Source organism: Heteronotia binoei, chromosome 9, assembly GCF_032191835.1.
Source record: "Heteronotia binoei isolate CCM8104 ecotype False Entrance Well chromosome 9, APGP_CSIRO_Hbin_v1, whole genome shotgun sequence".
Classification (NCBI taxonomy): Eukaryota; Metazoa; Chordata; class Lepidosauria; order Squamata; family Gekkonidae; genus Heteronotia; species Heteronotia binoei.
The window spans coordinates 945,055-999,782 of NC_083231.1; the positions used below are offsets into that span (position 1 = coordinate 945,055).

The following is a 54,728-nucleotide window of genomic DNA, read 5'->3' on the forward strand; positions in this document are numbered from 1 at the left end:
GCCAACCCAACTGCTCAGCAATTTCATTGAGTGTCTACAAGTTCTTGCATTGTGAGAAGGGGCAAAAAATACTTCTTTCTCTACCTTCTCTATCCCTTGCATAATTTTGTACACAAGTCTATCATGTCACCCCTCAGTCGTAGTTTCTCCAAGCTGAAGAGCCCCAATTGCTTTAACCTTTCTTCATAGGGGAAGTGTTCCAACCCTTTAATCACTCTAGTTGCCCTTTTCTGCACTTTTTCCAATGCTATCTTTTTTGAAGTGTGTGAATTTTGAATTGTACACAGTATTCCAAATGAGGCTGCACCATTGATTTGTACAGAGGCATTATGATACCGGCTGATTTATTTCCTATTCCCTTCCTAATAACCCTCAGCATAGAGTTGGCCTTTTTAATTTGTTGCACAGTCTCACAATTTTCGGTGAGTAATCTACCATGACTCCATGACCAATGTTCCCTCTAAGCTGCAGGATCTTGTGAGCCAAAATTCTGCTTTGTGAGCTACTTGCATTAAGGTTGTGAGCTACTGCATTAGTGTGCCCTGGGGTCATCCTTTCTGAGCTAAGACAAAAATGTGTGAGCTGGAGGCTAAAAAATTGTGAGCTAGCTCACGCTGACTCAGCTTAGAGGGAACACTGTCCATGACTCTTGGTCAGTCTCCGCTAGTTCAGACTCTATAGTTAGGATTTTTGGCCCCAATGTGCATTACTTTGCACTTGGCCACGTTGAACCTCATTTACCATGTTGACACCCACTCGCCCAGTCTTGACAGATCCCTCTGGAGTGCCTCACAATCGTCCCTGGTTCTCAGCACCCTGAACAATTTAGTGTCATCCACAAACTTGGCCACTTCGCTGCTCACTCCGTTTCCTCGTCAGTCCTGGCCTTTTAGGGGCATTTGGTGCCTGTTCATGGCATACATGATAAAATGTGATGAAAAGCTGGGATCTTTGAAAATTAAAAATAGGATGCAGACTTTCTGCTTGAAACAAGTACCTGCTCAATGGCATAATTTTTGAAGTAGTCTCTTTTTAAAACCAACCTGTGAAGACATTCCTAATTCATTCAATATCTATTTTACAAGAATATAGAGAAAAGACATCCCCCCCACCCCCCCGGCTGGCTTCATTGAGTCCTTAGTAAGTCCAAATATAACTTTCCATATCAAAGTAACTCAATATGTTCTCCTTGACTGACAGAGCAGAAACAAAACTTAGAATACGGTATTTGTTCTGTGTGATTCTTTTCCCCCTTGAAAGTTGAATTGGGCTAAATGTTGAATATATTGATTGTGAGATCTAGTAATTTGTGACTACAACTCAGTATATAGAACAATAAGCCTTTAAGCCTTACCTGGACTGTTTACTGTTTCCTGATTTTCTCCTTAAAGGAGGATGCTGCAGCTTAAGAAGCTGAAGAAATTTCTTGGCTTTCTGTATCAAGTCACCACTCGGGAAAGTCCACTGGAAATGTTGGCGTATGCAATGCCCCCACCCTCAGAAAAAAGTACCAGATGGTTCAGCCCCATAAAAAGAAACATGAAGAGGCTGGAATGTTTCTTGTTACGCCATAGTCAAATTTTATCTGCCCCACCCTAAGGTTCCAGGGCACATAAACCATTCAAAGCAAGACAATAAAAATTGTATTAAAATAATACTGTATACATGAGAAAATCTCAGTGATGCAGAACACAACACTCAAAAGCTGCAGAAACAATTCTGTCATTTGAATCAAGAGGCTGAGAGTGGAGTGTCCACGGTTATCATGATTGGGTTGGACTTCATACAAGAGGAAGAAAGGCATCTTTCCAACCAGTGAAGCATAGCAGAAAGAACTATTATGAAAGAATGGCCTGATCTGTGCAGACACACCCCAGGGGACTTTTATCCACCACTCAAATGAACAAGCCACGTGATCCTGTGTGCCCATCCTCTGAGGCACAGGCCGCCACTGCAGCTCTGTGGACTCCTCCCTTCTCAGGCCTCATTCCACCAACTCCCACAAGGGCACCACTGACTCCCTGAAGAAACTAAAATCTGTTGACGAGAACATCTTCCAGCAACCAGGGTACGAGTGTGTGCTTGCCCAGAAAGGAGCGGGATAAACAATTTGGAAATCCTTCCACTCAAAATCTCATCTCTAAGGATTTTTGGGCTCTCCCAGGGAAACCCCCCAACTTTCTTTTCAACTTACTCAAACTCCTCTCAACATTCTGTCCTTTTGGGAGCATGCTTAGTTCTTATCAATCTGTGTTTTGATTTCTCCTTTTGCTTGGAATAATTTTTTAAAAACATTTTTTCTGCTTTTATAATAATAATAAAATTTTATTTATACCCCGCCCTCCCCGCCGGGGCAGGCTCAGGGCGGCTTACAGAATGTGGCAAAAGCCATGTTAAAACAATAAAACAGTTATACATTTCAATAGCATTTAAAATTTACCGTTCAATTTACATAATATAAAAGTCTAAAATCAATCTAAAATAATCTCATCATTTTTCTTTTCTGAGGCTGTGGGATGGAATGTGGAGGGAAAGAGAGATGAAAATGTGCTCCTACCTCACTCTAGTCTCCCCTGCTGAACCTAAACAGTTGTTCCTCCACACAGTTCCTCAACTCTAGAAACAGGGCTGTAGGCAGGAATTTTTTGAGAGGGGGTGCCAGGGGAGTCACTAATTACGTTTTGAATTACACTTTTTTTTTAAAGCCTTAATGTAATGCTTTAACTTTAATGACTTTTAAATTTTGGCCAGGGCTGGCTGCAGAACTTCTCATATCCTCTCCAGGTTGGTTTTGCTTCCAGTGGGTGGGTGGGTAGGGGTTGGTTAGAATTACTCCCCACCCCAGAACTTCCCAGTCTACTGCTCTGCCTGACATCATTCTGGGCTTGCAAAATCTGAACCCTCCCCATTTTAAAGTCCCCCCCTCTGGTTAAAAATATCCAAATCCAGACTCCCTGAGAACCTGGCATAGCTGGCCTGAGCCCAAGGGCACAGAGCTGCCCTCAGTTAGATGGGGGTGCCATCCCCAATGCTCCAGTGCTGGTTACAGCCCGGCCTAGAAATGATATTTTTAAAATGTATCACAATGGTTATACACCAGCAGCTTTTTAGGGGCTGGAAGGGGCTTCAAAATGGCAAGGAATGCAGGAAAACATTTGTGTATGGAGTGGCAGGGTACTATCATCATCAGGACTTCAAAATTAATTATAAACTTTTTGTCTGTCATCCTCTGACACTAAAGCCAATGGGACTATGCCAGTTTATGTGCCTTAGAACCACCTCTATTTTGTAGTAACATGGGGTGTTAAATGCCATCAGTAAGCACAAGGGCCCGAAAAGTGGTACTTTTAACTGTGGCTACCATGCTGAAATTTTTCTGGATTGGAGCTGAGTGGTTCACTGACCCAGAGTAGTAGTTTATTTGAATATATATATGACATATATTATATATATATGAAACCATTCTGAATTATTTGTTCTGCAAAAACAGTAACATGATCCAGATCATAAAAGAAAACCCATGACTACCTCAAGCAAAATTTTAATAGTTTTTGTTCTTTTACAAAAATATACATTTTTTAAAGTAACAAATATCATTAGAAGTGACAGGTAAAAGAATTCACAGTGAGCTTTTGCTGACATAGGTATGAAAATGATTGAAAGCCACTTTTTATGTCTGATGGTAAAACAGGACCTACTGTGCAAAAGTTGATCATTTGAACATAAAAGCTATTTTAGAAGTTTAACTTTTTCCTTTAAAACTTTAAATGTAGGATTACTGTTGACTTTCTTATTAAATAAGGCGAGAATTTCCACTTCAGATTTATGTTGGTCACCTGTGACTGCATAATACTGGGCTAAGACCTGTACAATAAATAACACATGTTTAATTCCATGTAGGCTAAGAATGCAGTACGAAAAAAAAACACTTATTCTTAAATCAGTTTAATAATTGCTTCTGGAATATAGCACAATAAAATTTTGCCTCTCAACAGTGAACATTTTCATCCCCACTTTCTTAATAATCCCCAGTTAAATGAAGACTTCACATTTTGATTCATGTTCCCCATTTTATAAGCTGTCACATCAGTGTACGATGGCAGCTCTTCCACTCATAAGAATGTAAGAGTACATAAGAGATGCCATGCTGGATCAGGCCAATGGCCCATCTAGTCCAACACTCTGTGTCACACAGTGGCCAAAAAACCCAAGTGCCATCAAGAGGCCCACCAGTGGGGCTAGAAGCCCTTCCACTGTGCCCCCCACCCAAGCACAAGAATACAGAGCATCACTGCCCCAGAAAGAGAGTTCCAACAATAAGCTGTCCACTGATGGACCTCTGCTCCATATGCTTATCCATTCCCCTCCTGAAGCTGTCTATGCTTGTAGCCACCACCACCTCCTGTGGCAGTGAATTCCACGTTAATCACCCTTTGGGTGAAGAAGGCTGATTAAAATGCACAGGAGCTCTGCTGTGCACCTGGGCAGCTCCTAGTCATTTCAGGGCTACCTGTGCAGGAGAACCAGTGGATCAGATATGCCCTCAGATTTCTAAAAGCATTCAACATACCTTTTTCCTTAATTTCTTAATTGAGATTTCATGGTCAGGCGCTTGTCTCAGAACAGCCTTTATAGTTCCTTTCCAATTGAATTTCCCTGTACAATTAGTAAACATAGAGAACCACAAAGATATTAGAATAGATCCAAGCAGCCAGCCATGTTGGTCTGAAGCAGTTGAACAAAGCAGGAGTCAAGTTGCACCTTTAAGACCAGCCCATTTTTATTGAGAACGTCAGCTTTCTTGTGCTCTTAAGCACGCTTCATCAGAAGAGGAATCCGGCACAGTGAGCAAAGCCATACATAGCTGAGCAGAGCCATACAGAGCTGGTAGGCAGTGGCCCAGAATGCAACATGGTACAGATTTAAGAACCAATGACAGTGAAGTAAAATTATCTGGTAGGCAGGGGTTAAGAATGTAAAATGGCACAATGACAGAATAGTAAAATTAACAAATTGAGCAAACCTTTTATCTGAGTAGCATAAGCATACGAAAGCAACAAAACAGTAATATGTCAAAATGTGAGATTGTCAATGACAATGGGAGATGGGTTCAATATATATAATAGGATAAGCAACCAAAGTCCCTGTTTGAGTGTGTCAATACAGCTAAAAGAGAAATACATTATATAGTGATCTTCTTGTCCACCAGGCTGTTAGTGGGACTACCTTGGTGGGAACATGTACAGCCTAGGCTGCGGGAGCTGCACTGGCTGCCAATTGTGTTCCGAGTTCGTTACAAGGTGCTGGTTATTACCTTTAAAGCCCTATATGGCCGAGGACCTGTCTACCTTAGGGACCGCCTCTCCCCATATATCCCCCAGAGAGCACTGAGATCTAGTTCTCAAAATCTTCTAAAAATCCCTGGACCAAGGGAGGCCAAACTGAAAACAATGAGAGAACAGGCCTTCTCAATAATGGCCCCCCACTGGTGGAATCAATTGCCAGAGGACATGCGAGCCCTGCGGGACTTTAATCAGTTCCGCAGGGCTTGTAAAACTGCCCTTTTTCAACTGGCCTATAAGATGGAATCCTGAATGTGACATCTAACCATCTGGATATATACATACACATACTGTACTGTAGCACCTTTTAATTTGTAGTGATTTTAATTAATTTATTTATCTAATGTGTTTTAATTGTATCTTATTGTATAATTGTATTTTATAATCATGGTACACTCCATGTCTTCTAAGCCGCCCTGAGCCTGCCTTGGCGGGGAGGGCGGGATATAAATAAAAGCTTATTATTATATTATTATTAATCTACTTTTTAACATGTAAACATCATTCTAGTTTGCCATAGGAAAAAGGAATACAATAAAATATAGTGAAAATGGGTAAAGCATATGTAATGAGATAAATAAAAATTGGTTGGTCTTAAAGGTGAAACTTGACTCCTGCTTTGTTCAGATATTAGAATAAATTTTTTTTTGTCAAAAGTAGAACAAAACCAGCTATCACAGAGTCAGGCTGGTTGCCTGCTTGCCAAACGAATGACTTCCTGGGCTTCATTTTGTGCTGGCTGAAGCACTGCTATCTAGGAATTGGCACAAACCTTGGTTCGTGGTGCCACATGAACCTTCATGGACCCTCCAATTTACCAAATTGGTTTGTATCGTGAAGTTAATGATGGGGTAGAATGGCCCCACTGTGGGCTAGAGACACCAACCTTGCAGCTGACTCTCCTCTACCTGCCCTCCAAGCTTGGTGAGGATTGCATTTCGGGGGGCTGAGTTACAGCCTCCCAAAGCACATACCCACAGGAATGTGCTTTCCGGGGAAATCACAGCCATATGTCAGGAGTGTGTTGAGCACTGCCCCCCACCCAAGCTAGAGGCATCAAACTCCCCTCCCTGGGATGTCCCTATACCTGCCCTCCAAGTTTGGTGAAGACTGGCGGAGGGTGGGGTGCGGAATATTGCCTGCCTCCTCATCATAGACATTGTTGCTCTAGATGGGCAATCCTTCTCTGGTCTGTGAGGTGTTCATCTGCCTACCTCGCCATGAGTGTCAGGGGGTTTTCTGGGGTGGTGGTGGTGGCTTGCTCCAAAAAGAGAGCCTTTTGCCATCAAAAGGAATGGCTTGCTCTTATTATTAACATTGGTCCCACTATAAATATAAATACTTAAGTAGTGCTGAGAGGTAAGTTCATGATAACAATTAAAATTTTAAAAAATCATTCATTAAACATTTAAGAATTATCCACTTCCATTCAGCTTTGTGTTGTGTCTCATTATAATTACCATAGTTTATTCCAGGACAAGAATTTCTGAAGAAAGTAAAGACGCTGCAGAAAGCATTAATAATGAATTGTAACAAGAGGCTGATAACCTTAAAGGAAACAGGAACACTCCTGAGGAAGTCTTTGGACATGATGAAATGAGCTTATATCTGGGTGCTCACTGGGGATGAACCTTTCTTGTAATGTTGTAAAGCTGTACTTCTTTATAATGTATACAATAGATTTACATGACTCTTAAAAAGTTTTACTAAACGTTGTTAGCCTGTATAACACAGTGCTTGTTTTTTGTATTGCCTGTAATATGAGCTGTGATTCCATGTTGTTGGATTATGTGAATCAGGCAGATCATGAGAGGGAAGGCAAGAAGGGTTGCATCAGTGCTTAGTTCCCACGGCCCTTTCTTACACGCCCAGGGAAATGCTGATTGACACTTTGGGATCAGGCAGCAATTTTTCACCAGGCCCAGTTTTGCCAGGGATCCTGGAAGGTCCCCCCACCAACATCTTCAGGTCACGGAGCAGGTGTGTGTGTGGGGGGAGGTATTTGTGAGTTTCCTGCATTTTGCAGGGGATTGGACTAGATGACCCTGAAAGTCCCTTCCAACTCTGTGATTCTATGATTTAATATTTAAAATACATTATTTTAATACAGCCTTTCAGATTAAGATTACCTTGATATTCATTCTCATTTTCTTCACTTACTGGACAGTTCTTTCTTTTTATTTTGATGCAAGACTCTTCTAAATTTATAGGAAGAGAAAATATGAAAAAGTGTCAAAAAGATGCAGTCCTAGTGTATCCAGACTGTGAAGATGAAAAATTCAACTACCATTTAAAAAGAAGCATGCTGTGTAGTTGACCAGTCTGGTCTCTACATCAACTGCCACCTGACTGACAGGCCCTACGTTGTTTTTAATAGTACTAATTCCCAGCTGAGGTTTGCAGTTAAATGGAGGTAAGGTGGAGAGTAACTTTTTTTCACCTTCTTAAGTAGTTCAGTAAAGAAGCTTGAAACCATTTACAAGCATCACACACAGCATCTGCTGGGCTCACAAATTTATGATGCTCAGGATAATAAGGCAGTTATCAGCCAGGCTGTGATTTCTGAGGTGAATCTTTGGCCCTTCCCCAGCCTCAGGCGTCTCACAGTACAAGTGTTGGTTTCTTCAGGAAGTTTCAACAACTTAGCCTGCTACCCATGAAAACCAGTAAGTCAACAGTCTTCTCTTTCAAGAGTATGCTGAAATCAGCATGCTTTATCCCAAAAACTAGACTCTGATACACTAAGTATTGAAATCCTGAGAAAGGATTTGTTCCTTCTTACTCCACTGGAGACACAAACCCAATCTAAAAACATTCAGTTTTAGCTTATTAACTCTCAAACCAGACACTGAGACAGGATCCCTCAAGAATCTCTCCAAGACTCTCTCTGATGAGGATGGTGACAGATTTCTCACTCCCCAGCTCCATCTGGCTTCTTCAGCCATCCACTGCCTCTGCACACTCACCCCACCCAGGGGTATATGGGGGGACCGGTGACTGACAGACACCAACAGACAGGCTTTAGGAGCACCAGAATAAAACATAGTAATGCTGAGCCCCACCCTTGCCAGGAAGGGAAACCCTGTCCTGTCTGACTTTGTTCCATCAGTGGCTCTTATGAGAAGAAGGGCATTCCGAGAAGGCAGGGCGTGAACTGTCCCTGCTGTTCCCCTCTCCTCTCCTCACCTTCCCTTCCTTACAGTCAATCTGATCACAGTGAGATTTTCCCCTCCAAACAGCAAAACACATCACCATTTAGATTAAGGGTTTTTTTAAAAACCCAATTCTTTAAGATGCTGCCATGTCTTACAAACAGGAGTAGCACCAACTGTCGCTTCTGTACCTTCCGAGGGGCTGCGCTTGCATCTCTTGGCCCTGGGCTTGGTCCCTGCTGGCTCTTCTGAATGAAGGCCACTGCCGTTCATTTCAGGCTCCACTGCATCAATTGCTCGCCGCTTCTGCTTTGTCACCTTCACACACCTGCTCTGAAATACCTGCTCATCCTCTTCCTCATATTTTGCTTTCTTAGACTTTTTGACTTTTAAAGGTTGTAAGCTGTCCTGTTGACTTTGTAGCCTTAATTCTTTTTTCTCCTTTTTGACATTTCGTCTCTCTTTTCGTTCCCTTTTGCTCTTCTTCTTTGCCAGTCCCTCTGTTTTTGCTACATCCTCTTCAGATAGTGTTGGCGTAACTTCATTTTTTTCACACTGATTTCCAGCTGTGTCTTGTGGCTTCTCCTCTTTTTCACTTGGTCCCTTTAACCAGGGAAGACAAGGAGGGCACGCACTTAACACTTCACCATAACTGGGCTGCTCAGTTACAGGGGAAGGGAAGCTTCTGCAGTTACCCCTAGTGGCCAATGAGAGGACTCCATGGTAAGGGGTAAATGATGGGATTTTTGTCGTTTAAGCAGTAAATTAGGTTCGGTTTGATTAAGTACTGGATATACTTCAGTTTTTCCAAACATACCTGGTGTTTTTTTTTCCTGGGGAAAACCCCCCAGATTTTTTCCCCCTATGGCTTGAAAAATTCTGGAAATTTTATCTCTCTAGCAACACCACCCCCAACTACTCTGAAATATTCGCCACCATCCAGATCTGAACGCATAATCACTTGGCTTTAGTGGATCTGCTCCATTAGAAGATATTAAAGAAGATATTGGATTTATATCTCGCCCTCCACTCCGAAGAGTCTCAGAGCGGCTCACAATCTCCTTTGCCTTCCTCCCCCACAACAGACGCCCTGTGAAGTGGGTGGGGCTGAGAGGACTCTCACAGCAGCTGCCCTTTCAAGGACAACCTCTGCCAGAGCTATGGCTGACCCAAGGCCATGCTAGCAGGTGCAAGTGGAGGAGTGGGGAATCAAACCCGGTTCTCCCAGATAAGAGTCCGCACACTTAACCACTACACCAAACCGGCTGTGTGTTGTCCTTCAGCACAAGAAGCTGCCTGCCCAATCCCAACTGATTCTTTTCCTTAAAGGCAGTATTCAGGCCCTGTCACATGCACCATTACATAGTCTGCCTGGTTACCCTTGCCTGACAGCTCCCCTCAGGAGACAGTGGCCCTGCAGGCCTTCTTGGGCCTCTCAGCAGCTGGCAATATCATTGGCCAGGGGATTCTCCTGGGTCAGCTGATGGAGCTCCATATCTCACATTTTTATCCCAATGTTTTTCCAGCTGAGAGCAGCACACAAGTTCCTCACCTCCCCAATTTTATATGCACAATAACTCTGTGCATTAGGTTAGGCAAAGATAGGCCACATCCATGTGCCATGCATTTTATGTGGGATACCACTTTTATGCTTTGGAACAGTCTGAAAATGGGAAGTTCACCATGACAGAACAATAAATATAGCTAGTTGTTCTTCATCTCAAATTAAACAGTTTTATTATTAATAAGGTAACCAATGTTTGCCTGCTGCTATCAGAGCTTTAAATGCTAAAACACTATCACAAATTTTGTATGGTATCCCTCTGTGGATTAAAGCTCTGAACCAGAAAATAGAAAAAAAATCCAGGCTGCATTTCTGTAACAACTTTTAGGAATCCCCAATTGTATTCCTTATTTTGTAATCTGTTCAGAAACAGGACAATCTCTGATTGAAACAAAAGCTTGGACCCTAACTTTTAAATATTGGTTTTAAAAAGGTAAAGGTAGTCCCCTGTGCAAGCACCAGTCATTTCCAACTCTGGGGTGACGTTGCTTTCACAACGGACTTTTTACGGGGTGGTTTGCCATTGCCTTCCCCGGTCATCTACACTTTCCCCCCAGCAAGCTGGACTCATTTTACCGACCTCAGAAGGATGGAAGGCTGAGTCAATCTTGAACCAGCTACCTGAACCCAGCTTCCGCTGGGATCAAACTCAAGTTGTGGGCAGAGCTTAGGACTGCAGTACTGCAGCTTTACCACTCTGCGCCACGGGGTCCTTTAAATATTGATTACAAATATATTATAGGGCTGAACCAGCTAGCCTGCTCAGCTACTTAAAAAGAGACCCTTATAATGCTGCTTGGCTAGATGGAATCATATCGAAGCTCAAACACATGGGAAATGCAATTGATGATCTATTTGCATCTGATGAATCTTATAATTTTAGATTTATCAAACTGAGACTCTCAGATCTAGAATCTCATAAACTGTGTCCTGTCCAATTTTATACTTACTCTCCTCCTCACTTGGACTTGATCAGATGGCCAGGAAAATGGCCAAATATTTATCTGAACTAGATAACCCACAACATTGGAAAGCTTTTATGCTGTCTAGGATGAATGCATTTCCCTCCAATGTTCTCTATGGAAGATTTCTTCAAGTCCCCTTTAGTGAAAGACATTGTCTATGTGGGTCAAGCTTGCCTGATTCCATCCAGCATATTTTATTGAACTGCCAACTGTATACTAATCTCCAGGAGGTTCTGTTTGATAGTCTTTCCTTACCATCCTATAATCAAGAAAATAGGACTGATTGCCGTTTCCTACTAAATGACAACATAACTGATATAACAGCTGTTGCCAAATTCTTGGCTGAAATTGTCAAAAATTATTCTAAGCAGGTTTTTTTGTGATTCTTAATCTTATTTTAGCCATTTATGATTTAACAGATATACTGGATTGTTGTTTGGTTGACAAGTGTCTGTATATCTCTTTTGGTTATGCCAATAAAAGTGAGCTATTTACTTTGAAAATGGAGAACACATTCTACCTGCACTAAAGATCTTTACCAGCTGCATGTTTGCTTCCAAGCACAATTTGGAATGCATACAATTTAGAGCCCTAAAAGAGCTGGGAGCAAGATACTTATAGTACTCTCTCCACTCTTCCTACTTTTACCCACTAGTTAAAATCTTTTGTAGAGGCCCTTCTCTGTCTGCCCTCTGGAGAGAACAAGCCTCCTCTGAGGGTCAAAGGCAGACATGTCATCCCAATAAAGCTGAAACTGCTCTGCCATTTCCAGCTCAATGTCCTAGTATTTCAGCCCCAAGTAAGAAAGTGCGTTGCTTGGGAACTGGTGGTGGTGTAACCAGAATACAAGGCCATCTTTCCATTTAAACATGTTAAATGCATGTTAATATCAAGCTGAGTCATAAAACAGCATACCTAAGAGCATGTCTTTGATTTGCTTACCTTCTTGGTAGCCTCAGAAAAGATATCCCACACCTGATCTTGTAGAACTGTGTTGTGTATTTTCAAACTGTTGTTCATCCAGTTCTGTTGAGAAAAAAAGCAGAAAATAATCTTCCATCTAATATATGACAGCATCAGCAACTGGATCAGTGCATATTTCCATTTCTTAGGCACCAAATGGTTATCCAAACCTGGGAGCCTGGCACACCCTATACAGGGGTCCCCAACCTCTTGGAGCCTACAGGCATCTTAGGAATTCTGACATGGGATGGCGGGTGCAACCACCAAATGGCTGCCAGGAGGCACGGCCAACCACAAAGTCAGGGAGCAAGATTATGCAAACATTTAAGAGCAACTCTACAACATTTCAGGCAGTAGTTCTGCTTGACAAGACTCCTTTTAAGCTGCACAACCAATTAACTCTCCAGCAGTCAATGAGAAGCCCTGCTGGGCAAAAGTCATAGAACCAGAGTTAGAAGGGCTAAAAGAGCCCTAAAAGAACTGGGACCAAGGTCATCTAGTCCAACCCCCTGAACAATGCAGGAAATTCACAGGATCAGCATTGCTGTCAGACCCCTCTTGGTAGACACCAGGAAAGGTGTCGGGGGCACCATCATGCCTAAGGGGACCTTGCTGGGGACTCCCATGTTAGACTGGCACATATAATCCTGTTTTACCAACCCAATGGTGGCAAATATAGTTGACAAGGGAAGGCAGATCACAAACCGCCAGGAAGGACTCCGAGAGCAGGCAAGAAGCTGTATTTGGAATTTACAGACTGGACGTTTATGGACGTTTATCAATATTCCAGAATGGACGTTTATCAATATTCCTGCTCTGCTAAGTCAGGCTTTGTCCTCCCCCTCCCTGAATCCTTCTGCTAATGCTGTATTCACTTCCTTAATTGCCAAGGCAGAGAAATTAAGCACAAGGCTACAGCCCTTGAATGATCAGTGCTTCTGTTTTAACCACTGATGTGATTTCCAATCAGAAGGGAAAATGTGCACAAGCTGCAGTAAGGGGGGCTGGCAACAGCAGGAGGCCATGAAGCAGAGGCAGCAGGCAAACCCACCTGCCTGATTTTGAAAGAAGAGCTTTGAGACTGGTTCTAGATTGGAGGTGGGGGGAGGAGATAAGACATTCAAGTGTGTAGTAGAGAATTTTTGTGGCATGCTCGACAGAGCATTTTGACAGTGAATGTTGGCCCAGCTTACTGGACCTCAGTGTTGTCATCCCCAAACTGAGAATTCCTGCTGTAATGTATGCTACACTTTCCTGTGGGTGATGCACTAGTAATCTTTGAGAGCCAAGGACCATTTATCACAGTTTTTACACCCATATCTGCACTTGATGTGTAGCAACCTTCTCCTTGCCAGTAGACAGGATGATGCAGGCCACCAAGCACACAACCCAGAACATCTTGGGCTCTTTACAGGAAATTTTACTGCTCAATCCTGATTTTTTTCCCTGATAGATTTCCAAGGAACCTCAGGAGTTTCTAAAGACAGTGTAAAAACTTGGAGAGAGATAAGACTTGAATAACAAACCTGAAACTTCCCTTTCTTTCTTGGAATATTGTCAAAGCTATACATTTGCTGTAAGATATCTCGAACTTTTGGGTTAATGTTTGGTTTTTCTATTGCTTCGTGAATCTTCTGTAGGGGGAAAGTAAACAATAATCTTCAACAACACATTTGGGTGCAGTGAAATCATGAAATCAAACATGCTCAAGACTTGGAAACATCCTCAGGATCTACAGATGGGTATCTTTCCACTTCTTCTATCCACACAGGACCAAGCAGATTTTCCAAAATCACACACAAAAAAGAAACCTAATTTTTGCATCTGATTTGATTTAAAAGGCCAAAAATCACCATTTAGTATTCTTTAAAATCAGCCTTCCATGAAGCATATAGGAAATTCACATTCCTTTACTTCATTTCAACTTAAATATATTAAGTGCTGAACTCAAACATAAATGCCAGTACCCAAAAGAGGGGTTTTGTTACATCCAGTGCTTGTAAACATCTGAACAAGTTGCAATAATCTCACTGCATGAGAACCTTCACACACACACACACACACACCCCAACAGGAACATAATCTTAGACATATTTCTGAGGAAGGATCTTGGTGACTATTTACAATCTTGTACTTTGATTTATTTCTGTACTATTGGACTAAGGTGTATTTACTCTGAATTCTAGTTGTAAGTACACTTAAAATTCTTACTTCAGGAAGACATGAGGTGGAGCCAGGTGCATTAGGAGACCCAACTGATTCTAAGCACATGAGGGTATCATGTGCAAGGTTCACTTGTAACATAGTGTCCTGCTTGTGACTCCAGTACCTTATACCAACATATACTACTGCCCCCCAAACCCACAAAAGTAAGCAATTGCTAAGAATTTAGCACAAGCAAGTGAATTCTACTTGTTTAAAGTAAACAATTCTGCAAGCCTGAACTTATTTTCATAATTTAGTCTGCAGCTGATACTCATGAGAAGGACAAGGTGACAAGAAAGTTCTTCTTGCCAATGGTTTTATGCTATTTGGTTAAAATGGCTCTGCATTTATACTTGTCATATACTATATGGGCTACTAAGGCTTTGCAGGGAGATTATTTTAACACATGCAATGTTAAGGCTGGAACAAAGTGCACAGAGGCTTCACAAGAGAGGTGCTGCATTGCTTTTCTCTGACCTTGAAGACCATCAGACTCATCAGGACTGCTGGAGAAACAGTTCTAGGTTTCGTTTTCAGTAAAAAGATACCTAGCAGCTGTGGGGGGATGGGTTATGGGAATATGTTTAAAATGCTTTTGCTGCTTTTTCCTGCACTCCTGTTATGTGTATTAACAGCCAGGCATACTGCATAAATACCTGACCCCACCTTAGATGGGCAGTTCTAACAAAAACATCTTTTGCTGTGAACGGAAGCTTTGTTTCATTTACCATGAAGCTTCTTTCTCAGTGGTCCCAGAGTGGGTCAGTCCTTACTACTGGGAATGCAGCTTCTCCTCTTTGAGGACAGGGCTGGCTTAAACTTGATCCTGGAGACGAAGGGCTTATTCCCCTGGTTTCCCAGTCATATCCAACCCTTGCTTCCCATCTCCACTATTTAAAACAGGGAAGGAAAAAACATTACCCCCCCACCCAAATGCTTTCCAACATCAGACTATCCCTGTGTAGTCAAAGACCTACATTAGGGGAGCTCTAAAAAGAACCCAATAAAAACAGAGAACCCTGCTCTCAGGAAGAAAAAACTTGCAAGGGGAAAAACACAGCATAATGATCTTTCTGAACCTGGATAGATCTTCAGCAGATCATCCATACTTGGAAGCTGCCCCATGTCAAAGGGTGGGTAGGACCGACACCCTCCAGGACCACTGAAAAAGAAGCTGCATCTCTTTCAATAAACTCTTTATTTCATTTACATCAAAGAACCTGAGTTGATGAGAACTGCACAGAAGCTGACACAAGGAACTATATGGAATACAGAAGCACTGTTCTATAGAAATCCAACTCTTTACTCTCCAAGCTTCTTACAATTCACCTATCTATGAAGTCACACAGCGAGAGACCTGGGCATGATCCAGCCTGGAGGTAGGGAGGGTGGAAAGAGATGGCTGCTGTAGAGAGATGGCATAAGAGAGTCCTCACTGTTGTGTCTCGTCACGCTCTGATTCTTTGGAACATGCTCAGAAGCATCCATTTTGCTCAAAGTCTGGGAAAGAGAGATCCCAAGTCTTTTAACCTAACAGACTAATGTTCCAGCAGCAATGGACACTTCCAGTTAAGCTAAAAAGAATCCAGGAGAAACCAGGCCTTAAAGACAAGAACTCTGTGGCTGCTGAAGCCCTTCACACCAATTGTTCCTGCTGTCATCACATTTAGGAGAAGTGAGGACTTCGCAGAGATGGCTACTTCTGGCTTGGTGTTTTGGAGAAAACTCTCGAAAAAAATTCAGAAAGACTCTGAGCTCCCTTGCTTCCTGCCTCAGGAAAGCTTGGAGAAAACCAATTATAGGATGATTTGCTAAGGGAGGGAGAGAGGGAGACGCAAGCTTACCATGAATACCAGAACTGCTCTGTAGCAACTCAGACAAGCAGAAACATTTCAAGGTTTCAGACACAGCTAGCTAACTGCCAGACCAGCCATTCAAGATCCTTTAAAACTGGAAATGTCAAGGCCCCTTACAGCAAGCATATTGTCTCTGTAGTGTTTATAGCCACCATAAGGGCACAGGGATGAAAGCAACCTGGAATTCCACACTTGGCACTTCACAACTAAGAGACCAAATATAACTGTACTTGGCTGTACATGAACTAGACTGTACTTGGTTGTACATGATGTGCTGATTCGGGCTGAGGAAAATGAAATTTGGTATTTCCCCCCTAAAATTAAATGATGTTGCCATACTTACATAAGACTTTTTTATTTGTTTTACCTGAATCCATTCCTGCTGCTTGACATCTCCTTTGTGAGTTCTGGCTTCGTATCCCTTGCCACCATACTTCTGGTCTTCACTTACACACTTCATATGAGATTTATAATTCTCACCCCTTTGAAAAGAAACACATGCAGAAAGCAATTCATGATTTGTACAGATGACATTTTTAACATAGTTCTTCAGGTCAAAACGCTTTCAGCTATAGGCATATGCAAAGGCCTCAAGAAAGTCTGACAGGGCATTATTACCACACCATTAATCCTGCTAATAGAGACTGTTTAGGCCCTCAGCTACAGGACTTATCCAAGCTGGAATGCAATACTATGAAGAGTTAGGCATGTACTGATATCAGATTAATTTTGTTCAGGAGTTGATTTATGCACTCTTTGCCCTGCCACAGAAATCATCAATAATGATGATGACTTACAGATCCAGGTGAGCAGCCGTGTTGCAGGAGAACAAAGTCTGAGTCCAGTGGCACCTTTAAGTTTTATTCAAGGTATGTTTTATTCAAGATATGAGCTTCCATGAGCAGGCACACTTCCTCAGATACACTGAAATGGAAGTTAGCAGTTCATACATATAGACAGAGGGTGAACAGCAAACTAGCATACAACATAATAAAAATGTTTTAACAGATGCAAAGACCAAACACGAATAACAAGCTGAGTTTATACAGTCACCATTGGTTTGGATTTAATCGGGGGGGGGGGGGGGGGGGGGGAAGAGGGAAAGAAAATATGTCAAAATAGGAGACTAAAGTGTAAACTTATCCTTCTTAATCGTAGGATCAATTAACGGAGATTCTGTTGTTACACTACATTCATCTTCTCTCAGGCACCTTGGTAACAAACAGGAGGTGGAGTAAATGGTTGTGCCGTGTTATGTCACCTCTGTCACCAGATCAGAGAAATACATTCTAATTTTCATTGCATTACATTACAATCTCTATTCCAGTGAGAATTTAAATAAGAAATACGCTGAAACAAAAAGAATGTATAGCCCTTCTTGTTGAGAATACATATGTAATGACTGGATGATTTTAGCATATGTAATGAGATAAGAAACCAATATTCCTTTTAAGTCCTTGTTCCAAGTGTTCAAAAACTTGTAAATTAGCAATTTCCCATTCCAGTCTGTTCCTGAAATTCCTTTGCACAATGTTATCATAATGCTTTAGAGAAGAAAAATGTAGCGTAACAACACGGCGTTAGTTAATTGATCATAAAAGTAAAATGACTGCAAGCACCAGTCATTTTCGACTCTGGGGTGATGTTGCTTTCACAACGTTTTCACGGCAGACTTTTTACAGGGTGGTTTGCCATTGCCTTCCCCAGTCATCTACACTCCCCCCCCCCCCAGCAAGCTGGGTACTCATGTTACCAACCTCGGAAGGATGGAAGGCTGAGTCAACCTGGAGCCGGCTACCTGAACCAGCTTCTGCTGGGATCGAACTCAGGTTGTGAGCAGAGGGCTCCGACTACAGTACTGCAGCTTTACCACTCTGCACCACGGGGCTCTTTAACTGATCATAGCATTCCACAATCAAGGATAAGTTTACACATCAGTCTCCAATTTGGTATAGAATCATAGAGTTGTATAGGTAAGCGACCTCCAGGGTCATCTAGTCCAACCCACTTCACAACCCCCCCCCCCCCCCCCCACAACCAGTTAGCCCTGTTCCATGACCAGAAGATGGCAAAACAAACAAAACACCCTCCAGGATTTTTGGCCAAACTGGTCAGGAGAAAATGGCTTCCTGACATATTTATGTGGTGACCATATAAACTTAACTAGTTATTCTGTTAAAACATCTTCACTATGTTGTATGCTAATTTGCTCTTCACCCTCTGTCTATATGTATGACCTCTTAACTTCCATTTCAATGTATGTGAGGAAGTGTGAGTGCACAGAAAAGCTCATACCTTGCAGGAAACTTCACTGGCCTTAAAGATGCCACTGGACTAATGATGCTTTATGTTAACACATTTAAAAGCTTTACTCATACCAAGCATTCCCTTGGAAACCAAGCAATAGCTTATATCTGAGGAAGGGCTGTCTTTTCTGCATATTCCAGCAGAACGGCGCTGGAGGTGTGACTTATGCTGAGAAATTTTCAAGATCAAAATCTACAGAATTCCTTTTAGTAGGACCAGCCAAACTTTCAGACATTCCATGTACAGTCACGGACCACCTCCCTCACTCTGTAAGACCTCATACTCACACAGGAAAGTGACCAGTACAGATGACCCTCCAGCACAATGGCTCCTTGGGTAGGGAGGGAGGTTGGGCACAAGCATGCTGGCCTCAGCCCCTGCCTCAGTGCAACTGCATTCCACCATGAGTGTCACAGACCATGCAAAGGGGGTGGCCACTTCCTCCTTATGGTTGCACACTGCAGATGACCAGGCGATCATGCAGAGGTGGGAGATCGCGTTACAACACTCATGACTACTCTCCCTCTCCACATGGTGGGAGATGTGGAGGAGTTGCCTGTACCAGGCTAGGGAAATGTTGCATTCAAACAAATGCAATCAGGATTGCCACGTTTGGTTGCTACCTCCTCCTCACAGTAAAAGCAGGAGTGTGTCTGTAGTTTGACCATGATCTTTCCTAAACAGAGTAAAGAGAAGAAACTTCTGAATGCTCTCCAGCAGTAGAAATACTACTTTTGAACAAAGAGAGGATATCCAAGATTTCAGGTTTTCACAGCTGGTAACATCATTAGGGTTTGTAGAATCTTTCGGGCTCAAGTGCCGTGTTCTACTGGAGAAAGTTTTCCTTCCAGACGTTTCGTTCTCAGCTGCGGAGAACATCCTCAGTGGCGTTGCAGCCGGAGCAGGCGCTCTGACCTTCTTGGCTGCTGTGCATTGAGTGGGGCCAGGGCTGCTGGAGAGCTGCTATTTCTAGGCTGGAGGGGGTGTGGTGAAAGGGCAATTCCTTCCAGGAAGCCCCACCAAACAATGGGCACATCCAGAAACCAATTGCCCTTTCACCACACCCCCTCCAGCCTAGAAATAGCAGCTCTCCAGCAGCCCTGGCCCCACTCAATGCACAGCAGCCAAGAAGGTCTGAGCGTCTGCTCCGGCTGCAACGCCACTGAGGATGTTCTCCGCAGCTGAGAATGAAACGTCTGGAAGGAAAACTTTCTCCAGTAGAACACGGCACTTGAGCCCGAAAGATTCTACAAACCCTAAAGAGAGGATAATTTAAACATGCGGCTTTTCACAAACATTACTTGAAAGCAGGGCTTTTTTTGTAGCAGGAACTCCTTTGCATATTGGGCTACATACCCCTGATGTAGCTAATCCTCCAAGAGCTTACAGTAGCCCTGTAAGAAGAGCCCTGTAAACTCTTGGGAGGACTGACTACTTCAGGGGGATGCAGCCTAATATGCAAAAGGAATTCCTGCTACAAAAAAAGCCCTGCTTGAAAGCAATTTCTCAGAAAATGTTTCCCTTGAGGAAGATGGTCAGCAGAGCACCAGATTTCATTATGTACCAAACAGTGAAGTTACCTACCAGAAATCTTTTCCACAATCCATACAGGAAAGGTATTCGCAATGACGACACATGTTCACATGCTTTTCAACCTGTCCCTTCTTCACAGACTCCCCACAAGCGTTACATGTAAAAACCACCATTTTGGGGTATTGCAAATGAATCTTTTTTCTTTAAAGAGTGTTAGAACTACTTCTTTTTCAGAAAATTCTAGAAATCAATTAAAAAAAACTTATTAAATTTGGCATGACATTTTAGATACAGTTACTTAAATTTTAAAAGAGCATTAATATTACTTAATACAAAGAAAACTTTTAAATTAAATCAGAAAACTATTAAATTAAATTCTTACTTAACAAATTAATACCTCCCAGACAACGGCCTTCTATCCAGAGGCAGAGCAGCCACCAGCTTCTCATTGGCTGGACCTCAGAACACAGTACCTCTTGTCCCAGTTGGAAAGGGCTTTTAACGAGGGTAAATGTAGAGTTCTGCATTTAGGTAGGAAAAATCCAATGCATAATTATAGGATGAGGGAGACTTGACTTGGCAGTAATATGTGTGAAAAGGATCTAGGAGTCTCAGTCGACCATACACTGAACATGTGTCAGCAGTAGCTAAAAAGGCAAGTGAGATTTTGCACCCCTGGTCTAAATGTTCTGTTGAGGCACTGTTTAGTTTTAATGCTGATACTATGATTATCTTAAATGCACTCATAGAATCATAGAGTTGGAAGGGTCCTCCAGGGTCATCTAGTCTAACCCCCTGCACAATAGAGGAAACGCCCAAATACCTTCCCCTAAATTCACAGGCTCAGCATTGCTGTCAGATGGCCATCTAGCCTCTGTTTAAAAATCTCCAAGGAAGGGGAGCTGACCACCTCACAAGGACGCTGGTTCCACTGAAGAACTGCTCTGTCAGGAAGTTCTTCCTAATGTTAAGCTGGAAGCTCTTCTGATTTAATTTCAACCCATTGGTTCATGAATCACTGCACACTGCTTTAGACTGATTTCCTTTTATTTTTTGCATCCTCTTAGATTGAATCCCCCTGAACCAAACTGAGACCTAGGTTTCCTGTTTCATTACCAATTTCTGCCTCAGTATCAATCTCCATGGCTGTTACTCCACTGTATATCATACCTAATCCAATCAAGTCTGCTAATGCCATTTGACATCGGAAATAATCTTTATAAAGTTTTTACCTCTAGTACCTCATGTTACATTTTAAGGCATACATGACTCAGCTCAACAAGGTGACATTTATGTCAGATACATCCCTTGTAGCAAACGAGTTTAATTAAATCGGAAAGCCCCTTACAAATAGCTACTCTTTCATAAAGCCTTCTTCCCATCTCTAAACCCTTCCTATACTGTATATCTTTTGTTATTTTAACTGCCAGATGGGAAAGAATTCCAGTGGTAAGAAACCATAAGAGAAAAGGAGGCAAGCAAAAAAGATCATGTTTTGACTTTCCTATCTCCTAGAGAAGTAGCATATAGTTTTCAAAAACTGATAACTAATACCAAAGTTCCCAAGGTTGAAACTCAGCAAACTAAGATGCATACCATTGTCGGAGCGGGAGTAGCAGAGTGAGGGAGATGACTTGCCCGACACAGGGCTTCAGGAAAGAAAATCAGGCAGACACGTGCAACTAGTGCCAAAAGGTGTATTAACATATATACACAACAAGTGCTCTCTTGTGCAGTCTATACAATATCACCTCCACGGACAAAGTGCTTCGCCTAACCACCATCTCACAGGGAGAGACCTGTGTGATGCACACACAGATCATATATAGTCCAAGCAGCCAATCCTGGCCGTGCTGACTCAGCAGATTGCATCACTTGGCTTCTGCCGGCTCAAGCCGGTCTGCTGATCAGGTCACTGTGACCTAGCCTGGCAGCTAGATCACCAGCTGTCATACTGTGGCTGTCAGACTGGGTTTACGTAGATTCTTGCTCCAACACACCTCCTAATCTATTTAAACCCAGTGCACCAAAACACTTCACACAGTTTACATACATGTCCACCAGCAACATTACAGTTCATATTTACGTAGCTCGGAACCCTTTCCGGAATTCGTTCAGGAACTCATCATGATTGTAAAACACATCATCGTGTTCCTGTTCAGCCAGCTCTTTCAGACGCTTGGCTTCAGCCTCCTTCTCCCTTGCCTCGCACTCTGCCACCCAGGCTTTCCATTTCTTAGCCTTTTCTTTTAACATTTCCTCAAATCCGGGTGGGTCTGGATTGACAGTCAGGGTGACATAGGGACACTTGTACCTAGCGGGACGTTGGCCTTTGGTGGACCTGGCAGACACCCGTGGCCCTGTGCTTGGACCAGCTTTGTCTTCTTCGGGTTGCTCTGTTCCCACCTCCTGGGCTGGTTGCTCTGCCCCTGTAATTGGGTGTTGAACCTCCTGACTCTCACACTTTACCTCCAGTTCCTGCATTTGAGGCTCTGCCTCCTGACTCTGCTCGTCAGGCTCTGTGCCAGCATTCGGCTCACCTTCTCCAGCCCCACTGGGTGCCACCTCCTGGGCTGGAGTTCTGGGCTGCGCTCCAACATTCTTATCAGTACTTGGCAGCATTCCCAGGTCTCTTTCCGTAGAGTGCAATCTTGCCCAGCTGGACTCACTAAATCCAGCGGACCTACTAAAGGTTAGCTTCGCCCGCTTATCACAAAAGCGATATGATTTGGTTTCTGGCTGGTAGCCCAGAAAGGTTAGGCTCACTGCCCGGTCACCTCCTTTCCTTCTATGTTTCAGAGGAATATTCACCCAGGCTTGGGTTCCAAATACCCTCAGAAAGCTCAAATCTGGGCAGTGGTTATATAGCCGCTTATAAGGCAAATCATTTACAGGCTTACACCAAACCCTATTATGTACGTATGCCGAGCAATGCATCGCTTCCGCCCAATAACGAATTGGCAGTTTTGCATCCTCGAGCATGCTGTGCATTAATGTTTGTAACACGGCGCCTGTTCGCTCGGATAGCCCATGTTCTTGGGGCGTTGCTGGGTTCGTCAGACGGTGGGCGATGCCCTTGTTTTCCAGCCAACGTTTCATCTGGTTAGATAAGAATTCCCCCCCTCTGTCGGTTTGTACAGCCAGGAGATTAACCCCTAATTGTCTCTCCACTGCTTTGACCCACTTGGTGAATGTCTTATACACCTCAGACTTATGCACCATGGTGAAAACCCACGCGTACCTCGTGTGGTCGTCGGTGGCCACCAAGCAGTATCTCCTCCCCGACAGACTCTTTGGCAATGGGCCAATAACGTCTAAATGGACTAGTTCCAGGGCTCGTGTGCTTTCCCTTGAGCTTTCTTTAGCAACAGCACACGCCTTGCTTTTGGTCTTCTTGCAGACCTGGCAATCCAAGTAACATTTGCAAGGATTTACTTTCAAACTAGGCACAAGCTCCAGGGTTTTCTTTAACGCCCTAAATCCGCAGTGCCCAAGTCTCCTATGGAGCAAATGTATACAATTATTGTGCACAGGCTCATTCGACACCTGAGCCACCTGGGCACAATCACTCTGGACCACATACAGTTTACCTTCCCTCTTTCCTGTCACAAGCAACTTTCCCCCACCTCCCAGGATTTTGCAGCAGGTTTTCTCAAATCTCACCTGGTATCCCTGGTCAAACAGTGTGCTAACACTCAACAGGTTAGACTGCAGTGAGGGTACATACAACACATTTTGCAACATACATTTCAGTGCAGGAAATTCCACATTGCCTGAGCAAACAGAATTGGCAGTGGTCCCATCAGCCAATCTCACATACTTATGCTCAGGACTGTCAATGTTTTTCAACAACTCCTTCTCGCAGCAGAGATGGCTCGTTGCCCCGGAGTCTAAAATCCAAGCAGACCCTGTGCTCTCTACTGCAGACGTGACCAGCCGGGTTGCTTCCTCACACGGGCTGGCGGTCCTCCGCTCTCGCCGCACACGCCCCCGCCTCTTCTCCCTCTCAGGGCAAGCTCGGAGCAGGTGCTGCGACGACCCGCATCCATAGCAGCGACGGACTGCAAACGCAGTCGGCTCCACTTCCTCCACCTTCGGACGCCTGCCAGCAGCAAAAGCTGGCTCAATCTTGGCTGTCTTCCCGGACACACCGATAACAGCACGCTGCCCGGCCGACACCCCCGGACAGCTCACGGCCGCAATTCTCTCTTGGAAGTCAAGCAGGTGGGCACAGACGTATTCCATGGTCAGGGTCGCTACGTCCACCGTCTCCAGAGAAGTTATCAGGGGAGTGTACTCAGGTGGCAACGACGACAGCAAAATGTACACTCTGTCGTCTGGAGCTACAGTCTTGCCTCTTGCCTCCAGCTCAACGAAACAGTCCGTTAGCCGTTTGATGTGATCTTTCACACACCCTCCAGCCGGCATAACGGTGCGGAACATCCTCCTTGTCAAGGCCATGAGGGAACCAGCAGTGGTGCTAACATGCACCGCACTCAACGCGTCCCAGGCAGCCTTGGGAGTGTCCTTCCCTCGCACATAAACCAGCTGGTCATCTCCTATAGATAGCACTATGTTGGCCAGTGCCTTATCCGATAACACAGTCTCGGCAGGAGATAAGTCAGCAGGGGGGTTACTCACGAACAGCCATTGCCCTTCACGCTTGAGGTAGTGTTGCATTCTCAGGCTCCACACCGCGTAGTTGGCTGAGGTGAGCTTCTCAACGGCTACTCCAAGCTGTTGCTGAGCCATCGTGCCGACTCCTCCTCACAGCTGGCTGCCGACGTCCCTCTGGCTCTCAAACAGAGAACGGTGGTGCTTCTGTGTCCTTCACCGGCGTTCCTCGCCTCCGGCTCTTTCCAAACTCACAGTCAGCTCAACTCTCAACTCTCTCCTCCGCGCAGCGGAACCGCCCTGGGCCCATAACCCTGTCGGAGCGGGAGTAGCAGAGTGAGGGAGATGACTTGCCCGACACAGGGCTTCAGGAAAGAAAATCAGGCAGACACGTGCAACTAGTGCCAAAAGGTGTATTAACATATATACACAACAAGTGCTCTCTTGTGCAGTCTATACAATATCACCTCCACGGACAAAGTGCTTCGCCTAACCACCATCTCACAGGGAGAGACCTGTGTGATGCACACACAGATCATATATAGTCCAAGCAGCCAATCCTGGCCGTGCTGACTCAGCAGATTGCATCACTTGGCTTCTGCCGGCTCAAGCCGGTCTGCTGATCAGGTCACTGTGACCTAGCCTGGCAGCTAGATCACCAGCTGTCATACTGTGGCTGTCAGACTGGGTTTACGTAGATTCTTGCTCCAACAACCATATTTCAGCAATAATCAATAAAACACAATTATTCCCTGGTTTCTTAAGAGAATTGGGCCAATACAGGTGCCCCAGAAAAGACTGTGAAACTGAATGTTTAGCTGAGATATTTTGCTCAGTGTTTAGAATGCAAGAGGTCTGAATGGAGGCAGACACAGCACAGACTTATAGGTAACAGGCACATGTTGTGGTGGAAAAGTGGTGTCAAGTCATAGCTGACTTTCCGCAACTCTGCAGAGTTTTCAAGGCAAGAGACATTCACTGGCGGTTTTCCATTGCCTGCCTTCACATCACAACACCGGTATCCCTTGGCGATCACCCATCCAAATGCTAGCCAGGGCCGACCCTGTTAAGTTTCCAAGATCTTAGGCGATCAGACCTGCCTGTGCCCTCCAGCTCGGACTAAATGCAAATGTAATTAACTCAGTAACTTTAGCTACTCCCTCTTATCTTAATCAAACTTGACCTCCACCAAAAGTCTTTCCGATTGTTTAAAAATGCAAAGGCGCCTGGTGGCATGGCTACTAATTTCTCGAAAGCCCAGTGGAGCAGACAGGCAGCCTTCAAAGACCACAAGCCCCAGAAGGAAACGTCACGGCCCGGGACTGAGCCCGCCGCGCGCTTCTCCCCCGCCTCCAGCCTGCCACAGCGGCCGGAAGTTGCCTGCGGATAAAGCGCCCCCCTTTCCGGTAGCGTGGCAAGGCGACGCCTGAAGTGACGAAACGGGAGGCGGACCTGCCCGTCTCGTAAGGTAACCATGGCGATCCCGCTTCAAATGCCCAGTCCACGTTTCCCGCGCGGGCGGATTAGAGCCGCCAAAGGGAGTCCCTCTTCGAGGGGCTGAGCAGAGGAACCAAGGTCCATTCGGGATGCAGCCCTGCTCGAATAGCGAGGAAGTGGCAGCAGAGTCACCCTGGGCTGAAACAGCAGCAGATGGGTGTGAAGTGCCATAAATCGGGCATTAGTATTTCAAGAGGTTATAGCATAATTCGCCATTAGGAAAAAAGAATACATTACAAGCAGTCAATATCCCTATTTGAGCATGTCAATACAAAAAAAGCAAACTACACTGCTCTAAAAGAGAAATAGGAAAAAAGGGTACATTGAAATATAGCTTCTGCCTCAGTCGACGAAGGAAACCCAACTCTGATCGCCGCGGAAAAGAAGGACCGTCCGGCACCGGAAGTGACGAGGAGGAAGCCTAGAGCTTTCCGCTCCCTCCCCGCCGGCCGCCTCCGGGACGGAAGTGACGAAGTAGGGGGTCCTTCCGCGTCGAGGCGGAAGGATGGGCGCGAGAAGGAGCCCCGAGGGACGGCGGCTGCCCAGGTGGGTTTGTGGCGGCTGAACAGCGCTCCTCAGCGGGCTCCAGGCGGGGCCGGGGAATCCCTCGAGCGTTGGGGAGATGTGGGAAGGGAGCTGTGCCGCCAAGAGATCTCCAGGTTCCGCCTGGAGGTTGGCAATCCTGAGGCGTGTTTCATTGTGGCGTCAGCCTGATTTGTAACGTCTGGGGAAGGAGGAAGCAGCGTGCGATTTCCCTTTGCCTGCAGAGCCCCCTCTGCCTCCCCAGATCGGGTCTGACAGTTTTAATCAAAGGGGCGGGGAGGCATCTTCTTGGCTGTCAGAATGACTCCGGTGAGGGCAGGCGGAGAGTTGGCAGCCTTATCTGTTGGCTTCTCTCATTCATTTCTACACTTTCCAATTTTTCCATTTGTTGTTGGGTTTTGGCTGTGTCGTTTAGTTGTTGGTTTGGTATTGCCAATAAATTGGTGTTCTTGGTCATTGTGCAGTCATATTAACTAAAGGTTGTCAACTTCCGCTCTAGGAGTGCTTGGTACCTCAAGCTGTGTGGCACTAAAGTGACTGCAAGATGCTTTTCTTTGGGGGGAAATAGGGATTTTTAAAAAACATCCTATAGAGCAGAGTACTTTTGACTTATTTGCAGAGAGTGCCTCTCCTCTGTGAAGGCAAGCAGGTTCAATGTTCTATTTAATGGACTTATAAGTATTTTGTATTTTAAAGTGGTAATCTTGAACAAAGCAGCTCCTTTGAAAATGCAAACACTTTGCCTTCTTACTTTGTATAACAGACCTTTTATATTTTCCCTAAAGATTTAGGCATTTTAATTTCTTAGGTAGGTGACTTCAGCATACCCTGGAATGGACGCTGTTGCCAGCCACAGCTGCCACCTGCTTCAGCAGCTGCATGAGCAGCGCATTCAAGGCCTCCTCTGCGACTGCATGTTGGTGGTCAAAGGGGTCTGCTTCAAAGCACATAAAAATGTGTTAGCTGCTTTCAGTCAGTATTTCAGGTACGTCACTAAACATGTCTTGTCCTAATTTTATTTGGAAACAAGCTGAATTAAAATTGTTGGGTAGGTCTGTGCTGCAGTGGATGCCAAGGACAGAAACAGTCTGTGTACGATAATTGTGCTCATACATAGGCAGACGTGGGGGGAAGAAAAAACTTTACACTGAAATCTGCTTCTCCCCCCCCCCATATAAAATCTTGGGGAGGGGGTTGTTTTGTTTGTCATGTTCCATGTACATAGAACCATGCCAAATAATGCACACTTAACAGGAGACAGTAAGCCAAGGTTTCAGCCTATGACCCACTTGAATTAAATTTACTCAAGTCTCATTGGAATCATGGGATGGTTTTAGAATTTATGACTTTTGTCTTATAGCTTATCTCTGCTGGAAGTTTTTAAATCATCCTAAATTGCATCTATACGAAACACTGAAAGTAGTGACTGAAAAATAATCTTCTATGGAAATGCAAATCTGAATAGCCATCACAGAAGCTCAGCTCAGTAACTATTGCAAGGATTGATTACTACGATTATAAATTTTCTGTAATGCTTTTGAAGATTGGCTGTTTGGTATGCTTGCACCTTGTAAACAGGCTATGCCTCTTCCTTCCCCAGGACACTATTTCAGAATTCTTCAAGCCAGAAGAATGATGTCTTTCACCTGGACATTAAAAATGTTGGTGGAATAGGGCAAATCTTGGACTACATGTACACGTCCCACCTTGACCTGAACCAGGACAACGTACAAGCTCTTTTGGATATTGCAGAGTGTCTGCAAGTGCAGAACATCCTGAATGTGTGTCGTTCCTTTTTAAAATCCTCCACAATCTTGGAGCAGCCAGCGAATATGCCTTGCAACAACGCCTTCCCATTGCAAGACACTTTGGCTGCAGATACTAATTGTGAGACTTACAATGCTAATTTATTATGCGCTTGTACCACAGCTGTACAGCCCAGCACACTCTTGGAGGATCATCATTTGCAGGGGGCGCAGCCTGCTGCACTCCCCATTTCTTCTGGTGATGTAAACAAACAGAAACGAGATTCCATAGATGCAAATTACACAGATCTCCCATTTAAGCAGCCAAATTGTTATTACAAATTTCGTAACTTTTATAGCAAGCAGTTCTACAAGCAAACTGTTTGTCCTGGCAGTGAACGGTCACCAGAGCCATCCTTTGCTTTCAGTGCTTCTGCAGAACGCAGTGCAGTTGAGAATAATGCTTCTTGTATCATCAGCCACTCAGAATGTATTTTGGAATCGCCTGATCATTTGCCTTCAAACTTCCTGGTTCATCCCTTAAATGAGTGTAATGAAGACCAGGATTCAGAAAGCACGCCTTTACAGCCAGCTGAACAGATGAGACTTAAAAAAGCTGTGCCCCTTAAAAAACTGAATTTCTTAAGGTCTCAAAAGTCTTCAGACTTAAGTTCTGCTGAACCTAAAATTGCTGATGGGGACATTGGCAGGGAAACGGAGTCAGAAAAAGAAAGTGACATGCAGAGGACAAATGCTGCTGCTGCAAACCAAGAACTAGTCAGTTCTGAAGGCTTAGAGCAAAATGCTGAGCTTGAGGCACCTCAGGAATTTGCTGAGACAAATGGCCAGTCCCAGGTTTTCCTTTCAGAGAGGCAGTACTCTTGTGCATTATGCAGAAAATCTTTTAAACACCCAAGCAATCTGGAGCTCCACATAAGATCTCATACAGGTACTATTATTGAACACTTCCAGACATTGTAATTTAATGATGTAGTGAAAAGACAGATAACTTCTAGTTCTAACAACTGAAAAGTCTCATTTTCTAATCTTATTTTCAGAAGGGGGTTTCTGTGGATGATCTCATGAGCAAACTGCATTCTGTTTGTACATCATAGCAAATCATGGTTTGTTGCACTTACTGTACAAACTATGATTTGAGCTTCCAAACTAATGTTTAGAGATCATAGAGTTGAAGGGATCTCCAGGGTCACCTAGTGCAACCCCCTGCACAAGGCATGAAATTCACAAATACCTCCCACACACACAGGCATACCCAGTGACCTCTGCTGCATGCCCAGAAGATGGCAAAAACCCTCCAGGATCTCTTTCCAAACTGGCCTGGAGAAAAAATTGACCCCAAAGTGGCAATCAGCATTTCCCTGGGTGTGTAAGAAAGGGCCATAAGAACTAAGCACTGATGCAACCCTTCCTGCCCTCCTTCTCATGATCTGCCTAATTCACAGAATCAGCAATGCTGTCAGATGGCCATCTAGCCTCTGCTTAAAAATCTCCAAAGAAGAAGAGACACCTCCCCCCACCCACCCCCAGGAAGCCTGTTCCGCTGAGGAACCGGTCTAACTATCAGGAAGTTCTTCCTAATGTTGCACCGGAAACTCTTTTGATTTAATTTCAACTCAGTAATTCTAGTCCAACTTTCTGGGGCAACAGAAAGTAATTTTGCAGTATCCCCTATATGTTGTTGTTCAGTCGCAGAGTCAAGTCTGACTCTTTGCGACCCCATTGACAAAGTCACACCAGGCGCTCCTGTCTTCCACCGTCCTCCGAAGTCTGCTCAAATTCGTGTTAGTTACATCAGTAACACTGTCCAGCCATTTCATCTTTTGCCATCCCCTTCTTTTTTTGCCTTCTGTCTTTCCCAGCATCAGGGTCTTCTCCAGTGAGTGCTCCCTTCAAATTTGGTGACCAAAGCATTTGAGCTTCAGCATCTGATCTTCCAGGGAATAGTCAGGGTTGATTTCCCTTTGGACTGACTGATTTGATCTTCTTGCAGTCCAGGGGACTCTCAAGAGTCTTCTACAGCACCACAGCTCAAAAGCATCTATTCTTCTGCACTCGGCCTTCCTTATGGTCCAACTCTCACAGTCATACATTACTACTGGGAATACCATCACTTTGACTATATGGACTTTTGTTGGCAGCCTGATGTCTCTGCTTTTTATTCTACTGCTTAGGTTCACCATAGCTGTCCTCCCAAGGAGCAAACGTCTTTTAATTTCATGGCACCGTCTGCAGTGATCTTGGATCCCAGAAATGTGAAATCTGTTACTACTTCCATGTGTTTCCCTTCTATTTGCCAAGGTGGGATGAGGCCGGATGCCATGATCTTAGTTTTTTTGATGTTGTTTTTCAAGCCTACTTTTGTGCTCTCCTCTTTCACCCTCGACAAGAGGTTCTTTAGGTCCTCCTCACTTTCTGCTATGAGAGTGGTATCATCTGCATATCTGAGGTTGATTTTTTTTCCTGGCAATCTTAATTCCGGCTTGTGCTTCATTCAGGCCAACATTCCGCATGATGTACTCTGCATATAAATCAAATAAGCAGGATGACGATATACATCCTTGTCGAACTCCTTTTCCTATTCTAAACCAATCACTTGTTCCATATCCTGTTCTGACAGTTGCTTCTTGACCCTTATAAAGGTTTCTCAGGAGACATGTGAGGTGGTCTGGTACTCCCGTATCTTTAAGGACTTGCCACAGTTTGTTGTGATCCACACAATCAAAGGCTTTGGCGTAGTCAATGAAGCAGAAATAGACATTTTTCTGGTACTCCCATTCTTTCTCCATAATCCATTGAATGTTGGCAATTTGATCTCTAGTTCCTATACCTCTCTGAAACCCAGCTTGAACTTCTGGTAGTTCCCGATCTACATACTGCTGAAGCCTAGCTTGTAGGATCTTTAACATGACCTTGCTGGTGACCAGAAATGTAAATATTGGAGTCATGGGAAAAATGTGCCCCCTCCCCAATTTGGGGTGTGCAAAAACATGAAGTACTTACTTTCTGTCAAACCTGAACTGTTTTTACTGATTGAACAACATAAATTGCATCATTTGAAATTTAGAATATAAAATTCTATTCTAGCATATTGGTGGAAGTGAAAAATAGAATTTTTTTATATGAAATATTGCAAGTCTGTCCAATACTTAAGAAATAATTGTGAACTGCTGCTCTCTGTACTACATAGCACATGTAGCTTTAATCTTTGTCATCTGAGAGGCAGCCAGCTGAAGGTAGAAGACAAATTCTGTGCTAAACAAATGTGTATTTGGACAGCAACTCTGAGTTACAATAAGTAGGAGTCGCAGCATATTTGGCTATTAAGCTAAACTTTATAACATTGAAAATCTTGACTTCTTCAATAGTGGATAATAACTAGTATTGCATATTAATTGTTGCCAAAAATATTCACATTTAAGCAGAAGTCTTTGAAAAGGTTGTATAAGTAAGATTTTTGTCCAGCTGTTCCAAATTTCAAAATTTTTCCATTGGAAAAATTGAGAAAGTCCTTAGGCACTTTCATGCTGTACATTTGGAATGAATGAAATGCTTTGTAAGAGAAGGTTTTTTCTCATGCAAAGAGAGAAAATATTTGATAGGAGGCTTTTTTCAGTGTCCCCCAGTATTTCCCATTTTTTTCTACTGGGAAAGTAGAGAGAAGTCCCCCCCCCCCAATTTTTTTGGGTTTTTCCCCTGGGCCTTTAAGTGTGTTAAATGTAGACTGTCTACAATGACAATTAATCTCCTCTGTAAAAAATTGTATCCTGCCAATACAGTTAGAATTGCAAATGTTATTGCTTCTTCTTTTAGGTGAGAAGCCATTTGAATGTAACATTTGTGGGAAATGTTTCTCACAGGTAGGAATTTAAATATATATATATATATACATATATAAAGTGTCCTTTGTCTGAATCAGTTCTGCTTTCATTAATATGCAGTCTGGCCACCTGCGATTATTCACTTTTATCTTACAGTTAGGTTGCTATGTCAGTCAGAAAAATATTGTGTATAGCCATTAGCCATTACAAAACAGAACATGAACAGCGAAGTTCCCAAATAACACCTTAAAAATTCCCCCGGTTGCTATGTGGGTAGAACTTCTTGGTAATACTGTATGACCCATAGATGGGGAGAGAAAATGTTCAGAGATGCTTTTAACCTCGTTGAGAAAAGCTTATTGTGTTCTCTACATTTAAACCTTTTCTCCTTTAAAAGTCTTAGAATTCTTCAAGAATATGAAACATCCAAGACTTTCATGTCTGCAAACATTTGAGTCCATAAAGTACAGCTCAACCTCAAATTATTATTTCTTAATTCCCCAACAAATAGTAAATGTTTTTGTATGCTGCATGAGTGAAAAGCCTGGGGGAGGGGTGGAATGTGATCCATCACAAGCGGACGAGTGCTCATGAAAGCACATTTTCCTGCTTGCCATTCCCTTCTACAGGCCTCAAATAGCCTGTAGGAGTTGCTTTTAGAGCCAGAGTGCTAATTTTCTAACTTTCTGAATTCTTTTCAGAGTACAGAATTAGAATCATAGAGTTGGAAGGGGCCATACTGGCCATGTAGTCCCACCCCCTGCGGAATGCAGGATCAGTCTCAAGCAAGTGTTTGTCCGGCCATTGCTTGAAGATTGCCAGCAAGGGGGAGCTCACCGCCTCTTGAGGCAGCCAATTCCATTGCTGAACTACGTGTTACTGATAAAAATAACAATCTGTCCGCAATTTAAACCTATTATTGTGAATACTAACCTCTGCTACCATCAAGAACAGCTCCCTGCCCTCCTCTAAGTGACAGTGTTTCAAATACAGAGAGCAGTCATGATCCCCCTCAACCTCCCCTTCTCTAGATGGAACATTCCCAAGTCCCTCAGCCTTTCCTCCTTGGGCTTCTTGGTCTCCAGGCTCCAGTTTGAGCTGAGAGCTCTCAGTGCAGGTGCTAGAAGACTTCATTCCTCTTGGGGGGCAGAACTCTCAGGTGTTTCATCAAGTGACAGGATGAGATTAGGGAACCTTCTGTGTTCCCTGCTTCCTAAGGGCTGTAGCTCCCAGCGTAAGCACAGTCATGGTCTGGGGAAGAATGCAATATGGAGATTTCCCCATAGATGGCGGGCAGCACTGCCCAGTAAGTTGTGGCTGTTTTTGTGATGCAAGTAAAACATCACTAGTCTCTAGCAGCCATTCAGTAACGTTTTAGCATTCTTTCATTCTTAATATCCAGCAGTGCATTGCTGACATAGGGAAATAAAGTAAGGTCCTCCCTTCCTGTTGTAAACCTTTACTGAGATGACTCACTTGGGTTCTTTTATTATAATAAAACTTTTCTTTTTTTCAGGCAGGCAATCTTCAGACTCATTTACGTCGGCATTCAGGTGAAAAACCTTACATCTGTGAAGTCTGCGGGAAACGGTTTGTATGACTGTGAAGCTTGCATAGTTAGTGTGAGAGTGTAGCATGAGAAGTGGGCAGTTACTTCTCTGGAATTGGACAAACTAACACCTACCCCAGGGAGTTGTCTTGACTTTAGGAAGTCCCAAGTGGACAATTTCAGAAAACAGCAGATCATGTCACTGCTGTCTTTGGCACATTGCAGTCTCAGGGAAATGACACTTTGACAATTCTGAAGGAAAGACTGGAATTCTCTGAATGTGAAAAGCTTTTAATAGACAAAACTGCTGCTCTTTAGGCTGGATCCTATGAACTGTGAATGGAAGGCACTCACAGACACAGATCTTTTCCACCTCCCCCTTACCCCAGCAGCCCTGTATAATCTCCAAAAGGTAATGGTTGGGGAAGCCTAGTGGACAAAATGCCATGGGGCTGGCAATTGGGTCTGTGCCCCCCATGCACCACTGGAAGCTTCCCTGGCAGGTGGGGAAAGTTTGACCCAATTCTCCCTTCTTACTGTACCCCCCCCCACCCTTATCCAGAGGCAGTTTGTCAATGAGATCCTCCCTGAAGGGTCCTTTTTTCCAAAGATTTTAATGCTTTTTTTGCAGTGTCCTTATTGTTACCTTCTGTCACTCAGACAAAAATATTGATGACAGCATGCAGCCTCCAATTCTTGTTAACATTTATCCAGGCTAAAAGGATAAGAAGACAAATAGCTCCTTGAAGCAAGTAAATGACATCATGGAGGGGATGTTTTATGGTCTGGCACTGCCTGGCATTGAAGTGTGGCTGTATTCCAAACCACCACCACCAAAGTTGGAATGGTCAGGGGATGCAGAGCCATCTGACCACTCCAAATTTTGTGATGGCGAGCAGATGCTGAGGGCAGCAGCTTCTTTTATTTTTAATTGTCCTTAATTTATACTTTGCCTTACTTCTCCATGGGGACTCAAGAGTGGCTTCCATCATTCTGTCTCCTCCATTTTATCCCCTTAATGACCCTGTAAGGTAGATTAGGCTGAGAGCATACTACTTCCAATGTGAGGGAGAGGATGTCCACAGTCATCCAGGATGGCACTTGAGTCTCCTTTCTCCTAGCTTTGCATTCTACTCACGGCACTACACCTGAGTCTTCAGAGGCCCAGGTGCTCTATCTAAAATCCCCTCAGCAGAGCATCCCACTCCTAGTGGTGGCAGCAGTTGCCCTGCAGGTGTCAGTTGTACGATCCACCCCCTCCCCACAGGAGCTGTTGACACTTATACAGCCTCATGCACTCAGCAATGACATTTTCATCCCAGCCTTATGTGGTCCTTGCACCCTTTGTTGTGTCCTCACAACAGCCTTGTGAAGTAGGGAATGACTGGCCCGAGCCAGCTAGTGGACTTCATGACTGAGCATATATTGGAACTCAGTTCCAGTTGCAATTGTCACCATTGCAACCACAGTGGCTGCCACCACACTGGTTCTGTATGGTTTGTTCATTGAATCCCTTGAATCGGTTTTTGTTTGCACCCAGACCTGGTGCATTCTCACTGTGGAGGCTTTTAAATGCGTGATCCGGATCTTGACAGTCGAGAGAGGAAAGTTTGTCACAGGAAATTTGAATGACCTCTCAGCTTCCCTTCTAGGTTTGCTGCGTCTGGGGATGTCCAGCGTCATATTATTATTCACACTGGAGAAAAGCCTCACCTGTGTGATATTTGTGGCCGAGGTATGTTGGAGTTGCCCAGCTCTCTTCTTATGGGTTTAAGAAGGAACCATCAGCGAGGCTAACTCACCACCCCTGCAGCACTGAATCCTGCAGCACTGTAGAGAGCTGAATCAATCTTCTCTCCCCACCCCAGCTCAGGCAAACTCCAGCTGTATGCTGGGTTTTGGGAGAGGGCAGAGTCTAGCCTGTGATGCAACAACTGGCAACATTGCCGTGTGTTGGAGGAGTACATGCCTCAGCCCATCACAAGGAGCAGAATGGGCAGAATGGAGCAGGTGCAGAGGAGAGCGACAAGGATGATCAGGGACCTGGAGACCGAGCCCTGCAAGGAGGAAAGGCTTGAGGGACTTGGGAATGTGCAGGCTGGAGAAGAGGAGGTTGCGGGGGGTGGGAGACATGATTGCTCTCAAAGTATTTAAAAGTCTGTCACTTAGAGAAGGGCAGGGAGCTGTTCTTGTTGGCAGCAGAGGATAGGACTTTGCAATAATGGGTTTAAATTAAGGATGGGAAGGTACCGGTTGAGTATTAGGAAAAACGTTTACAGTAAGAATTGTTTAGCAGGGGAATCAGCTATTGAGGGAGGTGGTGATCTCCCCTTTACTGGCAGTCTTTAAGCAGTGGTGCTGGTCATTATCAGGGATTCTGTAGGGTGATACTGTATTGAGTAGGGGGCTGGATTAGGTGGCCTGGATGGCCCCTTCCAACTCTATGATTCTTTGAGCAGTTGGCCTACGGTCTCTGCGTAGCTGCTGCAGCACTGTCAGTTCATTGTAGGACATAAACACATGAAACTGCCTTCTACTGGATCAGACCAGCAGTCCATCATGGTCAGTCTTGTCTATTCAGACTGGCAGTGGGTCTCCAGGGTCTCAGGTACAGAGATCCTTCACATCACCTCCTTCCTGGTCCTCTCAACTGGAGATGCTGCTGGGGATGGGACCTGGGACCTTCTGCATGCCAAGCAGACTGAGTTAGGCCCCTGCCTAAAAATTCAGAGATGCGCAGCTTGCTGGAAGTCAATGAACATGCATGAAGCTGCTTTGTATTGAGCCTGACCATTTGTCTATCAAGGTCAATATTGTGTCTTGGATTGGTGGTACCAGAGCCTCTGGTCCTTCACTTCTCCTGCACCTGATCCTTTTAGTTGGAGGTGCCAGGGACTGAACCTGTGGCCTTCTGTCTGCCTCTGGGTGGTGTGCCCTTCCACACCCATAGGGTACAACATGGATTGCCTGGGCGTGAATCTCTGCATGAATGTGTGCTGCAGGGACAGTTGCATGACCCTTGTGGAGTCCTTTGGGGGCTGGCTCCCTGCAGCTAACCATCTCTCTCTCACACATCATTCCAGGGTTTAGTAACTTCAGTAATTTGAAGGAACACAAAAAGAACCATGCAGTAGAGAAAGTTTTCACCTGTGATGAGTGCGGAAAATCCTTTAATTTACCCCGTAAGTTGGTGAAGCATAGGATCAGGCATACAGGAGAAAGGCCTTATAGCTGCTCAGCTTGTGGTAAGTCTGTACTTAACAAATGCAACTCCCTGGTGTCAAGTTCTGTGCAGTGGTTGTTAAGTCCACCTCTTTGATGTAAATTAAATTGGGTTTTATTTAAATGATAAGCATGTCAACAGAAAGACAAGTCTTGCTAAAACTGATCTGTATTAACTAGGTCACACCTTTATAGATTACTGTACTTTATAGATCTGTACTAACTAGGTCACACCTTTATAGCCATTAATTATGCATGCTTTAAGTGCCTAAATTCTGGTGGGCTTAATATTCAAAGACAAATAGCTTCACTCATCCCCACACAGTTCGCAGAGCTCATGAAAATGAAAGTTAAGATTTTCTAGCCATGTAGACAATTGGTGCTCTTCACAAGTTTGGGAAGGAATGCATGTAACTGGCTAAGTACTTATACAAAGTTACAGAGAATACAGACAGAGGCAAAGCAAGGTGTGCAAAGACTTCAGCAAAATCAGCACAGAAACACAAGGTATACAATCATGGCAAGACTCAGTTCTTGACACCCAGGTATGGTAATTTCTTCTTCTTAAGGATGTTCTGGCCAGTCATGAAGTTCCAGTTGCTTTTGTTTGTGTATGTGTGAGGGGGAGGGGTGACTCTTCATGAAAGTTTCTGCTGTGGTCTTTCTGTTCTATCATGGTATTAAGTAAGGGGGAGACTGAGATGTGTGTTTAGAGTCATAAGCGTTGGAGGGGACCTCCAGGTCATCTAGTCCAAACAATGCAGGGAATTCACAAATATGTCCTCCCACACAATGCCAGTGACACCTGCTCCATGCCCTGAAGATGGCAAAAGAAAAAAATATCTCCAGGATTTTTGGAAGTTCTTCCTAACGTTTAGCCAAAAACTATTTTGATTTAATTTCAACCCAAGCTCTCGGTCATCTCCTCTCCAGGCTAAACATAACCCAGCTCCTTCAACCTTTCCCCATAGGGTCTCCAGATTCCTTACCATCTTTGTTGCCCTCCTCTGCCCACTCTTAGGTTAGTAATTATCATTCCTAAAATTAACTTACTTGTAGCTTTTAGTGAACTGAGTTTGCTGTTATCATTCTCATAACCATTGAAAGAAGATTCCTGTTCAGAGTGGAGTTTCTTTCCTTTGCACAAACCAGGATTTCAAAATGGAATTTAGAATTTCAGTTTGTGGGAAAGAAATTAGCTCCACTTTAAGAACATAAGAATGGGCTCTGCTGGATCAGACCAGCGGTCCACCTAGTCCGCTTTGCTTGGAGGTTCAACAGCAGGACATGGAAGCTGAAGCCTTCCTTTGATGTGACCTCCTGGCAATGGGAGTGAGAGGTTTCCTGCCTCTGAACATTGAGGCTTCCTTTAGCCACTGACAGACCTCTCCTCTGTGGATCTGTCTAATCCCCTTTTAAAGTTATCAATGCCTGTGCCCATCACTACATCCTATGGCAGTGAATGCCACATTTTAATCATTTGCCACAAAAGCTTATACCCAGAATTCAAATTTGTTGGTCTTAAAGGTGCCATTGGACTCAGACTTTGTTCTGTTGCTTCAGACCATCACTGCGACCCGCCTGAAACAAACAGAATGTTACTTTGATACATGAGTGTGCCCTTGCCTCTACAGAAGCAAAAACAAAATTTCAGTGTCACTGGAAAGTAGTGAACAGATGTCCCTTCCCCGAGGTCTATGAAGTCTTTCTGTGGATAAAAAAGTTTCTGCTCTGTTTTTCCAAGGCCTTTTCCCCCACAATTTTCCCAACAGAGAAACTAGAAATTCTGGGGCATACTGGAAAAAAACCCCTATGAAATATCTTCTCTTTTAGAAATTTTACATCTCTACTCTCAACACTGAAGAAGATAGAAGAAGAAGATATTGGATTTATATCCCGCCCTCCACTCCGAAGAGTCTCAGAGCGGCTCACAATCTCCTTTACCTTCCTCCCCCACAACAGACACCCTGTGAGGTGGGTGGGGCTGGAGAGGGCTCTCACAGCAGCTGCCCTTTCAAGGACAACCTCTGCCAGAGCTATGGCTGACCCAAGGCCATCTCAGCAGGTGCAAGTGGAGGAGTGGGGAATCAAACCCGGTTCTCCCAGATAAGAGTCCGCACACTTAACCACTACACCAAACTGGAAAGCAGAGGTGTCCAGTTACTATGAGACTGGCTAGAAAGCTCTTCCTTATCCTTTTACTACAGTTCTGCTGCCCATTATACATTATGGGGCTAAGCATTTTTTTTCTTTCCTTTTTTTTGGTAGAATAACATATCCCATCTTCAAAAGAAAATGTCTGAACACACACACACACAAGCATACGCATATACATGCACACATACAAACACTTTGCTCTGGTTAGACCTCACTTAATGTTTTGTGTTCAGTTTTGGGCACCACTAAGAAGGATATAGACAAGCTGGAACATGTCCAGAGGAGGGCAACAAAGATTGCGAGGGGTCTGAAGACCAAGTCCTACAAGGAAAGGCTGAAGTTTTTGGGTATGTTTAGCCTGGAGAAGAGACAACTGAGAGGTGATATGATTACCATCTTAAAGGACTGTCATATAGAAGATGCTGAATAATTGCTTTCTGTTGCCCCAGAAGGTCGCCACTTTCTGGGCATGGAGCAGGTATTTGTGAATTTCCCTGCATTGTGCAGGGGGTTGGGCTAGATTACCCTTGAGGTACCTTCCAACTCTGTGGTTCTGTGATTCTATTGCTGTACAGGACAATGCACTACATATGCAGTTGATCTTTACTGGTAAGAACTGGTATTTAAATACCTTTTCATTTTCTAGGAAAATGCTTTGCAGGGTCTGGTGACCTACGAAGACACATCCGCACTCATACTGGGGAAAAGCCATATACCTGCGAGACCTGCAATAAATGTTTCAGTCGTTCCGCTGTCTTACGCCGGCACAAAAAAATCCATTGCAAAGCTGGTAACGAAGATCCAAGTAGTCTTGATGAGCTTACCCAACCAGGGGAGATGTCTGACCTTGAAAAGTCCCAAATGCCAGACTCGTTTACCCAAGAAATATCGGTAACTTTACTGCCAGTGTCTGTGAAATTTCCCGTCCACCCAACTGGCAGTTCAGTGAGTGAACTTGAGAGCTCGGCAGTAACATTCCAAAAAGAGCAGCCCGCGGCTCAACAGAACAGTTGTGGAAGCCATCAGAAACTGAGTTTAGATCCAGCCAGGTTCTCCAGATTTCAACAAAGATTTAATCGCTCTTGTTCTTATAAAGAGGTGGACGTGCCACCGGGGGAGGAACCCCTGCAGTCTGATGAGATTCACACCACTGGGGCTAGCCTGAGCAGCAGCTGTAGCAGTGAGCCGAATAGCCGTCTATCATCTGCAGAATTCAGGAGTAATGAAGGTCCGTTCTTTTCCAGTGTGACGCTCTGGGGTTTAGCCATGAAGACTTTGCAAAATGAGAATGAGCTGGGTCAGTGAGAAGTCATGCTGTGTCAGCTGATGGGGGCTGTACTTTCACAGAGTGTTTAGAACTGCTCAGAGAGCATTGTTGTAATCCTTATAAAGGAAGTCAGTATTATTATCCTGCCATTGCAGATGGTGGACAGAGGCAACAAGGCTGGTTCACCTGAAGTCACCTCCCAAGCTTGTGGCAGAGGCCAGATGTGAAGCTGGCAGCTTCCTGATCAGCATCTGGCAGCAGACTGTGGGTGCTGTCATTAAGAGAGCTGAGTAACTCTTGGGGGCACAATCCATTGGAAGTCCCAGGTGCTGTTGTACAGCTCTTGTTCATCTCAGGGAGAGATTCACAGAATAACTTTTCACTGGGTTGGGCACCATTGTTGTGCATGTGTTTATTTATTTATACCCTGCTTTTTCTCCCTTCAGTTGGGACTTGAGCAGCTTAGAACATCGGTCTCCCCACCTCCATTTTCTCACAACAACAACCTTGTGAGGTAGGCCAGGGGCTCAAGGTCATCCACTGAGTTTTGATGGTAGAAGTGAGCATTCGAACCTGGGCCTCGCTGAGTCCTGATCCAGCACTCTATCCATTATAGCACAGTGGGGCAATGTGTGAGTGCCATTTGAATTGTCTACTTCAGCCCCCAAAATATCTTAGGGTGGCTGAGGTAGAAGTCACCTGTGAAACTGTCTGAGAGTATAGCAACACCTGACATTGATCACCTCAGAAAGAGCCAGTCTCTGATTGTTGAGAAATCTGAAGCTCCCCCAGACCCAGTCAAAGAAAGCTGCAGGAGACCATGAAGCCATTGTCTCCCTCTCAGCCTCTGCAGCTCCCTCTTAGCTGCTCTTTCTTCTCTTGCCTGCTAAGGGGAACTAGCTGCTAAAGGAGGGTGAAGCATCCCTTTCAGTGGCTCACCTTGGGGGCAGTTTCAGGATTCTCAGAACTGAAGAATCTGGCTTCTTTTAAGGTGGAAATGTGATCTATAAACAGAATACTGATGTCAAAGATTTCAGGTTTTCACGGCTGGTAACATCATTAGGGTTTGTAGAATCTTTCAGGCTCAAGTGCCGTGTTCTACCGGAGAAAGTTTTCCTTCCAGACGTTTCGTTCTCAGCTGCGGAGAACATCCTCAGTGGCGTTGCAGCCGGAGCAGGCGCTCTGACCTTCCAGGAAGCCCCACCAAACAATGGGCACATCCACAAAACAATTGCCCTTTCACCACACCCCCTCCAGCCTAGAAATAGCAGCTCTCCAGCAGCCCTGGCCCCACTCAATGCACAGCAGCCAAGAAGGTCAGAGCGCCTGCTCCGGCTGCAACGCCACTGAGGATGTTCTCCGCAGCTGAGAATGAAACGTCTGGAAGGAAAACTTTCTCCAGTAGAACACGGCACTTGAGCCCGAAAGATTCTACAAACCCTAAAGAATACTGATGTGCTCATGGTGTGCAGCATTGCTGGTGTGTTTTGCTGTGGAGTGCTCAGAACTTCCAGCACAGCTGGCAGCACTCCCTTTGTTGAGTGCAGCGTTCCTGTCTTTGCTTTCATAATGGGGAGCCTATAAAGGTGACTAAACTCTGAGAGCCAAAAGGGAGCACTTTCTCCCTCCCCCATGAAGATAGTTTTGGGTGGGTTGCCATGTTGATCTCCTGTAGAAGGCCAAGATTTTAGTCCAGCTGCACCTTAAAGATCAACATGATTTCCAGGGGTAGGCGCTTTTGAGAGTCCAGGATCTAATAAAGGAGGCTTTGCCTCTTGGAATCTGGTGCCCTGGGAAGCAGGTGCAGCTGGAGCTGAGTCCTGCTCTTCCCCCCCTCCAAGTACCAGAACGATGCAGCAAGGCTCGGGACACCTGGACCAAAGTCACCCATGCTAGCAGTGGTGTCATGTGACTTCCCAAACTAAGGCAGGATTTAGCCATGTGTAATATTAAACACGTTTGTCAGTGCAGTTTGTCAGTTTATGTAGAAAGTTTTATTTTTATATCAAAGCAATGTTTATATTGCAATATTTTGTATTAGTTTGTACATATGTGGACCTTTAGAATAAATTATGTTTTTATATTTAAAATCATAATTGTGTATTTGCTAAGCTGGAAAAGATATGTTTACCTTTAATGCATATAGTATTATTTTCTGCAGCTAATCAAACAGTCCTGGTTTAAAGTGTGGAATCTCAGATATATTTTCCATTGTCAACCTCTAAGGCGAGGGGACCCCCAGTACATCGCTAAGAACTGCACCAAAGTCTGGTTCTGACTGTGGGAGGGTAGAAAGAGTCTCCCCTGTTCCTTAACAGCCTCACTGAATCATTACAGCCTGCAGCTATAATTTGAGTGATCCAAGACTTCTACAAAGTATAGCTTGAAACTTTGGTTTTTACACTTTCTCAGCATGATAGAACAGGAGTCCAGTGGCATCTTAAAAGCTAACAGTCTTAAAAACGTATGCTCCAGTTCTTTTAAAACCTTTAAATGCGCATGAAAACTTATACCCAGAATAAAGTGTTGTTCTTAAAGGTGCCACTGAACTCAAACTTTGCCCTGCTGCTTCAGCCAGCACAGCTACCCACCTAGATTTAACAGTCTTAAAACCTAACACATGTTACTCTGTTTAGTCCTATCCCTGCCAAATACTTTTGCTTAATAGACGAACACTTCATGTACCTGATGAAGTGAGCTCTGGCTCATGAAAGCTTATGTTGGAATAAGGTTTCAGCTTTTAATGCTGGGCTCCCCAACTGTTTTGAGGCTGCAGACATCTTTGGCCTTCTGATACAGGGTGGTGGACACAACTACAAAATGGCTACTACTGGAGGTGGGACCAGCCAAGGAAAGATGTTATCCTTAATTCTGATAGGTCTTCAGCATTTCAGGGAGAAGCTCTATTTTATGCCATAACGTTGTTTCAAATATTTTCCTGCCTACACACAGCTTACCTTCAGTCACACACTGCAAATCTTCCTGCTGTGTTGGCAGCTGCTGCCAAAATAACCTTTTTAAAGTCTGCACAGACTTTTAAAAAGAAGCCCTGCTGGGCAAAAGCCCCACCTGAAAGGAAAGATGTTGGGGGGATCCCTGCCGGAAAGTGCCAATGGACTCCTGTTCATTTTGCTACTACAGAAGTTTCTTCAGCATAGTTACTTGAGTCTTTGGCCACCAGATGGCAATGGGTATTCCAGGACAGATCTAAATAGGCTGGCTCTTATTATGCTAATTTTACTGTAGGAGTACAGAAGCTTATATTGCACAGAAGTCTTCGTATGGCAGGTGTTCAGCTACAGAGAAAGATCGGCAGTTGCAAGTGTTGAGAAGATTTCATCATCAAACTCTCTCTCCCCGCCCCCCCCCCGTTAATTTCCCAAAACATTGTTGCTTGGTAACACTGAATTCATATTGTTATGCATTGTCATGCATTGTTATCTTTAATTACATTGTTATCTTTAATTAGGAACTGAGGTTTATAGTTCTGCAACCTGGTGATGGTTTGGTTTATATTACTTTGTTAGCTATAGAGAGCCAGGATGGTTATAAATGCCGGTTACAGTCTGGGCCATTTCAGGCAGTCCTCTGTGCAATCCTGTTCTAATTTTAATGTGCATGACACATCTTCCTGCATGGAGGCTGATGACTGAATGTTCAGGAAGTCATGTTTGAATCACAATTTCTGAACAGCACTTTCAAACTATTGAAAAAAAGTGCTCCTCTTCCCCGGATGCTTGGAAAGGGGGCAAAAATGCCTTTTGTACACACACAAAAGCCTTTATTGGCATATGTCAGATTATAAAGAAATAAACAGATACAAAAATAACAAATAGTCAAATGCAACTATACTTTGGACAATTGATTCTTGATTACTAGACTCAAGAATAAAGTAACCTTTTCAGTTATTTCAGATGACAAATCATTCAGAAGACCGCAAACCTTTACAGCGTCTGAGCAGCCTGTGTCATATTGAACAAAACTGAATCTAGAAACCTAAGGCGTATAGTATCATATAGGAGACAATAAAGAAGAATATGGGATGAGTTGACATGATTTAAATTACATATACAAAGTCTTAATGCGAGTGGGATTTTTTTATATCTACCATAGAAAATTGCTGATGGGATAGTATTGCATCTGGCAAGGGTAAATGCTCTACGCAATTTTGGAACATGAAGAAGATTTTGGATTTATATTCCGCCCTATACTCTGAATCTCAGAGTGGTCACAATCTCCTCTACCTTCCCACCCCCCACAACAAACACCCTGTGAGATAGGTGGGGCTGAGAGATCTTTTATAGCAACTGCCCATTCAAGGACAGCTTCTATGAAAGCTATGGCTGACCCAAGGCCATCCCAGCAGGTGCAAGTGGAGGAGTGGGGAATCAAACCCGGCTCTCCCAGAGAAGAGTCCACGAACTTAACCTCTACATCAAACTGGCATCAGCATGGAGAGTTGATAAGAAGGCAAATGATAAATAGTTAGGGAAAACCCAGAATTCAAAGGGGAGCAAGATTTATTGGAACACTTTCAAACTATTGAAAAAGTGCTCTCCTCTGCCCTGGATTCTTGGAAAGGGGGCAAAAATGCCTTTCATGTTTCTATTCTGAAATTATCTCCCCTGTCCTCCTCCATCTTGGGGGTAGGGAGAATCAGTGAAAGAAAAAAACAGGTTTCTTACCTGTAACTGATGATCTTCGAGTGGTCATCTGTGCTGTCACACACATGGGTTTTCCCGCCAGGACGAACCCGACCTCGGAGATTTTAAAAGCTAGCCTAGGCGTTATTTTTGGCACGTGTTCCCTCCTTCTCTGGGGAGCAGGCATCCACTGCGCATGCCTGGAGCGAGGGGAAGGCGCTCCACCCACCCAATTTCTTTCCCGCCACTGTCCAGCGGTAAGAGAAGTGTAAGTTAAGTTAGATAACCAGCAGCGGGGATGGCTGCGCAGGCGTGTGTGACTGCACAGATGACCACTTGAAGATCATCAGTTACAGGTAAGAAACCTGTTTATCTTCTTCGTGGTCTCTGTGCAGTCCCACACAAGGGTGACTGATAAGCTGAACTGCACAGAGGTGGGTGCTGATTCTGAAAAGGAACTTCATAGGTTAATACATATCAGTCAAGATGACAGTTAAACAATACGGTAAGGTGGCACTTACCGATGGTGAGGCTATAAGCTTCAATCGAAGATGGAGTGAAGTACAGCCTGGCCAAAGGATGAGTCTCGCCGTGCACGGACGTCGATCGCATAGTGCGTGGCGAATGTTGATGTGGAGGACCAAACTGTGGCAGCGCAGACGTCTTCCATGGGTACGCCTCTGGAGAAGGCTGAAGATGTAGACAAAGCTCTCTTGGAGTGAGCTTGTAAATGCTCTGGGGCAGGTTGCTTTGCCAGTTTGTAGCATAACGCAATGGTAGCAACCAGCCATTCTCCCTAAGAGGTGGAGGACATCTTGGGTGTTTTCCCACCGTCCAATCAGGGAGGCAGGAATCTAAAAGATCTTCCTGTGGCTGTGGGAACCACCCCTCAATTCTGTTCCTGCCTCAACAGGGAGAGCAAGTGTTGAGAATAGGCTCTTATTTTTTGATTGTAGACTATTTGGGAACTTTTTTCTAGCCATCTCTTCTTCTTCTTCCTACCTTGAACTATTTTTTCTTCCTCATCTGAAGCCTGCAACCTTCTTTCGCCAGCTCTTCTTTGCCTTTCTATTTCCCCACCCCCCCTTCCATTTCCCTCTGCGAGAGGAGCGGCGCCGCGGCAGCCTCAAGCCGAAGTTCAAACCACGGTGCGAAGAGGAGCTGGATGGCGCGTCAGGGGAGGGACTTCTTCCTGGAGGATGACTCGGCACCCGGCGCATTGCGCGGGGCCAAAAGGCCACTTCCCGGAGCCAGCAGGACCATGGGGCTTGCCGCGGCTGCCGACAACGTGCCCTGTAGGGGCAGAAGAAATGAAAGGAAGCGGCACTGGTCTTCAGCAGCCAAGGAGGCTTCCTCATGGCTGCGGCCCGGCCACGACGGCCATTTTGAACAGCGCAAAAAGGCACGAAGGGAGGCAGACCAACAACTTGGCAGCCTCCAGCGGCGGGGGACCACGGATGCCAACCTCCAGGCGGGAGACCTCAACTCCGTTGATGACCAGCCGTCCCAGGAAGCGTCGCAGACCTACCAGCCCCAGAGGGGCTCAGGTAATGTACCCACTATGGGACCTTCTTTGCTTGCAGAGTTTTTAGACACGATAAGACAGACTGTGGGTGCTGCGGTTATGGCAGCCACCCATAAGAGGCCAAGGTCCCCTAGCCCTTGTTCCTCCTCCAGGTCCCCATCACCCAAGAGATCCAGGGGCCATTCTAAGGCCCCAAAGGGTTCCTTAGCCACCGACTTCCTGGAGGGTGAGAGGTCCCAATATGAGGCTCCATCAGAGGAGTCTTATGAGGGAGAACGGGAGGAGGGCGAATTCCTCTCAGATGAAGAAATAGAAAGTACTACTGTGCCAGAACCCTCCTCACGTTTTTTCAAGCCAGAGGAGTTTCAAACTCTCCTTTTCAAAGTGCTAGCTGCCCTGGACCTTCAGGGGTTGCCCAAAGAGCAGGAGACAACTAGTCCCCTGACTAACCCCAAAAATAAGCCCAAGGGGAACACGGAGTTCTTCCCCAGGTACCGGTCCTCGGACAAGGTCTTCCCCTTCCCAGAATTCTTTGAACACCAATTAAAATCAGAATGGGCCAAAACAAGTGTCAGCAAGCAGGTCCCTAATTCCATCAAAAAGCTGTATGAGCTCCCCTCTTTTGCTAATGACATGTTACAGGTACCCCTGGTGGATGCTCCAGTTGCAGCCCTACAGTCCCAGGGGTTGCTAGCTGAGGACGGCCAGGGTTCAGTCCATGACAGCTGGGACAGAAAAATTGACCTAGCCTTGAAGAGGAGCCACGAGGCTACAGCCTTGGCCGTCAAGGCAGCTGCCTCTAATTCTATAGTGGCTAGAGCAGCTATAGTGTGGGTCAGATGCCTATCACAACTCGTACCAGACACGGATAAGAGGGTTCTGGAGGGCACCAGCAGACTCCTACGGGCGGCGGAGTTCTCAGCGGACGCCTCCCTGGACACTCTTTCATTCTCCGCCAGGGCGATGGCAGCTAACACTGTTGCAAGAAGGGGCCTATGGCTGAGGGCCTGGCCAGCCGACACACACTCAAAGTCGATTGTTTCAGGCTATCCCTTTCAAGGAGAGAAGCTATTCGGAGACTCCCTGGAGAAGATCCTGGTGGAGACGCGGGACAAAAAGAAGGCCATGCCAAAATTTCTGAGACGTCCCGACAGACTGGGGTTCGGCTCTAGTTCCTTTCGTACCCCAGCCAGCTTCTCCAAACCAAAACAAGAATACAGAAGACCATCCTGGGGCCAATCCAAACAAAACTTTCGCAAAAACTTCTCCAACTCCCGATTCCAGAGGAACCAGCCCGATCGATCGGATAAGTTTGAGAAGGGCCCCAAGCCCAGTAAGGCATGACTGGGAACACATCCCAGTAGGGGGCTGCCTGCTTCACTTCCACCAAGCCTGGAGGGAGTCATGGGCGGACTCTTAGACTCTGGACATTGTTTCTCGGGGCTACCCGATAGAGTTCAAGCGTTCAGCCCCAGACCGCTTCATTATTTTCCCCCTTCGTTCGAACCCGGGATGGAGAGACGTCACACTCAAAGCGATATACCACCTCTTAGAGATTGCAGCTATAGAATAAGTCCCTCTGAAACAGAGATATCAAGGTGTTTATTCGATCTTTTTCACAGTTCCCAAAAGGAACGGGGACTGGAGGGCGATCCTGGATTTAAAATTCCTGAACAAGAATATCAAACTCCGGCACTTCAGAATGGAGTCCATCAAGTCAATAACAGAAGCCCTACATCATCGGGATTACATGGCATCACTGGATCTAACAGAGGCCTATTTGCATATTCCTATCCTACCCGCACATCGCAGATTTCTTCAGTTTTGCGTGAACGGGTCACACTACCAGTTCAGGGCCCTTCCATTCGGTCTTGCGACGGCGCCGCGGGTGTTCACCAAGGTCCTGGTGAATCTGATAGCTCACCTCAGGCAGAGGGGAATTCACGTGCACCCGTATCTCGACGACCTGTTGATAAGATCATCGTCAAGAAGGGATGCAGAACTGGACGTCCAGCGCACTGTCAGATGCCTTCAACAGCACGGGTTCTTAATAAATCTGCCCAAAAGCCAACTGCACCCGACTCAGAGACTGGAACATCTAGGCATGATAATCGACACAAACTTGGACTCTATATTCCTCCCGGAGGACAAGGTCTTAAAGACCAGGATGCTAGTGCAGCAGGTGATTCAAGGATCATCATCGACGCGCCTGATGCTAGCAAGGCTTATGGGTCTCCTGATCTTGAATCTCGTGGCGCTGCAGTGGGGTCGTTATCATACCAGGCAGCTACAGATGTTTCTACGCCCCTACCAACTCCAGATCATGGAGAGGCGCTCCCTCTCACTGACGGTACCTATGAAAGTCAAAGAGAGTCTTCTGTGGTGGACCAAGATCACCTTTCCTCCGATACCGGTCATCCCTAAGCTGCTCAGGAAGATCAGCCTGCTGGGGGCCGAGGTCATACTAGTTGCACCCTGGTGGCCTCATTGTCCCTGGTTTTCTTCAATTCAGCAGATGTCTATAGAAGAACCCCTCCGCCTACCAGTTCGACCAGACATGCTATCGCAGGGACTGGTATGGCACCCTCATCCAGAATGGCTGAGTCTGACCGCATGGAGGTTGAGAGGAGATCGTTGTTAGACCTAGGCTATACTAGTGATGTGACCAATACAATTTTGGCCTCCAGAAAAGAATCCACCACACGGATCTATAATGTGTCTTGGAAAGCCTTCCACAGGTGGTGCAGGAGAAAGGACGTGGACCCGCTGCAGCCTACTGTCCCTAGGATTCTTCAATTTCTTCAGGACGGCCTCCAATACGGGCTGAAGCCAGCTACCCTCAGGCGTCAGGTCGCGGCCCTGGCTTCAGTGCTCCAACAGGTAGATGGCGTTCATCTGCCATCTCATCCACACATCCGGTGGTCCCTTAGAGGAGCTTCTTTGAGTTCTCCACCACAAGCTCACCGCTTCCCCACTTGAAGACTGAATACGGTACTTTCGGCCCTAACTAATCCGCCCTTCGAGCCATTAATGTCTGTACCCTTAAGGATAATGCGCATGAAGACGATATTTCTAGTTGCAATAACCTCAGCCAGAAGGGTCTCCGAAATCGGTGCCCTGTCGGTCAAGAAAGAGCTATGCGTGTTTCACAAGGACAAGGTTGTTCTCTATCCAGATCCTACCTTCCGACCGAAGATATCATCTAGGTTCCACCAAAGCCAGGAAATCAACCTACCATCCTTTTGCCCGGATCCTAAGCACCCGAAGGAGCGCACATGGCATACCCTGGATGTACGTAGGGCAATCAAGATCTACCTGATTAGGACAGAGACATTTCGTAAGTCTGACACTATGTTTGTCAACGTAGCAGAGCCCAGAATGGGCCAGAAGATGTTCAAGTTGGCCATCAGTTATGCCATCAAACAGTGCATAACGGAGGCGTACAAGGCATTGCACCTCAAGGTTCCACCAGGGATCACAGTACATTCGACCAGAAGCGCGGCCGCCAATGCAGCCTTTAATAAGAACGCCTCTGTTGAGGAGGTGTGCAAGGCAGCTACGTGGTCGTCTATATCCACCTTTATTCGTCACTATAAACTGAATACCTACGTGTCAGCAGATGCAGCCTTTGGCAGACAAATCCTTCAACACGTCCTGCTCAAGTAGGGCGACCCCACCCTGGTTAACATACTGCTCTGGGAGCACCCAAGATGTCTCCACCTCTTAGGGAGAACGACCCTTGGCACTTACCGTGAGGGGTCCTTCTCCTAAGAGGACAAGAGGACATCTTGCCCTCCCATCTATCGCCCTACTTTGGGGCAGTCTGTTCATATTTCTCGTTCTGCATCCTGCACCTGGAACTTCTTATCACTAATGTCTATTACCTATTGGCCTGTTTACCTCTTACGTTCCCCTATTAGGGTTTACCCTGGTTGCCAGTCTGCCACGTTAGGCAGTTGTTGCTGACATACTGTTAACTGTTTGCATGAGAAGTTTTTCTTTTATTAGAGGTTATGATCTTCGTACTGCTTCTCGGAGTCACCCGAACTGAGGGGTGGTTCCCACAGCCACAGGAAGAGGAAGATCTTTTAGATTCCTGCCTCCCTGATTGGACGGTGGGAAAACACCCAAGATGTCCTCCTGTCCTCTTAGGAGAAGGACCCCTATGGTAAGTGCCAAGGGTCGTTTTGAGAGTCTCTGAGTTGATATTCTTTGTCCTTTTTTATGAGAGCCATATGCAACAAAGAGTCTCGAGTCCTTGCGGCACGAGCTGGTTCTGTCTATGTAGTATGCAAGGGCTCTGCGTACATCCAGATTATGAAGAGCTTTTTGGCCTCTATCTGTAGGATTCTGAAAGAAAGAAGGTAATGTGGTTGTTCTTTGTAGATGGAATGGTGACACTACCTTTGGGAGAAAGGTGGGGTCTGGTCGAAGGATTACTCTATCATGATGGAAGACGGTATAGGGAGTATCTGCTCGAAATGCGCATATGTTGCTGGCTCTCTTTCCAGATGTGAGCACCACAAGCAGTGGTGTTTTCCACGATAGGAGATGTAATGGTATAGATGCCATGAGCTCGAAAGGGGGCTTCATCAGTTGGCTTAGGACCAAAGATAAGCTCCAGGTAGGGTACAGTTGGCGGATTGGTGGATGGAGGTGCAGGATGCCCTTTAAGAATGATTTTGCAGCAAGATGGGAGAAAACCGTGCGTACTTCTATATGAGGATGGAAGGCTGAAATGGCTGCTAAATGCACCTTGAGTGATGAATAGGTAAGCCCATTCTCAGAGAGGAAGAGGGTATAGGATAGGATCTGTGACATGGAGGATGATAGAGGATGAAAGTTGTGGCTAGCCGCATAGGTGGTGAATCTTCTCCTCTTTAGGGTGTAAGACTTCCTAGTAGATGGTTTTCTTGCATTCAGCAGGACATGTCTAGCTCCCTCAGGGAATTCCGAGAATTGATTCTCCATGCAGTTAGCCAAAGGCGGCCTGGGTCGTGGTGCAGGACCTTGCCATTCTGCTGGGAAAGGATGTCCCGCATCAGGGGGAAACGATGGAATACATCGTTGGAGAGAAGGAGTGTTGTGAATCACGGTTGGCGGGGCCACCATGGTGTGACCAGAATGCAGTTGGTTTGGTCTAATTGGATCTTCTGGAGTGTTCTCGTTATCAACGGAATGGGTGGAAAGAGGAAGTGCAGTGGTCCATTCCATTGTTGGAGGAAAGCATCTCCCGCAGACTGGTTCGAAGGGGGGCCTCTCATATAGAATTGAGCGTATTGGGCAAAAACATCGATGAGGGGGGTTCCGAACTTCAGGAAGACTGGTCGGAGGTATGATTCGTATGATTTGTGAAGTGACCACTCGTGGTCGTTGACCAAGTGTCTGCTCAGAGTGTCTGCTCGGGTGTTTTGGACTCCTGGTAGGTGCACAGCCGTAAGATGTATGCGGTGTGCAATACTCCAATACCAGAGGGCTAGGGCTCTTTTGCAGAGGCGAGTGGATGCAGTCCCTCCTTGCCGGTTGATGCAGAATACAGTCGCCACATTGTCTGATGTTACCTGGACATGACGCCCGTGAAGCGACCGTAGGAAGGACTTGAGGGCTCTGTGTACTGCTAGGAGTTCTAGGCAGTTAATGTGGAGAGATTTCTCGTATGCCGTCCACTGCCCTTGCACTGTCAGCGTATCGAAATGGGCTCCCCAACCCCATCTCGAAGCATCTGTAGTGACGATGGCTGATGGAGGTTGCCGTAGGAATGACATTCCTGTGAGTAGATGGTCTTGTACTGTCCACCAATCCAGTGGTGGCAGTATGTGTCGTGGGACCGTTAGAAGGGTTCGTTGTGAGTGACATTGAGGGTGGAATGTGCGAACGAACCAAAGTTGTAGGAGTCTCATGCGAAGTCTTGCATGAGGCAAAACCGAGGTTGTGGCTGCCATGAGGCCTAACATGCGCTGGAAGGTGAAGGCTGTCTGAGTTGGTTGAGAAATTATAGTGGCAGCCAAGGATTGGATGCTGATAATTCTGTCTGCAGGAAGGTAGGCCTTGTGATCTACTGTGGATAGACGTGCTCCTATGAATTGGATGTCTTGGGTAGGAGTGAGATTGGATTTCTGGCTGTTGACTTGCAGGCCTAGATTTGACAGGAGTTTCAAGGTGGTCGAAATGTCTTGTTCCAGTTGTTCCCTTGAAGGGCTTACTATAAGCCAGTCGTCTATATATGGATAGATTGCAATTCTCTGCTGACAAAGAGATGCAGCTACCACTACCATGCATTTTGTGAAAAATCTGGGTACTGCAGGATGGTAGTACTGTGCTGGTAGGTTGGGGAAGTCAAAGAGACTGTTTAGTAGCCATTGTGGTCTTTTTGGCTGGTTGGGGTCGTTGACGTTGGTGGAATGGTTGCTTTGTTGGTGGAGCCTTACGCTTCCAGTAGTCGGTCTGTCTGGGAGAGCGAGGGCGCTTGTAGGCTGGAGTCTTCCAAGGTCTTGGTCTGTAAGTTTGAGGCTGTTGTTGATTCACACCAAGCCTCTTAGCTCTTTTACGGCTGTCATCTACTGTAGTCAAGATGTCGTCAGTGGTAGCATTGAATAAGCCTTGCCCATCGAAGGGAAGGTCTTCAATTTTGAATTTTATGTCTGGCTGTAACGAGGATGAATGCAGCCAGGCATATCTACGCAATGCAACAGAAGCAGCCATTGCCTTGGAGGAACATCCGACAGAGTGTCGCACTGTATTTATCTGCTGTTTGCTTAGCCTATTAAGTTCCTGTAACAATTTAGAGGCTTGCTTCTGGGAGGTTTCTGGTAATGCCGTTATTAGAGAGCTCAGTTGAGAGGAGATGTTGTATGAGTAGGCAGCGAAGTAAGCAAGGTAGTTGTTGATCTTGGCTGTCGCTGTTGAGATGGAATATAGCTTTCTACCTAGTGTGTCCAGTTTCCTTCCTTCTTTCTCAGGAGGTACGGAGTGACGTGTTTGCTTGGATTTGGAGGATAAATGTACAATCATCGAGTTTGGAGCGGGATGATTAAACAAGAATTTGGATTCTGGTGCATGGATTTTATATAACGATTCTATTCGTTTAGATGTCAGAGGGATGAAAGCCGGCTTGTCCCAAGCCTCTTTCAGAGCTTCAAGATGAACCGGCAGCATTGACAGGAACGACCCAGCAGGTAGATCAGAATGGACAAGGTCATAGACTACATCAGAGATTTTTGAGGCATCAGTTGTTAATTTAATGTTAAGAGTGGTGGCCATGTTAGAAATTAAATCCAGATAGGATTTTGCTCCTTCTGAGGGAGACAACTCAGCTGGTTTCGCAATATCCGATGCAGGTGATGCCGGAGAGGAGACTGAGTGTGATGACTCCAATGTTTCGGCTTCAGAATCCTCTTCAGGGACATCATGTGGCAGAACGGGTACCATAGAAGTAGATTTTGGTTGGGTTGGTTGTGGCTTAGAAGTCGATGTCGACGGAGCCGGTGAGGCAGGCTTCATATGTGACTGTACTGCTTCCTGGTATAGGGAAGAATCCTCACGGAGCTGAGGTTGTGCCTCTTGGTACCGTTCGGTACGGTACCGAGAATAGTGATGGCCAGAGTATGGGTGACGATGGTAGTCTACCGAGGGAGATCTCGAAGTCGTATAGTAACGACCACGTGGTGACCTAGAAGGGGATCGGGATCAGCTATAATAGCGGTAACGGTCCCTTTCTCGGCTTGGAGACCTTTCATGGTACCGGTGTGTGTGGAGGTATCTTTCTCTCTCCCTACTAGGGGATCTCTCACGGTACCGATGGGCGTACGGTTTTCGTTGGCAAGGAGCTAGCCGGTGTGGCGGTGAGGAGGTGGTGCTCTTAAGTTTCTTAGGAGTGGATATGTCACGGAAGGAACGTAGATTGATCTGGTGTTCCTGCATTTGGGTTGAGAGCTCTATCAGTTCCTCGGCGAGGAAGTCTTCCGGCATGGATTCGTGGATGGAAGGCGAGCGGGACTGGATTCTTATAACCTCTTCTTCAATCCTGTCTACCGGCAGTGATCATTGTGCAGGAGTCGGGGGCGATCTCGGGGTGGTAGTTGTCGTAGAAGCCCCTGATTCGGGCGCCTTTGGATCCGATGGAGTCGGGTCCAATGTTTTTCTCGGTTCCTTATGGGCCTTAGATGATGACGAATCCAAGTGTTTCTTCTTGGAGTCATGTGATTTCTTTGTATGTTTGCCGGACTGAGGCTTACTGGGAG

General features: G+C 45.3%; 2 protein-coding genes across 6 annotated transcripts; one reads left to right on the forward strand and one right to left on the reverse strand.

The window, feature by feature from the left end:
* Window positions 1-3,525: 3,525 nt before the first annotated feature.
* LYAR (Ly1 antibody reactive) lies at window positions 3,526-26,489 on the reverse strand. Of its 5 annotated transcripts, none has more exons than XM_060246120.1 (10): window positions 26,321-26,431; window positions 20,285-20,408; window positions 19,939-20,127; window positions 16,415-16,529; window positions 13,513-13,620; window positions 11,966-12,049; window positions 8,686-9,097; window positions 7,472-7,540; window positions 4,571-4,656; window positions 3,526-3,864 (listed from the first exon to the last, which is right to left on the reverse strand). In XM_060246120.1, exons 3-10 carry the CDS (start codon window positions 20,058-20,060, stop codon window positions 3,730-3,732), a joined length of 1,131 nt encoding a protein of 376 aa, XP_060102103.1. In that variant the 5' UTR covers window positions 20,061-20,127; window positions 20,285-20,408; window positions 26,321-26,431; the 3' UTR covers window positions 3,526-3,729. The 5 variants fall into 5 exon arrangements, with proteins under 5 accessions (XP_060102103.1, XP_060102100.1, XP_060102102.1 ...); XM_060246117.1 differs by having other exon boundaries at window positions 20,275-20,408; window positions 26,321-26,413; XM_060246119.1 differs by lacking the exon at window positions 26,321-26,431 and adding an exon at window positions 25,685-25,908.
* Window positions 26,490-26,493: 4 nt separating this feature from the next.
* ZBTB49 (zinc finger and BTB domain containing 49) lies at window positions 26,494-40,379 on the forward strand. The gene is made up of 8 exons (XM_060246115.1): window positions 26,494-26,544; window positions 27,354-27,526; window positions 28,142-29,235; window positions 32,118-32,164; window positions 33,642-33,715; window positions 35,327-35,409; window positions 36,758-36,919; window positions 39,700-40,379. The coding sequence occupies exons 2-8, from the start codon at window positions 27,375-27,377 to the stop codon at window positions 40,356-40,358; spliced, it is 2,271 nt and encodes a 756-aa protein (XP_060102098.1). The 5' UTR covers window positions 26,494-26,544; window positions 27,354-27,374; the 3' UTR covers window positions 40,359-40,379.
* The last annotated feature ends 14,349 nt before the right edge of the window (window positions 40,380-54,728 follow it).

Coding starts and splice junctions, on each gene's coding strand:
- LYAR (XM_060246118.1), bottom strand. CDS start 20,060: ATGGTGGTTTTTACATGTAACGCTTGTGGGGAGTCTGTGAAGAAGGGA. Junction 16,530..19,938: donor GATTGTGGAAAAGATTTCTG/GTAGGTAACTTC, acceptor TTCTTTTCAAAG/GGGTGAGAATTATAAATCTC. Junction 4,657..7,471: donor AAATGAGAATGAATATCAAG/GTAATCTTAATC, acceptor CTAATTGTACAG/GGAAATTCAATTGGAAAGGA.
- ZBTB49 (XM_060246115.1), top strand. CDS start 27,375: ATGGACGCTGTTGCCAGCCACAGCTGCCACCTGCTTCAGCAGCTGCAT. Junction 33,716..35,326: donor TGTGAAGTCTGCGGGAAACG/GTTTGTATGACT, acceptor CTTCCCTTCTAG/GTTTGCTGCGTCTGGGGATG. Junction 35,410..36,757: donor GTGTGATATTTGTGGCCGAG/GTATGTTGGAGT, acceptor ACATCATTCCAG/GGTTTAGTAACTTCAGTAAT.